Genomic DNA, 71,700 nt, shown 5'->3' with positions numbered 1-71,700 from the left:
TGACTATACTACTAATAATAATAATAATAATGATGGGAGACCTGGTAACTGAATGGTTAGGGCACATACCAAATGGGTGCAAATGCTCTTAACAGGCGAGTCCACGATTCAACTCCTAGCCGACACCTTTGCTTCATGTCCTTCCCCTTCCCTCTGTCCCATTTCCTCTCCCTCTCCACTGTTCCATCTAATAAAGGCAAAAATGAACCAAAACAAAAAAATTATCATCATTATTACTATCATAATTTTTTTAAATAAGTTCAGCAGCAGGTGTTGAGCAGGATCATGGTGGAAGTAGGTGGTTTGCAGCTGCAGAGGCAGGAAGACGTGCAGAGAGCAGGAGGAGAGAGGGGCACACAGCCCCGGTACTCGTGCTACAGAGAATAAACAGACAGAATGATGCAGTGATTTTCAGATGGTTTACAATAATCTCGGCAGCAGGACAATGCTTATATATACTGTACATGCTGTTACGGTTACGGTTTAACTGATTTATTGAGACTGAGGCCGACCCACTGGTGATAGAATGGTAACAGGCACAACAACAAAGATGAGTTTTAAGTTTGGATGTGAAGGCCTCAACAGAGTCGGACAGTCTGATGTCAGCAGGGAGGTTTTTCCAGAGCAGAGATCCGATATGAAAAGGCTCTGCAGACATCTTTTTTAACACTGGAGACAGACAGGTTTAAGAAGATCAGACGGGTATGAAGGAGCAAGTCCATGTACTCTGTATGTCATTGAAGGCACCTTAAAGTCTGATCCAATCTGGACAGGGAGCCAGTGAAGGGAAGATAACATTGGTGTGATCCGGTCAAAGTTAGTTAGAATTCTAGCTGCAGCATCTCAACCGCTTTTAGAAAAGCAAATATTCAATTCAATGTTCCCTCACACAAACACATCTTCTTGATCATAATTCTCACATCTCTCTTTGTCCTCCCTCTCAGGGCCCTCGCACACGCCAAATTCACAAAGTAAGTAACTTCCACATCCTAATCGGTTCCTCACAGACTTTGTTAGAGTCCAGTTTGAAAACAACCTGACGTTTGTGCCTCAATGTTTCTCTGTCTAAATAGGGAACTGAAATATGTTATTCAGAGGTTTGCGGAGGACCCGAGGCAGGAGGTGAGTGTGTGTTTGTGCATGTTTACCACTGTTTCAGCAGCTCGAGAGCTTAGGAGGAGTGTTTTAGAGGAGATTTTTCCTGAGCTTGATCAACAGAAATATCATCTGTATGTGTATGTGTGTGTTTGTGTGTTTTCCAGGTTCATTCCTGCCTTCTCAGTGTGCGTTCAGGTAAAGACGGCTGGTTCCAGCTCTACAGTCCTGGAGGTGTGGCCTGTGATGATGATGGAGAGCTGTTTGCCAGTATGGTGAGTATACACACAGACACACACACACACACACACACACACATCAGCCTGAACCATTAATGCGTGGTTGTGGTTGCTAAAACCTGGCCCTGCCCTCCTCTTCCTCTCCTGCAGGTTCATATCCTGATGGGCTCCTGCTACAAGACCAAGAAGTTCCTCCTCTCTCTGGCTGAGAACAAGCTGGGGCCCTGCATGCTACTGGCCCTGCGTGGAAACCAGACCATGGTGGAGGTTCGTCCATGTTTCTAAATCAAGCTTTTCTATTCTTAATCATTTCTCTTGGTGCATTAAATGTGATAGTTTAGGTTATAATTTTGTATCATCGTGTGAAGCCATTTGTTTTCTCACATGTGAAGATATTTATTGTTAATACTGCTTATAGAATAAAGTCTTGTTTACTTGCATATTTTTGAGGCAGTGATAGAAGAAGCAACAATAGAAACAGTACTGCTGTTTAGGGCTGTGCTAACAATTATTTTCATGATCAATGAATCTATTTTTTCAATCAATAAACAACTTGTGTGGTTTATAAAATGTCAGAAAATAGGCATCCAACTGAAAATCTTTTCTTCAGACTTATACAAGTGAATTTTTGGCAGTTTTGTTCAGAAAATAACTTAAATGACAAAATAGTTTTTGATTAATTTTCTGTTGATCAGTTGAATAACTGTAGCAGCTCTGCCTGCAGTATTTACAGCTGATTAAATTGAGGTTAAATGGGCTTAATTAAAAGTATTCTAACTACTCAGTTTCACAAGGGGAGACATGTTTTAAAGAACTGGTCAAAATCAAAGCAGCAGAGGCCAGACTACGTGTCCCTAATGGAGTCAAGCCACAAAAATGCTGGACCTTACATTTCCCATAATGCAAGCTTTCCCAATCTTCAAGCTCAATGATGACATCACTATGACTTCACCAGGGTTATTTTATCACACAGAACTCCTCCACAGCCACAGAAGAGGTGATGCAGCAGGATGAGAAGTGTGTGTAACATATAAAGTCAGTGCAGTGCCCCCCTTACACTGTGTGTGTGTGTGTGTGTGCGCGCGCAGATCCTTTGTCTGATGCTGGAGTACAACATCATTGACAACAAAGACACCCAGCTTCAGATCATCTCCACCCTGGAGAGCACCCAGGTCGGCCTCCGCATGTACGAGCAGCTCTGCGACCGACAGAGAGAACTCAAAGAGCTGGTGAGTTACTGCTGCAACACACACACACACACACACACAGAGTACTAGAAATCTGGACGTCTTGTTCCAGCTCCTGCCACACTTCAGTTGGGCTCAGCCTGGCGGAGTGAAGGCCGCTGCAGAAATATCAGCCACTGGTTTCTCATCACACACACAGTCTCGTTTCCTTAGTGATGCTTGTGACGTAGTTGGACCTCGGTCAATCCACAGTCTCAACATGCCGCTGACAGACACTGTTAAAGGCCCCAGAGTCATCAGCTCTGGATAAAAGAAGATACAAGGGTCATTAGTGTTTGATACCCACAATCCTCCTGTCCACATGCTGTAGCGTCCATGAAAAAGTCACCGAACCCTGAACTGCTCCCATCTGACATGTAAACTGAACCATCTCCACAAGTACAGAGTTTGTTGCAGTTTCAAGCTTTGGTTTTATTTTAAGACCATCATCATCATCACAGCTAACAAACAACAGATGTACCAGCTGGTTTCTTTCACAGAGCTGAACTGTATGTGAGATCGAAGCGATAATAAATACAATAATAAACACCTGTAGAAGCTTTTAGCATTTTAGCTTTTTTCATTCAACAAAGGTTCATATCTGTGCACAGTTGCACAGAGTGTCCCAGTATTCAGTTATATTTCACAGTACGCACAAGAACCGCCTGTCTGCTTGTAGACTACCTTTAGGTTTCCCACACACACACACACACACACACACACACACACACACACACACACACACACACACACACACACAAATCTCCTGTTGTCACAGTTTTATTTTCAAGATTTTTTTTAAAAAGCAAACAAAATCATAAAGCAGTGTGTGCAGGTTTAGTGCTGCCAGTATCTTCTCTGATCAGTCATTTCAGTGACAGATGAAGAGTGTTGTGACCACATCAACACGAGTTCGTGTCCTCTCAGCTTCACCCGCTGCTGCAGTGAGATACTGTACAAATGTTCTTGCACTCAGGCCTCGTTGGCACACTCACAGCCCGTCTGTATCCCCCTCCTTCGCGCCTCTTACATCCAGAGGGACCACAGCTAACTGGATAATTCTTCTTTGTCACACGCTCCTCAGTAAACTCCGGCGCTGGAGTGTGAAAATTCCCGGCATTCGTCTGGTCCTGAAACGCTGGAACAGTAAAGATCAGACCAGTGACAGTAACTGGCCTCTCAGCTCAGTCTGGATGCTTCACACACTGAGTCACAGCCACTCCACTCCAGCCTGCAGAGCTCACTATTCCATTTACACATGGAGGTAGTCGAAGGAAGCGACCGCTGAACGTGGCTTCTGCTCACACTCAAGCATAAACAAACACAACTCATACATTTCACACAAAGCACATGCAGACATCTAAATGTTAAGCAGCCGTCTGCAGGATGTCTTGTATTTACTCCACCAGTCTGTCCAGCACAGTCTTTATTCTCTACACTCAGTGAGAGCAGGGAGGAGACGCTGGTGTTGAAGATGCACCATCACAGTGTTTCTGTGTCCATGTGTATGTGACAGAAACTACACTTAAATCAAAATGCAATAGTTGTCATAGTTGTGTTTTTTGGCATTTACAGTAAATACAACAATAATGATAATAAATACGTTTTGAAAAGACTTAGATTTATGAGCTAATTTCTTGAAAATAGTGGTTAAATAAATGATTAATTTATATCTGTGCTGTTAAAATATCCTCTCCCAAAAAAAAAAACCCTTTTCAAAAACATTTATGTGAAGTAAGAAAATAAAGAATCAACCGTTTCGACGTGTCCATCAATTCAAACAAAACTGTTTCTGTTCTTCTTTGGCCTGATTGAATTTGTCTCTCCAGACACAGATGTGTGCTCACACAGTCAGGGATAATACCTGTGGCACCATGTTTAAAACATGCTGTTATTCTATTTGAAAAAGGTTAGAATGCTCATGTCCGTTTCCTTAGTATGACATGAAGGCAGCTGCTCACTCACACCATCTACTGTCTGAAAAGCTTCCTGCAAGGCCTTCAGCTCAGACGCCATCTTTTTTTTGTCTTTTTGTCTTCTCCTCAGCAAAGAAAAGGAGGCCCCACCCGACTGACTCTGCCCTCGAAGTCCACGGTGAGATTACGCTGACGCCTTAGCTGACACACACACAAAAACAGTTTTTACTGTGTCTGTCCTGACATGCATCAGAGATACTCTCACTGTTTCAGTATTGAATGTTTTTCTTCACTGTGCCTTAGGATGCGGACCTGGCCCGCCTGTTGAGTTCAGGTTCTTTTGGGAATTTGGAGAACCTGAGTCTGGCCTTCACCAACGTCACCAGTGCCTGTGCTGAGCAGCTCATCAAGCTGCCGTCGCTCAAACAGCTCAACCTCTGGTCCACACAGGTAGAAACACACACCACAAAGCAACACCAATACTGGACCACAGCCAGCCACACTAAGACACAAATAATGACCAGTGATCCAGTAGATGAATAATGTCTGTAATTCTGAACGTACAGCCTTTGTCTGACTCTGTCTTTCTTCACCCTTCAGTTTGGGGACGCAGGGTTGAGGTTGCTGTCTGAGCATCTGGCCTGTCTTCAGGTTCTGAACCTGTGTGAGACTCCAGTCACCGATGCTGGTCTGCTGGCTCTCAGCTGTAAGGAAAAAAACACACACAACATCAATCATATTACTCTAGAAAAAGCTGTTTTATTCTGCAGAAACTGAGCTTAATGAGAGTGAGTGATGACTGGAAGTGTTATTGTGACAAAAAAAAAAGAAGCCAGATAAGCTCAGACTTATCGTGTCACATGTGTCGAGGTTTCAGTTAACTGCAGCTGATTGTAACCGTCTGCCTGTTTCAGCCATGAAGAGTCTGTGCAGTCTGAACATGAACAGCACCAAGCTCACAGCTGACACATATGAGGACCTCAAGGTAATAACTGCAAGACCAACTGCAAATAGGATTACAGGATTTATTTGAAAATGGATGTTGAGTTTGAAACGCATATTTCCTTCCACCGACACCCCAGAAATGATGCAACCTGCATTCACATTTTTAAACCCGCCTTTATGTTTTGCTGTCAGGTGAATTTACACACATTAACTAGTGAAGGGGACTCAATGTTCACACTGTGATCTCGAGTTTGTAGAAAACTTTTGGACCTTCAGGACTTTGACCTCAGCTTTTTATGGGTCTGTAACTTCTGAATGATTTCCCAATAATTGCCAATTTCCTGAAAAGAACTGTTCACACAGTTGTGGTTCTCATTACAGAAAACTAGAGACAGTTGGTACAATTCCAGTTAATTAATCCCAATTAATTGTAAGTGAAAACCAGAGTGTTTTTGTCAGCTGAACATGCAGAGATGTGAGGTTTATACACCATTCACTTTCCAATCATGAAACATGATCAATATTGACTGAAAGGGGAACCAATCAATATTTTTATTATATATTTATATTTCATTATTTGTATTTTTAACATCAGATTCAGTGACTGTGTGTAAGTTGTCACTTACAGTGGCGCACACACAGAGAAGGATCCCTGTGCAGTTCCTGTTTTAGTGTCTCTCAGCTCATTGTTTTGGTTTTGCAGTTTCACGGTGTCACTGCTCTCATCGACCCTGTTTCCAGCAGGAAGCCGTTCTCAGTGAAAAGCTCTGATGAACTCACTGCATGTTACCTGCCCAACCAGCAGACGGCAGACAGACACTTTTAAAACAGGCTGGTGAACAGAGCTTAGAATGTAGCAGCTAAAAACAGGATGTTTTTCTCAGAAATTGAGAAAACACACAGAGAAAACAAAGGTTTGTTAGGCAGTCAGAAACACCCCAGCAGAGAAGCTGGATGTTTAAATGAGCCATTGCTTGTTCACATGTCAGCGCTTTATTATGTGATAATCAATCAGTGTTTACAGCTTGTTTTGCTACCCCACAGTGGGACAGGGACATCCCTATAATCCCTATAAAATGAGCAGATTACACAGTTCTCTCAACTTTGAAATTATGAGGAAACTATTTTGAAATCACAGACCTGTAAAAAGAAAACAGAGCTGTTCAGTGCTTTGTGAAATTCCCTTATTAGCAGACGTACCCAGAGTCGGATGAGAAGGATGTTATACCGGTGTTGGAACTATTTCTTGACAAACCAGAGCTGTGTGCATGACTGCATGCAGCATGTCAGATGCCTCTTGGATACATTAGCCTGCTAACTACAGTGGCCCTGAGAGCTCAATACACTGCAGCTTAAGAAAACACATGCAAAGAGACAAAACACAAACTAATGCAGAAAACGTCTTCATCAATTTGACAGCACATGTACTGAAACACAACCAAATACACAAACAGACTTCAAATACTCACAGCACAAAGGAAATGTTTCCAGGGGACACAAAAAAGTGATGAACCTGGCTGGGACGCACTTGCATGGATGTACATGTGTTACAATACATCCATGTGCATTTGTTTTTCAATGCTTCAAACTTCAAAAGTTTTAAACAACGACTGTGTCCCAACCAGGTTCATCACTTTTTGTGTCCCCAGGAAACATTTCCGTTGTCTTGTGTGTATTTTCAGCACATTTGTCGTCAAACTGATGAAGATGTTTTCTGTCTATTTATTTGTGTTTTCAGAAGTTGCACACTGGTGATCTCTCAGGCCCACTGTAGCTAACTGACACAATCATATAAATCATCCCAACATCTTGGGTGGTCACCTTGTCCCCCTGCTGCCAGTCTTTGTGTTAAGATAGGTAATTCATATGAATCTGACTCAAGTTGAGAGGAAAACCTATTTTTAAGCATGTTTTTGTCAGCTGGTAGTGAGTCCATGTTTCAAGGTGTTGATGAAGTTTCCACTTGTCTGTGTCTGTTTTTTTCTGTAGGCCAAACTGCCCAACTTGAAAGACGTTGATGTTCGGTACACAGAGGCCTGGTGATCAACCACACTCACACACCCCTCATCCATAACCAGACACACACATTAACATATGCACACATTGCACACAGGCTCAGATACATAACTTAAATTGCTTGGTGATGTCATCTCCATCATCATCATCATCATTCGACGAGGAACTCTGACATCACCTGATGTAGCCAGAACAACTCTGACAAATTTTACATCAGAGGAGGAGGAGCCTGCGTCGGCTTCAGACATCATCACCAACCCCTGTAGTGATGTCATCACCAAGAAGGAACTGTCTAGTCAGTGTCAGCATTGCTTTTTTTCTAAGTGAAAAATCTTTATGGACGTCATCGCTCCCCTTACTTCTGTCACCAATGTTCCAAGGACCTTGTTTTTACCGATGTGATCAGAGGACATGCAAGGACCCACTATATTGTGGCTATATTGGGACCCTTTACTCTCTCTGCCTTTATCCCTCACCCTGTCTTTCATCCATGGTCTCTCAGTTTCCATATACAGTGTCTGTGTCATGAGGAAACCCTGAACCCCCCCCCCAAATTCCCCTACGACCCTCAGAGCCTTCCTCTTCTCCTCTCCTGCCCCTCATGCAACGAAGGCTGGATACAGCAGGTCACGTTCCAGTTCTTCTCCGATCTTATCCCAGATGTAGCTCTCCAAACAGACGTGTTGAACATGCTGAACACTTCAGTCCTCGCTCTTGTGCTCTTTGGCTTCAGTTTTTAGGGTCAGAGTCCAGCTTTTCAAAGTCTGTCATTGGGAAAATGAGGTGCTACCTCCGAGAAACGAAGAGTTGCAAGACTGTGCCTATTCCTCATATACAACACATTCACACACATGAAAAAGAAAAAAAAAGTTTTTATCAACTTGAATGAACATATTTTTCCAGACATCTGTGCTTTCATATATTGTGTGTTTCTATATAAAACATGAAGATAACCCCCCAGTGCTGACATTTCAGAAACGTTTCAGAAGTCTGTAGGAAAGTTAAACAGCGACAGCAACATTTGTTCCTTTTTCATTTGTTTTCAGTGTACATACTGATGATCTCCCATTACTATTTAATCGGACAGTTGTGTAGCAGTAGCTGGGTGGTCTGGGACTGCCTCATATTTATAAGTTGTGTCTTTAAAGCCTCCTTTACTCTGTCTCTCCTGGATTTTGTCCTGACTAATGAAGTACACAGGCCCTGTTGTTTTTGCAACATAAAACACGAGAAGCCAACCAGAGGGTGCCCACACATGGATCCCTGTGCACCATGCCATGAGTGGGAACGCAGACCTGTAGAATGGACTGCAGTAAATCTAAAGTGGACCTTTAAACAAGACCCATCACCAGCTGAGAGTTGTATATTTTCATATCCTCTGCTCTTTTTTGGCTCTTTTGTACAGACGGTTGAAGACGGTTTTGCAAAGAAGAAAGGACACTTGCCAAACATCTTCAGATTCAGATTTCGTCCTTGTTTTGTGCACTTGTTTCATCAAGCCAACATGTGCATGGTTTTAGTACTGACTGGTGTAAGTGGAGCCTGTTGTAACCTGCCTGTGGAGAGACACCGACACCGTCTGTGTCCACGTCTCTGCCCCCGTGCTGAGGTCTGAATGAAGGATCACAGTGCCTCTAGTGGAGCTGTGGGTTGCCTAGTGTTGTCTTTTTTATCAGACCTCCTGTTTTAAATTGTTCTGCTGTAATAATATTATGCCATACATGGGTGGCATTTCTAGGCTGTATGGATGAATAATTCTCTTCAGAGGATGAGACAAAATTATTGTACATATTTTGTCACAATGGGCTATAAGGGACAAAAGTTTGGAAGGAGGCACCTTTCAGCCATATCTGCCCATCTACATTCCCTCACAGTGTTGCCTGTTTATTGAGGCAACATTTCACATGATGTGGTAACTGCCCTGACACTGCAACTATGTCAGACTCTCTCTCCTCTCTGTATGTGGTTTGGGTGGATTTGTCCTGTGTCGGTGGCAGGACAAGTCAGATCTCCACCATTATTTCAGTCAGCCTCGCTCTGACTGCATCCATCCATTTTATTTATTAGTGTCGACCTCCCGAATCCTCCAGATGTTTGTTGAATCAAGGCAGAGGCCGCAGCAGAAGACAGGATGCCGTCCACTATAAGATGCTTTGTTTCCTATTTATTGAGTGCCATGACAGTTTCTGTTTGGCCTGCAGACTCGGTTTGTGTACGGCCATCTTTGGGTCTGGCTTTAGGACCTTGTGCTATCTTTCATATCCTGTATGATGTATATACAAGTGTATATAGTCGTCTCCTCCTTTCCTCTCTTTGAACCATTTTTTGAATCGTTCCCGTTTTTCTTATTCTTCATCCCTTTTCTCAGTTTTTCTCAGCCTCCCGTCATCGGCAGGCTGCTGTTGCCTTCATCTTAATGTGTGTGGTTGTTTTTTTTTCACACAAAGTGCACTGTAATCTAAAAAATGATGTTTTCAATGCATAATATCTTTTAAGTTTCCAACGTCTTTGATTTGATTACTTTAATCAATCATTTGTTTCCTGTGTTGTTGTTGTTGTTGTTTCTTTTTCTTTTTTCTTTTTTTTGCATGTACATGTTGCTGCGTCATCTGATATTTTTATTTTGTAATTTTGTTTTATAAAAGGTTTGAAATATAATAAAGGGTCTGATCACTATCTCACTGAGGTTAAGGACTGAAATGGAGAGAGGCCATCTAACTGTTCTCTGATTGGTTGTTGCCAGATCTACCCAGGAGCCTATTGGTTGAGGCATTTAGGGTTTGATTGATATTGATTTTTTTTTTAAAAGCCAATACCAATACTAGTACTTTTAGACTGAAGCTGCCTCAAGCTGAGATTTTATTATTTAAGTTTGACCATTTTCATATCAAAAAATGCTAATATTTGTTGTTTATCCAAGAATTTTGTTCTAATCCTGCCACATCATCATATCAGAGGTGTACTGTGCTGACCGGCCATTATCATTTTAAAATGAAGTTGTTGTTTCAACACATCAGGAAACTGATGGTTCAGTTTGATTTAAAACTGTTTTGTTTTACACCTGATGTTAAAGTCTTGAAGGAATAGTTCAACATTTTGGGAAACATGCATATGGACTTTCTTTTAACAAGTTAGCTGAGAAGACTGATAACAATGTCATGTCTGTGTATTTACTTTGAAGCTGCAGCCGGCGTGGGCTCAGCTTAATTTAACACAAAGACTGGAAACAAGTGGAAACAGCTAGCCTGGCGTATTATGTCTCACTTGTTGAAGAACAAAAACTGAAGTGGAAAAAGTCTCTGCTGGTTGCCTGGCAACCTCACAGTGACGACAAGACTCCAGGAAGTCGCTGCACCCAGCCAAGCAGAGTGCAGCACATAAACACCCTGAACCCTCAAGATGCCGTTTTTCCACCAGTTTTTCAGTGAGCTAAAAAGAGACGCTGGCAGATTCAGTTACCTTTGGACAGAGCCAGGCTAGCTAATTGCTTTATGTTGAGCTAAGCTAACTGGCTGCTAACGTACAGACATGAGAGTAGTATCAGTCTTTTCATTTAACTGTCAGCGTGAAAGCAAACAAAATGTCAAACTTTTCCTTTAAACAAGGCGGCCGTCTTGGGGAAATCTTGTCACTGAGGTCGTCCCACAGGTTTTCGGCCTTGATGAGCTGCCACTCGTCCAAACTGTGAGCGTGGGGACCAGCATGTTGAGGTTGTAATGGAGGGGGGGGGTTTGTATTACTGTAGAACATCTGATGGTTGAATAGAAACACCTCCTCTGTTCTGTCATGTCTCCGTATCCTGTGGAGCTCACTGTGCTTTGCTTTCCATTCCCATCCTGATTCCTCCCTCTTGTCTTTTATCTCTGATGTTTTTTTTTGTTTTGTTTTGTTTTGTTTTGTTTTTTGGATTTTTTAAAAAAAATTCTAAACAAGCTGTAAAGAGTTTCTACCATGTTCAAGTTGTGTATGACTGTGCTCGTGTCTTATGGAAGGAACAGGGTCAGATGTGGCACAGCCGGACAAATCTGACAGACTGGAAAAAATAACTCTATTTCCCATGATTCCTTGTAGTAAAATCTTTTTTGGCAGCTGGAAAAGGAGCGCCCATCATGTTTCTCTCTCTTTTTCAGTCTTTCTTTGCATTGATCTGCTTTTCCTGCTGGGTTATTATTATTGCTGCTGCTGCTGTTCTGTGGCTGTTGTAATAAAACTACAAAAGATCTTCAACAGGAAAAATAACAACTATGATGTTAAATAATTTCAATCAAAAATAAACTGTCTGTGAATATGTTTCACCTGTGTGTGGCATGTGTTCTTTTTATATATATATATATATATATATATATATATATATATATATATATATATATATATATATATATATATATATATATATTTTTTTTTTTTTTTTTTTTTTTTGTTAAGAGACATGTAACATCCAGAGGTATCACAGTAAGTCAACATCCAGCCAGCAAACCTCAGTTTGGTTTGTTACAAAGGTGGAAGAAATTGCAAATGCATCACATTTTTATGCGATGCAGCATGTTGGTTCAATGCACATGTACAGTGGTATGAAAAAGTTTAGACACCCCTTTGAGGCTGCATAATAATTTACTCTGTCTTCACAGAAAATGATCACATAGGCATGCCATTCATGTTCTAATAAAAGCTGAGTACTGGGGTATTTTCCAGACAAAGATTTTTAGTGTCGCAATAATAAGTTGTATGAAATTAAATCAGATGTGAAAAATAGGCTGTGCAAAAAATTGGGCACCCTTGTCATTGTGTTGATTTGAACACCTGTAACTACTTAGTTTTTTTAGTTTTTAGTTTCTTAGATTGGTTTGGTGAGATCATTAAGCCTTGAACTTCATAGCCAGGTGCATCAAATCATGAGAAAAGGTATTTAAGGTGGCCAATTGCAAGTTGTTCTTCTCTTTGACTCTCCTCTGAAGAGTGGCAACATGGGGGCCTCAAAACAACTCTCAAATGACCTGAAAACAAAGATTGTTCAACATTATGGTTTAGGGGAAGGCTACAAAAAGCTATCTCAGAGATTTCAGCTGTCAGTTTCCACTGTGAGGAACACAGTGAGGAAATGGAAGACCACAGGCACGGTTCTTGTTAAGGCCAGAAGTGGCAGGCCAAGAAAAATATCGGAGAGGCAAAGGCGAAGGATGGTGAGAATGGTCAAAGACAACCCACAGACCACCTCCAAAGACCTACAACATCATCTTGCTGCAGATGGTGTCACTGTGCATTGTTCAACAATTCAGCGCACTTTGCACAGGGAGAAGCTGTATGGGAGAGTGATGCGGAAGAAGCCTTTTCTGCACACACGCCACATACAGAGTCGCTTGAGGTATGCAAAGGCACATTTGGACAAGCCAGCTTCATTTTGGAATAAGGTCCTGTGGACTGATGAAACAAAGATTGAGTTATTTGGTCATAACAAGGGGCGTTATGCATGACGGCGAAAGAACACAGCATTCCAAGAAAAACACTTGCTACCCACAGTAAAATTTGGTGGAGGTTGCATCATGCTGTGTGGCCAGTGCCGGTACGGGGAATCTCGTTAAAGTTGAGGGTCGCATGGATTCCACTCAATATCAGCAGATTCTTGAGAATAATGTTCAAGAGTCAGTCACAAAGTTGAAGTTACGCAGGGGCTGGATATTTCAACAAGACAACGACCCAAAACATGGCTCAAAATCGACTCAGGCATTCATGCAGAGGAACAAGTACAATGTTCTGGAAAGGCCATCCCAGTCCCCAGACCTGAATATCATTGAAAATCTGTGGGACGATCTGAAGCGCGCTGTCCATGCTCGGCAACCATCAAAACCTAAGTGAACTGGAGATGTTTTGTAAGGAGGAATGGTCCAAAATACCTTCATCCAGAATCCAGACACTCATTAGAGACTATAGGAAGCGTCTAGAGGCTGTTATTTTTGCAAAAGGAGGCTCGACTAAATATTGATGTGATCTTTTCTGTTGGAGTGCCCAAATTTATGCACCTGTCTAATTTTGTTTTGATGCATATTGGACATTTTCTGTTAATCCAATAAACCACATTTCACTACTGAAATAATGCTGTGTCCATCAGTTATTTGACTGATCAAAATGAAATTGCTGATCCAAGCACCCAATGATTCATAAATGAAAATAATGGAAATTGTCAGGGGTGCCTAAACTTTTTCATACCACTGTACTAACTATCAGCACCAGTCCGTGCTGAAACCAACCAAAACACAACCACACAAATTTAATCTCTTGTATTCCCTCTTATTGTGCAAATTAAATTGGAAGTGATAGTATGTAAGTATGTCATTGATATTAATCCAAACGCTAAATAGCACCCAGGGTTGGCCTTTTAATACCTCATTTCTGGCTGGACTGTAACAGTGGGGTCAGCCCTGGAATCCTAATATGAGTGATCATATTTCCACCATCGACCAGCCAAATGCCATGCGAGGATTTGGAGCTTCCCTATTGATCTTTCTAAATGATTTGGCACAAATCGGTTCTATTGGGGAGCGCTTACAGCCTGCGGTGTTGCCAAGTTGTGCAGTTATTACTGGACTTGGAGACATTTTTTTCAAACTAGGTATAAACTTAGGACATGACTGGACAGTGTATGGATGTGGGCTGTTAAGGCAGTTTACTGAGCTGCCCTGGTTTCCCAGCTGCTGGGGAACTGCAGGGCAGGGGAGGAGCGCTAAGTCCAATACACTGAGGCTCACCTCCGTTACAGCAAATAAACTACTGTCATACATGTGTCATTATTACTAAAGGAGGCAGAGGAATAACTAAACACAAGACACACACTGAGAGAGAGAGGGAGAGAGAGAGAGGTCCTCACTAAATGCTGAAGAAACGTGTGGCTCTGAATAGCAAACAAACATCACCAACCGGAAATGAGATAATACACTTACTGCAGCACAGCAATAAAAGGCCTGCTGAGAAAAGGGCGGGTTTGTGTCCAGTGAAAGATAGAGGGCTTTTAATTTGAAACGGTAACAGGAAGTGTTGAGTTCGTATTAACACGTAATGCAGTAAGTTTAACAGGGAAAACGGGAGCGGATGAAAGTACTGAGCTGTGTCAGAGGCGAAACACGGCACATATTCGCTCACGGAAATGTGGCCGGAAGTCTTTGTCTCTGTCCTGAGTGTTTGGTGAGTTTGTCGGCGACGTCGCGCTTATAAAATCAGGATGTTAGCAGCAGCTGGGATGTGGTTTCAGTCACTAGTTCATACTCGCTCCGTTGCCTGACAAGAGAAACACAGACATGTAAACGGCCGTGCTGTGGACCCAGCTGTATTAAGATACTGTGCATGTGAGCGCAGACGGGAGAAGCAAACAGATGACAGGCTGAAACCAGCTGATATTAGAGGAGTGACAATGACCAACTATGACGTCAGTTTATGGTGGTTCCACCAGATTTCATCTTTCTTCACTTTCACACGTTGTGGTTCAGCCATATACTGAGCTTTGACTTAGTCTTGTTATTCAAGTAAACAGAAGCACAATCATTAGCTTATTTCCCTATCAATAAAATATTGCATATGTCAGGGTCTATTAAAGGACTTTGCACGTTGAAATGACTGCTCCATGCTGAGTGAGGAGGAGGATGAAGATGGACCTTCATGAGGCTAAACCATTACAGGAAAGTCTGTGTGAAAAGTTGAGTAAAAAACAGTTACTGAAGTGTTGAAAGAAAGATGAAACAGAGACATAGGTTATACTCACACCAAACATACTTTATTGACTTGATTCATTAGAAGGTCACAGAGGAATCAGGAAAGCGACTGACATCATTTCACTTCCTTGAAATGCCTTCAAATTAAATACATGAAATGTTCTCATTACATTGGATTAAGTTCCCTGTTTTCATTAATCTGACTTCACTTTCAAAGACACAATGTAAACCACACAGATAAAATAAAGTCACTGTCACTACACAGCAAAAACAGCTTCTCCTTGTCATCAGACTTCATCAGTTTTTTCTTCTTTTTTCACATTTATTAACACGAGACTCAAAAAAAGATGAATTCAACCCAAGCTTCCTGACAGATGAACAAACTACTGTCCCGCAGTGACGCAGTGAAACTGTTCCAACTGCTTTTAGCGAACACTCATCCTTAAGTAAAAATAAATACCATCTAAGCATCAGTGTTGCAGTTTGATTACAGACTGAATGCACAATTATGAAGCACTACACTGGCTCTCTGTGGGGACCACTCCGAGGAAATACACAATTCACCTTCCCTCTACCTGCCTGAACCAGTTGTAGTTAAGTTTCCTACATTTCCCAGAAGGTTTTTAGAGAAAGAACCCTGAGAATAAAATTAACATGCTCCAGTATTTCCATATTTCAGAAAATGTTGATGTCACATTTTTTCATCTTAAATAAATATTAAACTATTTGGGGGAACATTGGATGCTTTTGTAATTTTTGGTATAAAATCACAATATAAAATGTTACAATTGGAAAACTCTGAACTGCACAGATCACAAATTTCCCAATCCTCCCGCCTCTCAGACAGGAAGGACATAGACAGGTGAGGTTCTGCTGAGTCCTCAGGAGTAGAACTTACTGTTGTTTATCTTCTTTTCTTTTGTCCTGCGGCAAAGAAAAAACAGTAGAAATAATCAGGGACTTCACACATTTCATTACATTTTATTTAACCACCCACCTCCCCTCCACGCCCTGTGTGCCCGAGACGTACTTGTGTTTCTCGCTGGTGCTGGACTCTCTCGTGAGGCTGTTGTGTTGGCGAGGGGCGGCAGAGCGCTGAATGTTGGCGTGAGTGTCGTACAGGAACGGTTCACTGCTGAGCTCCGCCTGCTTTTTCCTCAGCTGGCTTGAGGACGAGTACAGCTCCTCCTCTGCTTTCTGGAGGACAAGAGTCATGTGATCAAAACAGCAGAAATACAGCACCTCCATATTGATATCATATATACAGTGTGCAAATCCACACTGTTGTTCTGTGTGTGTGTGTGTGTGTGTGTGTGTGTGTGTGTGTGTGTGTGTGTGTGTGTGTGTGTGTGTTTGTGTGTGTTCTCACCCCTGCTTGCTGTACATTGATGTAGACCAGTAGAGAGGCTAACTCTAAGTTTTCACTGTATCCGTTCTTTAGAGGTACAGAGCGAAAACCTGTTGAAACAATACAAAAGCATTGAATCCACTGTGTGTTCAGCCTGTAAATGATCACGTTCAACTACTGAATTAAAGGTCCACACTGGTGGTTTTGATTGTTGCAGCCCATTTATTGTAAATTCCATGTCACTGACATTACTGCAGCAGGGCCAGATAAATGAAGGAGCTGTGAGCCCCCACTTTTGACCCATTCATCCCACTGTCTGTGCACTGCATTATGGGTGCATTAAAATATCCATCAGGTGAATGTCTTCAGTATATTTTGCCAGTGCCTACATGCTGGGATACTCTCAGGTTTACAGTTTGTCAGTAACTTTGTTGTAATATCATTTAACACAGATTAAATTAGGAACATGTCATCTTCTATTGCAAATTTAGAGGAAGCTCTGCACATACCGCAATAATGACATTTGAAAATACATTAATAAAACCATTTATCATATGTTTTGCAGATTTTACAGATGACAACGTGTAATTTTAATATTCTAAAAAAGAAACTACAACTGAACAGTCAAAACTAAGGACAGTGTTCCTGAGAAAAGAAGTGAATAACCAGTGGAAGATATTCAAGTCAAACCAAAAACACTATGTGTACATGATCTGTAGTAGTTCATGTTTGCTGGGTGAAACTCCATGTTTCAAACAATGGGAGGAATATTTGACCTCAATGGTTTCTCTTTACTGATACTGTCTGTTGTATACGGGATCTGAACTGTCTCAAAAGAGGAACAAGAGAGGGTCGAACTGAAAAGTAAGACGATCGGTAGAGCGTACAGAAACCTTGTCTGAAGATAATGGGTAAAGACAGTGACTGCTGCAGCAGCTTTGTGTGAGCCGCTGCTCACTAACTGTGCGCTGTCTGTGTGTGTTCCCACCTGAGCGGACGCCTTTGACAGGAAATGTGGCCTGAGCCAGGAAGTTGGGGTCTGAGAACATATCCTCCTCGTTGACCACAAAGCGCAGGAAGGTTAGCTCAGGCTCGTATACAGTGAAGACCACAGGCTCTGCTGGGGCTTTCCACACCGGGTTCAGACCGTTATCACCTGCAGTCGGCAGAACAACAGCACTGTTTGAACTGACGACCTACGAAGCCTTTGATTGTACGATTGTGTCGCTCGCTGCCCACTCGCTCCATAAATGAAGTGTGTTTTATGCTGTTTCTGTGAATCCAATTTTAGTATTTAGTGATGGATTAATAGTTCATTTATAAATTCTTAAAAAAGGAATCCCGCTATTTATTCCCAATTTTTCAAATTCTATTACTTATTCGTGAATTACTAAATGTATCTCTAAATGAGTGTTTTATACTGTTTTTGTAAATCTATTTTTAAATATGAAGTATTTATTGATGAATTAATCGTTCATTTATAAATTCTTTTTATACTTTATACTTTTCTATTATACTTGATATTACTTTTCCTGTAACATCACAGGTCCTCCATACACTATGCTGTAGGTCTAACCCTCACCATCTCCCCCTCCCCCCTTTTCTTACGATAGACGATGGTCTTGAACTTCTCCTCTGTGTGTCCACATAACTCGATCTCCACAAATGGACTGGCAATGCTGCGGCCCGGCTTCGGAAGGTGTCTGGCAGCGATCACCTGCAGAAGTCAAACACAGCTGCTGTTGTAAAGATCAGTGCGCTGATGGTCGTCCACTGATTACTTATTTCATTACAAAATAAAGATCGGCCAGTCGAGCATCTCTAACATGATGATGCAGTCTGACTGTCTCAGCACCAGACGTGGCCCTGCAGCCACCTCATGATGATGACTTGCAGTAAGCTTCAAAACATATTCAGACCACTTGATTTGATCAGTCTAGACTCAACAATGACAAAGTGAAAACATGTTTTTTTCTAAAAACTGCAGTTATTAAAAATCAAATACTGAAATCTTTCATTTACAGAAGAATTCGGACCCTTTAATGTTTCACTGCAAACTGTGCTCAGGTGATAGATTATTGTTGAAATGTGTCTAGAACCTGACAGAGTCCACCTGAAGCAAACTGGATTGATTAGATGTAGTTCGGAAAGGTACACACCTGTGTACATAAGGTCCCACAATTCAAAGGCCAGGACAAACATCAAGTCATGGAATCCACACATCTCTGTAGACCTCCATGATAAAATCATGGTCAGGAATAGATCAGAGCAAGGGTATGAAACCACTTCTAAAGCTCTGATTGTTCCCAGGAGGACAGTGGCCTCAATAACTGTGACATGGAAGAAGTTTTGGAACCAACAGGACTCTTCTAGAGTTGGCTGTCTGCTCAAACTGAGTAACCAAACAAGTTGGGCTTTGGTCAGGGAGGGGATGAACAACCCAGCTGTCACTCTACCAGAGCTTCAGAAGTCCTCTGCTGAGATGAGAGAACCTGTCGGAAGGACGACCGTCTCAGCAGCTCTCCATCAGTCAGGACTTTTTGTTACAGTGGTTACACAGAGGCCAGTTCGAGTAAAAGTCATATGATAGAGTCCTTTAAATGCTGTTTGGCCTCAAGTAGCCTGACAGCAGGAGCAAAGAGATTCTCTGGTCTGGTGAGACAAAAATTAACCCTCTGGGCAGAACACCAGGCTCCAAACACTATGTCTGGTGAACAGCAGGAACTGCTCATCAGCTGACTAATACCTTCTCTACAGTGAAGCATGGTGGTGGCAGCTCCAGGTGCTCCTACACAGCGGGGACAGAGCATAGACTTTATATAAAAATGGACATAGACTCCGGGTCTGAAAAGTGCCATCAGGGGGCGACTCCACTGGTTGTAAACAGAAGTCTGATTGTATTGAAGTTTATGGGAAAATGTCTCTACTTCTCACTTGATTTATTACCTCAGTAAACGTTTTCCTGATGAGTTTATGGTCTCAGTCTCTAGTTTCAAATCTTCTTCAATACAACATGATGTTCATTTTTAAATTATGCTCCATTTAGAGGAAAATAGACAATAAAACAGGGGCTGCATTAGGGCGGGGCTACCATGTGATTGACAATGACCTGAAGCACACAGCCAAGACAACACTGGAATGGCTTTGGGACACGTCTCTGACTGTCCTTGAGCACAGACTTAAACCCCATAGAACATGTGGAGAGACCTGAAGATGGCCGTTCACAGACACCTCTGCCAGGTAGAATGGGATTAACTGCCCAAATCCAGGTGTGCAAATCATGTGGGAACTTAACCAACAAGACTCAACTGTACTTGCAGCCAGAGGGCCTTCAACAAAATACTGAATTAAGGCTCTGAATACTTTTGTAAATGAGGGATTTCAGTTTTTGAGTTTTAATAAATTTCGAAAATGTAACTTTATTGTTGATTATTGAGTTGCAGATTGATGGCAAAAATAGAAGTTTTATCCACTTAAAATTAAATCCACAACACAATTAAGTGTCCTCTGAAGCTGCTGTATGTGTTAGCCAGTTATTATGAGCTGTGTGTGTGTTTGTGTGCAGACATACCCTAACCACGATGTTGTACTTGATCTTCTTCTCCCGGTGAGGGTCGTAGGTATCATAACGCATGAGCTCGGGTTGCAGCACGTAGCCCGTCCGTCCATTCAGACTGAAGAGGGCGCTGTTCAGCTGGGTGTATTTATCTGGGTGGACACATACACATTATATGAACCTCTGCTCTACGTATGTGTCTGAAAACAGTTTTACTTGCCTTTAGGCTGCCAGTATTGTCATCACTGTAAAAATGAAGTCAAACACCCCTCAAAAGAAGGATGAAGGGAGTAAACCGGTAAGTGTCTGCTCTTCCTCTCTCTCTCTCTTCCATCTCAGAAACCTTACTCTTCCTCTGGGCCATGCATTATCATAAAGTTTCCAGACCCTGCCATTCCTCATCTGCCCATTAGTTTCCCTCTTGAGTTTGCCTCCTTTGTGAGTCACCTGTCCCCCCACACCTGTCCCTCATTGTCCGACACCTCTACCTTGTTCCTTCATCAGTCTTCAGTGTATTGGCCACAGTATATATTTACTGCTTATTCGTCAGAGTCGTACATTGTTGATGCATATCTCACTAAAGACATTTTGATATGTCACAGTAAAAAAAAGTTATTGTACATGCTTCTCACAGTCACACTGTCATGGCTAACTGGAACACTTGAACAGACCAAGGCCATCATTAATGCTATTAGTCATAATTATGCTATTAGTAAAATCTCAAACAGGTTTTCTGTACCAGTCCGCATTCCAGACAGGTTTTACCAGCCAACATAGCTATCTCATATCTCAGTGCAGCATACATATTGGTGTCAGTGATATGGATAGAAGATAAACCATTTTGAACAAGTGTCACCACCCTCAGGCCATTGACTGTCACTAAAAAAGTCGTTGACCAGTGGGGAAGTAATCCCACGAGACCCACCCACACGGGAGCTTTGTGTGAGACCTGAAAGTGATATATTCAGTAGCTGGCTCTGACTGAGCTGAAGCAAAGTGAAAGAGAAATCAGCCGTGGAGAATGTTGTTACTGTGGCACTATTTTATACCTTTGGTTAAAGTTTTGCCTTTGAGGTCATGTTTTGTGTATTCAAATTATTTTTGTTTATTTTCCTTTTTTTCAAGAATCTTGGAAGATTTTTTTCAATTATTTAAAAACAAATCCCATAGATATTGCCTCATTACTGGATATGAGACTACTGTTACTACAAACACCAAAAAAAACATTTTTACTTAACTCACTGTGATGGAGAGCTGCTGTCGCAGTGACTAAAATGTTTGCTCTGATGGAGGTCATTTGTGTAGATGCCACAGCTATGACATAACTCCTTAAACTAACTCCTTAAATGAATAGTTGGATATGTTGCCTTGAGGTTGCCAGACAACCAGCAGAGACTCCAGGAAGGTACTGCACCTAACCAAGAGTCTAGCACATAACTACCTCTAACATCATAAGGCTAGCTTTTTCCTCCTTTCCAGTCTTAATGCTAAGCTAAGCTAACTGGCTGCTGGCAGCAGCTTCGTACAGACATGTTCTGATCTTCTCATCTAACTGAATAACAGCAATTCATTGTTTTTCCTAAAAATGTGTAAGTACTCTTTTAACGCGGAACTACTAACCCTTGGTTGTAGATACTCAAAGACGTTTCACCTCACAGGTTTCCTCAGTTCTGACTGACAACCAGGAGCACCAACGAACCAAGTGATATCAATGACCTTGATAATGACCCCATGGATGGGTCTCTGCACTAGTCAATCAGAACCTCTGCAAATAGTTCAGAATAAAGCACTGACACAGACTCCCATTCCACACCTGCGATCATTACATACGTAACATGACACGTATCCAAACTGTGAGGCAAAGACGTCAAGCAACAGAACTGAAAAACCAGAGGATACCATCAAACAATCCAGAAAACTGACTGTCCAGCTGACTCATTCATTCTACAGCTGGCCAAAGCCCCCCCAGCAACCCCACCCCCAAAACAGAGAAACTGAACATATACACAAAACACTACTCCTCCACAGCTACCTAACATCTTCAACATGCACACACGTACTTCATTGCAAGTGACACACATCACACACAAACAAGCTTTTTTGCTTTATTTAATTTTATTTTTTTTGGTTTGTTGTGTGCCTTTGTGCCAAGTGCTCTGCTCTGTGAAATAAACAGACACCCCTGGAGGCTTTTTGACACATTGTTTGTGTAGGGGTATTGGTTGTGTTAGCGTGTTGGTTAGGGCAAGTTTTGTTTGAGGCCAAATGAATACAAAAAGGACGGTTTTATACCTGCCTCACTGCTGTTATTTTAGACTTTTGATAGCAGGAAAGCACTGGTGTAGTGGCTAGGTGCATCAGTTCCAGACCACTGGCATTCTGCAGTCAGTGAGCTGACATGACAAACTGGGACACTTCCTGCTTCAACAAGTGTGTCACACTTCACCATAGAAAACCATAATCTGTAAGCCTCTGCAGGTGAATCCAGTTTCTTTCAATAAATTTGCTGTTATAAATGATGAACAAGAGTATAAGAGAGGAAGTACTGTATGGAGCTCAGCCCAGATTAACTACTGCACCTGCAGTCTGGAAGTTGAGAGCAACCATGTGACAGCCAACAGCCCACAGTGGATAAGGGTCATAGTTGGAGGACTCCACACGCTGGCCTTTTGGGTAGATACGACTCAGAGCCTTGCGGTTGTACTGCAAGAAGTCCTTAGTGCGGCTCTTTCCTGGCGTCTTGTTCTCCACAAAGGAGCGGATCTCTTTGTAGCTATAACTGTCTGTAGACAGAGAAAAGAATAGTCAGGGTCAGATAATAACAGTTTGGTTTGAAGCTGTATCAGTCGAAACCAGCAGGCCAAAAAACAGACTGACACTGTGGATACTTGGTGGTTTCACTGACTATCTTTAGCTTAACATGCTTTACGCTGGCTGTTGGTAGCTGGCTGTTGGTAGCTGGCTGCTGGTAGCTGGCTGCCTTTAACATGTTGTTAAAGTGAGGTAGCTGAGACAGATTGTTTGGTTTCTTTGGTAGGTCAAGAACAACCAGTCCTCCAACCTAAACAACCACACAGGTCGCTTTTTTTAGCCCTCTGATAGGACCCATAGTAGTGTCTTCTGAAACATCGGCCCTATGGTGAAAGGTGTACCAGACCTTGGTTGTCATGGTTAAAATAATAAACACGTGGAATGTACCAAGAGCGATATACCTACCTTTGCTGCTATGGTTACTATAATAACAGTCAAGGCTTGGTTAGGTTTAGGAAAAGATGGTGATTTGGGTTAAAATAAGTACTTCCTCAATATTAGACAATCTTTGTCATCATGGTTACAGTAATAATGTGGTTAACTTTGTGGAACGGTCATGGATAATAAAAACAACATAAACTGCTACTTTCACATGGGAATCGAACACCGCTCTCCTGTGTCACATTCATCCATCCACCCCAACCTCCTCCTGACGTGGACTTTGTCGCTCTATAAACTACGTCACCGCACTTTTCCCTTTGCTCCTGTCATCATTACTATGGCCACTAGATGTTGCCCAGCAACAAAACCTAACTATGGGTCATGATAACCTGCTGCACAGGCGACCTGTGGGCTGGTTTTTTACAGGACAGTCTCATCAAGAATGCTGCCAGTGATCACAACGTGCCAGAAAACTGAACATGTTGTTAGCTGGTTATCATTAGTTTTCATGCTGACTACTGATGATAGTCAGTGTACAAGTGAAGGGGGGTTCTGGGATGCTGGAACACACTGTTGTGCCATCTCAGTATCATGTGCCCAACTCAACAAAAGTTATTTGGAGGGTACCAATCTGTTTATTATTTCATTTTTTTATTTTATTTTGAGTTCTTGAGATTAAAAGGTGACATTATTATTTGAAGAAAGGCTCATTGTTTCATGTATGTTTACTGCAGGGTTTGTCCTTCCTTCTTTTCACTGAACGTCACATGAGCATAATAATCTGAATTTGTCCAATACAACACACCTGGCTCACAAACCTTTGATCAAACTTTTAAACTTCAAGTTAGAAGTTTTGGAGATGAAATATCAACCAAAATGCTGCTAATGTATTTCCAGTTTTCACAGCTAAGTTTTTTTTTAATATTATGAAAGGACTGTTTTGGTAAAAAGATGCCTGTCATTGTGTCTTGTCTTCACTGTCTTGTCTTCACTGTGCCAAAATGCACTGTTTTCTCACTGGAAGAAGTGTAACATTCACTTGTTTAAACCAAGTTACACCAGGTAATTGCATTTTCTTCATTATATTCAATTGTTTAAAGGAATTGCTCAACACCTTCTTGCCATGAGTTACATTACGAGACTGATAGCACTCTCATGTCAATGAGGCGCTACTGCTAGAGGACGATTAGCTTAGCTTAGCATGAAGACTGGAAGCAGAGGAAACAGCTAGTCTGGCTGGCTAGCTTGCCTATGTCAATAAGGAAACTACAAACCTTTTTACAGCAAATTTTCAATGAAAGAAATCCCACTGAAAGATTTGAACAGATGCCTGTTGTACGCACACAGGTGCACAGATTTTGTCCCTCCAACTCATCAATGTCGGCACAATGATGAGCACAATAAATGCACTCTGCATAATGTTTTCCCCCGAGGTTTTGGCCTAATCATAAGGTATTTTACCATCTCAACTATCCAGTGTGGAAGCAAATCAAGAATGTCAAGATATTTACTTCAATTTTAAGTGTTACAATACAGATTTACACTTGTTAAGGTGCTATTTTGTTCGATATCCAGACAGTATTTGCGCTCACTTAATTCTAATGAATCTACATACATATCAAGTATATACCTATATATGTATATACCTATATCTATATGTGTTTTTACTACTTTCTTTCTGAGGGTTTAAAGATCTGTGGCTCACTACAAAGCTTACATTTAGCTTATGAACTGACTGACAGATAAGACCTATTTCAGGATTAATTTTAGCGTTAATCTATCATTAATTGTACTGAAGGAACACTACGCTGAGTGAAGCATATCTGTTTTAAATTAACACTAAAACTAACCTGCTCTAAGACTTCCCTTCAGAGTATAGACTGTTTGCACTTAGCCTCTTTCCACTATGTAGATGTGGTAAAGGTCTTTGTGCTTAGTATGTGTGTATGCATGTGTTTACCAAAGCGGTCCTTCTCCTTGCTGCGTGGCTGACAGTAGACCACCAGGTCCGACATCTCCATGGCAACTTCTGCCTTCTTCTCCACTTCCACCTGCTGTCTCATCTGACATTGGACAAAAAAGCCACTTCCTGTTTGCACAGTGATGCTGACAGAACACCAGTGTAACAACCCTTTGTGGTTATAAAGTATGTTGTCTGTTTCAGTCATATGCTGTGCTGAGAGTTAGTTTGAACTAATGTTACATGCACTGCCCGTAAATAAAACCACTATGTGAGTTGACTGAGGTGACCATATTTACCAAACTTATATGGTTTAGATGTTCCCTATAGATTTTAACTAATTGACCTACATATATTATCAATTACAATGAGACACCCACCTCTTGTTCCCGGTTGTACTGCTTGCTCATTGCTCTCTGAGTAATGTCCCACGCCACCTGGTACCATTCAAACAGCTCCTCCACAGAGCCAGCTGCCAGGTCAAACTGCAGACTGTCATGCTCCACATCCTGCAGGGTCAACACATGGGGCTTCCCATTTTTACCATTCTTCACTAGAAACAAAGAGAGAGGGAAAGAGACACTTATTGTGGGGTGAAGGTGGGTGTGCAGTTCACATTTTTATATGCAATACCAATGTGAATCACTTTCTAAATTTGGAATTCAGTTCCTTGATGTTTAGAGATTAAACAATGGAAAGGCTTTGTGTTTACTGAAGGAATGGTCTAATGACATGCAAAGTGGTAGATCTCAGTCACTGGATAGCTCCATCTCTCAAATGTGTTGGTGTCAAAGAACTACAATTATGGGATTAACTCTCCACCACTAGTTGACATATAACAAGTATGCTCTATGCAAAGCATACACTGATGATTCTAAACATGATTCATGTTTATTTGGAAAGCTTTAGGAGTGTTGTGCAGCCTGTCCAGATATACATTGTTTTGTATTCAGTACTCATTTCCCCACATCTTTTACACAGAGGTCGTGGCACTGACCTAGCTAAATGAGAAGTCAGTTGCCTGCTTAATGCCGACTTTTGCAAACATTTTTTGAGATTTCAAAATGCAGATACAAACTTTCATGTGCTTAAAACTCAAAAATATCGAGAGTAACAAAAAAAAGCAGTGTACAACTGCTGTACAATTAGTATTAGAGAGGAAACCAGATGACATGCAGCATATAAGCCTGCGCTCTACCAGTACTATGAAATATAATCCTACTGGCGCCACTGGTGGGGCTTAGTGGTTAATACATATATCCTATACTGTGATCATAGTATCCTGGGTCCCGTCTACACTTCTGCTGTGGCTCAAGTCTAATTAAGGCAAAGTGCCAAAAAACCCACCAGTGGAGCAATGCTTTGACCAGGTTGCAGGTGCAGCTCACAAAATACAAATATAAGGGAAAGTCACAAGTGCAAGCAAAACAGCAACCCCCAGGATGAAAGATGAACCCAACACAGAAATGCCAAAAACTGCAGTTGAGGCTGGCTTCAAAAGCCAACCTATGATCAAATGTCCAACTTTACAGCCTGGTATAAAAGAACAGTTTTGGTCTCTATAGCTAATTTCCACCTTAATGACAACGGTACGGGGAACACATTTTTTTATAACTCACCTGTTAAACCTTTATTAAGGGTTAAAGTTATGCATAATTGTGGGCGAGGCCACTTTGAGTGAGAGATGAGTGCCATCACAGTTGACTAGTAGCTTGGTGTCTAGCCGCTAGCTGTCTGCTCGGCTTCACCTCAGCTAATTTGAGTCACTGAACGTGACCTCTCAGCATGTTTGTGATGTTGCTGTCTTTTGGAGATTCTTCATGCAAATATTGAACATATATAATATGACTTGCTGTCTGGTTATTAACTAAAAGAAGTCTGTCTAGCCATGGGTTAGCCTTCGAGCAAGACGTCCATAACTGCGCTAATGATGCTAACAGGAGCATGTGCGTACTAAAGTTATTAAACCGGCATGCAAAGAAGCCTCAGCTTCACACATGACACCAACCTCTTTACACATTTTTGGATTAACCCAGAGTTAGGTGGAGACTATCAAGATGGTGACAGCAGAGCAGCTCACTCTGAGTTTTAAAACCACTCTTCAGAAACCTGTGGGTTACATCACAGAGGCTATGTTCATCTTTATCTACAGTCTATGGTGCAAGCACAAGTACAGAGATAACACGACGATATTCACTCCTGCTAGTGGTTTCATCTTATTTAACTGGCTGACAGACTGTGGTAGTGGTGTCAGGAAATGACGCAATGTGCCAGCAAAAGGCAGGGAAGAAGAAGCAAAAAGTATACTGGAGCCTCTAGATGAGAGCTTGTCTGTAAAACGGTGTGGATTTTATCCATGACAGTGGTTTAGATGACTTCCAGTTGCAGTATCATCATCTTAAATTCATGCATATTATTAACTACTAGGAAAAGCAACAGTGAGGTTAGTGAAAACTTGTGTGTGCACTCCACCGCAAACATGCCTCACACACCAAAATAACTTATACTCACAGTTTTGGATGTTGCACTTGGAGATGTCCACGACACCCTTACATAGTTCACCGAGTGGGTTATCTTCCATGTCCTGTTTTAATGCACATGATAAACACACGCAGAATATTTTCAGTCAGTTTCTATGCTGATTGACGTGCAGTTTAATTGTGACCTAAACTATAATCTTTACCTGTCCTTTGGTGTCAGGTTGGATGTTGTTGGACACTTCCTCTACATAGTTTGATGGGAAGAACAGTTGCACCTTTCCACCATAGTCACCTTTCCACCTGTGGTGAGCAGAACAGTCTGTTATTTGTGTGTTACTGTAGATAAACATGATGAAGGGCCATAAAGTGACAGATCCCCATGATATCACAAAGACTCAATACCAGTTCTCGTTATAGCGTGTTGCTGCCTGTGTATGTGTGTGTGTGTTTTTTTACTCTATTTGTGAGATCCAAAATCTAGGAGCCCACTATACTTGCGTGAGCTTAGTGTGGACCAAAATGCTGGACCCCACAAGTTTAAAGGGCTGTTTGGGGGTTAAAACTTGCTTTTAGGGTTGGGATAGTTAGCTGTGATGGTTAAGGTGTGTGTATGTGTGTGTGTGTGTGTGTGTGTGTGTGTGTGTGTGTGTGTGTGTGTGTGTGTGTGTGTGTGTGTGTGTGTGTGTGTGTAGGCTCACCATCCATTGTTCCCCTTTGTTACATTGTGTATCAAAGCCCCTTTACTGAAGCTGTGCTCATCTGGCCTTGTAGCCTGGTAGCTATATAAAGCTCTGACTGTACTTTGAGGCTAAAGGAGACAAACACACACACTCATGAATGTCTTTATCAAAGGAAACAGCACAAGATAACAGACAGCCAAAGTTATATAGTGGTTTATACACACCAGTGAGGGCTCAATCTCGTTGGGTTCCACGTATGTCTTCACCTCGTACAGAGAGGCACAGTCTTTCTCCTGCGAAGCACAGTCCACAGTTAGGCACCAGTCAGTGCAGAGGAAATGTGATTGGCTGTTGAACCAGATATTGAACTGATATTGGCCTTAAATGCAAGATGTGGGGCTAAAAAACGAACAAAATAAAAAGCCCCTCTAGGAAGCATTCATGACCAAATGATACAACGTGTAAATACTACAGCTTTGAAGACGATGGAAAGTATATGGTTATTTAATTTTTTAATATTGATTTTTATTCGAAACTAGTGGAATAGCTGCAGCTTCAGTCACTCAAGCATTTTGGTCCTGAAATATCTCAATAGCTATTGGATGGATCACCATGAAATTTTGTACAGAATTTCACGGTCCACAGAGGATAAATCCTATTGACTTTGGTGATCCCCTGATTTTCCTCTAATGGCACCACAGCAGGTCAGAGTTTTGATTATTCTATGAAATATCTCAACATCGACTACACCGACTGGCATGATGTGTACAGACATTCATGATTCCCAGATGATGAACAGGGAGAGCTGTAACAACTGAAGAGAGAGGGATGTAGGAGCGGAGGTGCAGTCAATGTGCTGCTGTGGGAGAGCCGGCTAACTTGAAATATTTGCAGCAGAGCACCAGCAGTATAGTATTATTTATTTATTATTTATACAGTATTATTTAATAATTAATTAAGGAAGCCCCCACCACTGCCTGTTATGCAGAAAACAGCACCAGCGGGGGCATTGTGGCCTGTTTGTATTGTCGACAATTCCACCCCCTTAGTTCCTCCTTAATAGGACCCCCACTGCACTGAGTGTTTCTGGTTGCCTATGTGGTGCCAGCCTGTCTGCTGGATATCTGCTTCCCTCGCTGTTCTTCGTAACAATACATAATAGGCTATATAAGGGCTCACTGCAGGTGCTCACCCCCTCTGCAAAGCATCTGAGTATTTTTATAACGCAAAGATGGACCAGTTCTTCTCTCCAACATTTGTGTCAAATGCAGCCTGGGGCTCTTCTCTCTGTCTCATGAGCTGATATGAGTCTGTGGAGTTAACCTCTATATAGATGACCCACATACACAACAGGGCCCATTTCCCAAAAGCAAAGATAATATGATTTTATACTCGACTAAGATAAACACAAGATGACATTACTGCTTTGGCAGTTTGTTATCTTAGTGACATCACATTATAGGTCTTCTTTTTATTCACCTCAGCGTCTCATGTTTCTCATCTCTACTAAAAAAACAGCTCAGTATTTCTTAGATAAAGTGGCGAAATATCTTCAGCTTTACAATACGTTTGGAGTATTGTATCAATTTGTTCTGACTTGTTTGTATAATGAATACATTTCTAACTATTTTTTTTTTTATCATGTCTCAATTTTCTTTTCTATAGCTATTTGCTGCTATATTGAGAAAGTTTTCCCTATAGAGATTCTTAAAGGTCCCATATTTTACACTTTTGTGTTGTTTATTTAAAGTTTTGATATTCATAAGAAGATATATTTGTGGTTTTTAGAAAACCAAACCAAACCAAATCACTAGAAACCATCTCAGTATATTCTACATCTCTTTCAAGCTTCTCTCTGGAGCTCTAGCAACAACAGGTCAATCAGCCAATCGGAAGAAAGGCCTGAGCCTCTCAGCCTCTCCTTGGCTGGACCAATGGCCGTGCTTGGAGCATAGCTGAGGATGGTGACTGTCTTGTTATGACATCAAAAAGTTAAAGAAGTCCTGATGGCTCGTTTTAAGACACATTTTCTATATACAAGCTGTGTGCATTTTGTCCTGTGTGCACTTTGATACTTCCATAGTATAAATAGAGCACCTACTGCTTTATAAAAAGAAGACATGGAAGTCTCACTTTCTACAATATGCGACCTTTAACATTTCCTTTGGTCTTTGTAAGTCTGCTATAGTTACTCACTGTGCTGAAGCGGTCAACCAGCTCAGGGGTGACTGGGTAACGTAGCTTGATCTTGCGATACAGCGGCTTCTTCCTGAAGTAGTTGACCAGCTCCACCAGGCTCTCAAACTCTGTAGTGGTGCCCAGCAGGTACATGTTGCCCTCCTTCTGGATCCGGCAGTGTTTCACCTTACCATCACCTCTGAAAGAGAGAGGACTTGATTACCACAAAAACAAACAGAATCAGACAAAGAGAAATGAAGTCATCAAAGCGTCACTGCACCTGAACGTGATGGCGAAGGAGTCTGGTTCTCCTTCTCTCTGACGGATGAGGAAAGCTCCATCTCTGGGAATCCTCAGCAGGTAATCCTCTGCCTGACCTCTGCTCAGGTTACTGTAGAACCACCTGCACAATACACACACACACACACACACACACACAACAGTTACATCATATATGACTGTGTCTGTCTGAAGACCCATACAGAAATGTCATATATGACACATATGTCCCTATCGTGTGATGTTGCCATATATGTCACCTATAAGGGGACATATTATTATCACATAAATACTTATGGCATATGAAGTTTATAAAATATATGAAATAACTAAAATAAATAACTAAAATAAATAAAAATATGATTAATTTTTATATGGTATAACAGCATCTATGTTAACAATATATATTTTATTTATATATGAAAGTTGTATTTCATATGTGGAAATTCAATATACTGTATGTACATAAATGACATTTGCATGTGGGGATAGTTATCAAGAATATACACCGTATTCAGTCATATGTCAGTGAAACTACAGGATTCTGCTTTGGCAAAAGAGGTGTTTTGGTCTTCAACATGAGCTGAAGACAGGCAGGAGGGACAGAGTCACTGCGTGTCTGTGGGCGTATGAGTGAAAGTGAAAACTGAAAAATAGAAGCCATGCATGTGTGGTTAAAAGTGAGTGCGGGAAAGAGTGTGAGACGTGGATATTCACCAGACTAACTGTCAAAGACCAAGCTTTTGTGAACTGGAGTAGATTCGAATTAATATCACTATGAAAATAACGTTAGCTTTTTTTGTTTCTATCTCAACAGGATTAAGGATTAGTGAGGATGTTCCTCAGTGTGTCGGGAAAATGGCCCTCGTGCTTATGAAACCTGATCAAACTCTGCTGTATGAAGAATGAAGTGTGATGTACTGACACCAGCACAGTTACACTTAAACACACACATTTTAAGAGTTGTGCTCGTGTCTTAATGAGAGATGAGGCAGATGCTCCCCCAGGCCTCTGTCTCCAGCCTCTACTCTTCCCAGCCCAATGTTTTTTCCTTTCATTTCCACAGACCTGACATTTTCCATCCCCTATCTCCAGCTTCCTATCCACCTGCACACCTGTCACTTTCAGTCACCTGAGCTCCCCTGCCCACTCACCACACACCTGTTCCCAGTTTCCTCATTATTACCTGTCATGTTCCCTGATGTTTAGCTCTGTGCCTGAGGCCTGCATTTAGTTACCTGGTGCCTGTCCACCTACCTGCCTGCTTGTCCACCTGCCTGCTTGTAAGCCTCTTTTCATCCATTAAAGCAACTTCTTCCTCTCTTCCTGTGCTGCTACCAGCAGTGAGACCACAGCTGAGATGAGGAGATCGATATCTAATCTCTGTATGAATGTCATGCACCAGTCTCTGCACAGGACACACAAACACTTGAAACAGGAGAAAACTGCCTCAAACACAGACTTGTCTTAACAGTTTGGCATTTAGTTACTCAATATGTTTACATAAGACTGGCAATTTTTTTAAATGATGTCGCTTGAGAAAGCGTTGATTGGCACAGAAGACTATCTGGGCGTGTGGTGTTAGAAAGAAGTGATCTTACCAAATCTCTGTAGCCCCCTCCTCATCTCTGCTCATGGCTAGTGTTTTTGAGGCAGCTACTAGAAAACACACCTGAATCGTCAAACAAAGTCGACAGCAGTTGACTTGCATCAAAAAAGTTTTTCATGAGGTCACACTGACCTTGACCTTTGACCACCAAAATCTAATCAGTTCTTCCTAGAGTCAAAGTGTACATTTGTGCCAAATTTGGAGGGATTCCCTTGAGGAGCTCTCAAGATATTGTGTTCACAAGGCCCAAACCATGTTTTGTGAGGTCACCGAGACCTTGACCATTGACTGCCAAAATCGAATCAGATCATCCTTGAGTCTAAGTTAATGTTTGAAGAAGTTCCATCACGGCGGTAATGACAGGTCATGTCCATGAGAATGGGGTGGATGGACGTATGTATGTGATGGACAGACAACCTGAAAACAATATGTTTCCGGCCCTGGCTGTCGACAGCACAGGGACATAAGAACGTGCGGAATAGTGTGTTGCAGGAAGTTGATGTTTTTGAATAGGTTTTTGGTTGGATTACAAAAATTCCACCTCGTTGTGTTTACCCTCTCCCTCTTCTGAATTAGTACTAAGTTTGTAAGAGGGAAGGCTTTTGTAGAAGAGGTAAGAGCTAAATCAAACAACAAGTTTGAAGCTTAGTGGTGATGCTGAGGTTATGCGACAGTGCTGTAGTTCTGAAGATATCGAAGATTTCTGGACTAACCTTTCTCGTAGATGCGGGTTGGGCTGTGGCACAGCGTCAGTGAGGCGCAGCTCGAAGTCTTGGCAGCGCAGTGGGTTTTCTCTGTAGTGCTGGATGAGGGCGTACACGCTGGGAAAGTGCAGGTTTGGCGTCAGATAGAAGTAAGTGTGTCCCCCCTCTTGAACAGAGCGAATGCGACAGTGCTGGACCCTCCCACTGCGCCTGAAACACATGTAGAAGACGTGTTTACACATACAGTACATACAATTGGTCAAAATATATTACACAATTTTTACAACCTCAAAACAGCAAAAAAATCATTTCTACCTTACAGCTCCTGGACCTGAGGTGTGTTTCTTATCAATAGCTACATTTCATATGTGGTTGATATTAGTGATTATTTTCGATGATAACTCATGACAGGAGGTGTAGTGTTTACAAAGCTGTCCCCACAACACGTTGGATCCCCAATGATGCTACACCAAAGCAAGGCAGTCAGTGTTAATAAGAAGATATATTTGTGGTTTTAAGAACCAAAAACCATCTCAGTGTAGTTTTACATCTCCTCTCTCAGGCTTCTCTCTGGAGCTCTAGCAACAGCAGGTCAGTCAGCCAATCAGAAGAGAGGATCTCAGCCTCTCTTCCGATTGGCTTACTTGTTTTCTGAGTGATCCAATAAAAATATGTCAGATTTCAAATAAACACTCAGAGAAAGCAAATCCTGCAAGGTTGGATGGCGGGTCAAGGTGGATCCTGGGACTGTGTATCTCACAACATCTACAATCCTTAGGTTTTTGGTTTTTGGCCATGAGATCAAGAAATGTGATGCTGTACCAGAAGGAGAGGGTGAAGTCTGTCAAGTAGGTATCGCTTTCCCGGACCAAGAACGTGCCGTCTCTTCCCCCGGTCTCTGCGCAGTAATCATAGATTAATCGCTCCCCCATCAGCCTGCCCTCCTTCATCCGACCGTGAGACCATGGCTCTGAGCAGTGCAGGTCCTGGTACTGAAGAGGCCAGGATAACACGTGCATGTTTGTTTCAGGACATTACATATTTATTTATCATTCGTGTTTATGCTTCAGATTACACTTAATGTAGTTGATCACTGTCCAGAACTGTTCCTCCCAGTTCTGGGTATCGTTCAAAAATCTTTGATATCGGTACTAATACTGATGACTTGACTTTGATCCATTCTTTAATTATACTTTTTCAATACCATTTTCATCAAATCCATTTTTTAGAAATTTTAGCTTTACTTAGGCTTTATTTTTTTATCTCTGTCTTATTACTCAATCAAACGTGTTTGTGTAAATTAACAGCCAATCACTAGCATTATTAGATCTTGGTCAAAGCATGCTGCATGCTGATAGGCTCAATGGTGCTGATGAGATTTACTTATTTACTCCTTAGGTCTTGAAATTTGGTATTGAATGACAAGAACTTTTTCAATCCTCAACAGGATTAAACCACTTCAGTCGGTCCATAAAAGTGTTGACGTTCAATACCCAGCTCTACCCCCATATATTTCTATATCAGAAGTGGTCCTAAAATCTTTGTAACCTTTCTTAATAACAATAATAATAATAATAATAATCATCATCATCATCATCATATCAGAAAATGACTTCAGTTAAATATTGCAGGTTATGTTAACATTCAGGGTCTCTCATCACAAAGCACTGTGTCCTTCAGACCCAACAGACACTGAATGAGTTTCCCTCCTAATAAAACACTGAAAAACTCTTCTTCTTCTTCTTCTTCTTCTTCTTCTTCATGAAGCTCCGTTACCAGCAACATTATGTACAAACACGTAAATGTCCCTCTTCACACCCCACTCATCAAAACACACTTCATAGCACTACCAGTGGTCAAAATGGTCACTTCTTCGACCTTAAAAATCGTAATCTCTTTACTTTATAAAGCGCTCACTATGTTCACTGATCTTTATAATTTGATTAAAACTGTGGATGTGTGATATTTTATATTGAACCACTTCAAGCTGATTGATTCTAAGGTGAAAACAAAACAGGACAAATTTACCATTTAAGTTTCTATAAATCTCTTTTACCTTCCTGGACTCGTCCTCCTGCTCCTCCTCCTCCTCTGCATAGTACAGCTTGTCATCACGGATCACACAGTAGTGCTTGTTCCACCGCTGAGAGAGAGAGAGTGAATGAGAGAGAGAGAGAAATGTTGTAAAGTATAAAAACAAGCTTTTAAGAGACGCATGCAGCAGATTTAATTCTGACATCTGACACAAACCAGATGCAGACAAGGGACCGTCCCTGCAGTAAGTGTGACTGACACATTTTTCCATCACTAGACTTCACTGCTCACAGTTTATTCTCTGGTGCATTTAAACAGTAATGAAACAACACAGAGGACTCACACTCCCAGACACTCCCAAACATGAACAATAGTATTGACTTTACAATGAAGAGATAGGATTAAGAGCAATAGATAATCAATCAGATTAATAATCAGATTAGTAGAATCATTTTCTCGTCCATGATGTCAGTCTGATATTGGTGATTACATCTACATACATTTACTCATTTAGCAGACGCTTTTATCCAAAGCCACTTAGAAAAGAGGGACATCACTGAAGCTTCAGTGCAGTAGGAGACCTTGGTGTCAGTACTAAGTGCTACATCTATTTAGTAAGTGCAAGAAGATCAAATACAGTCACTGTAAGTGCAAAGTAAGTGCTCGCTAGGCATGTGAAGGTGTTAAACATGTTAGGAGAGGAAGTGCTTTCACAAGAGATGAGTCTTTGAGAGATACTTGAAGACAGAGAGGGACGGCCCTCCTCATGTTCCACCATCGGAGAACCACAGACCAGAAGAGTCTGGACTGAGATTGTCTTGTGTGCAGGGATGGCGATGCCAGACGACGTTCTGAGGAGGAACGCGGTGGCCGAGAAAGGAGCATGAGCCCGTATGATTGAGTTCAAGTAGATGGTACAGGGCGGCCACGGGTAGCCAGTGTAGGTCGATGAGTGGCAGAATGACATGTGTCCTTTAACTCTGATCGAAGACCAGACGGGCTGCTGCATTCTGGGTCATCTGTGAGGGTTTCACTGTGCACAAAGCATTCATTTCTTTTCTTCAGTCTTTCCCTCTGCTTCAGCAGCAGGAAGATCCCTTCTTTACTTACTTCACAAAAAAAGCACCAAAGTGTCACGATGTTAGTATCACCAGATGTTCACTTAGTGCAAACTCACTAGTGAACATGTTAATTCCAGCCTGTTTGAAAGGACCTAAATAATTCCTACACTGTTGTATAGGTTTAGCTTCACTTAAACATTTAGATATTGTCACGATCAGCCCCTCTGTTCCCCTCGGCCTCTGGTTCCTGCCACTTCTCACAGCACCCAGACCATGTTCCTCTATGTTCCCTGTTCCACCTACAGTCCTGATCCCAGTTTTCTCATGATCCTGTCATCATGTCAACCCAATGTCAATCACCATGGGGGATCACCAGCTTGTGTTCGTGTGTGTTTTACCTTTGTCCTGCATTTGTTGCCTGTTCCTGTTTGCCTGCCTGTTTGTCAACCCACCTGCCTTGTTTGTTCATCTGTCTGTTTTTCACTATTACAGTGTCATTGCTGAATCTCCCTATATACTGGCAAAGCCTGACAGATTTTATTCCTGCTGCTTTAAATTCAGGTTGTGTGATTGTACTGTATGTATTTCACCTTGTTGTAGTAGTAGTTTCATCTCATGTTACATTGAAGCTGGTTGATAAGCAGCAGTTAAACTTGTGTGATGTACAACAGATGAAAACTGGTCAGTCTTATGTTAGGAAATACAGGTCAACACGTGTTCTTTGTGTTTAAGGAGTCTAAGGTACCTTGCGTCACCCATCTGACCCCCCTGACAGTACCTTGTCCACAGGGTCCCAGATCTCCAGGTCCCCCTGTTTCTGGCCCTTCCTCAAGTCTTTGCTGATCCCTCCTCCCTCCACATTGAGCTTCTTGTGCTGCATGAGGACAAGAAGAGCACAGTCACAGTCATTATTAATGATAATACACATCAAAACATTTAGTTATTGATATACTGGCGCACACACACACACACACATACACACACACATACACACATGCACACACACACACACACAGTACCTTAAGTATGATCTTGCCCTTCAGCTGTGTAGGTGATGGTAGCTGCTCAGCCATCTGCTCCACAAGTTCAGTCAGCAGTTTATTTCCGAAAACTTCTTTGAAGATGCGAGCCATCTGACGCTGCTGCTCTAAAGGGCAGTGCTCCTCTATGGACAGAATCACTGGGAAGCTGAGGCGGCAAAATACGTTGGAGAAAAAAGTCATGAGTTGACAATGGTGAACAATGTGGCAGATTTTACATGGCTCAATGCAAAAATCATCTCATCTGAATTAGGACTTGGTGCAGTGATTCAATGGAATCTGACTTTTTCTGTATGTCTTTGTATGAGAAAAAAAAATTAAGAAATGGCCAAAAGAGAGGGGTACAGTGTTGTAATGACCCTTTCTTTCATTAAGAAATGCTGGCAACGTGGAGATAAAACTGTTGAGAAGTTTGTTTTTAATTCTAAAAATAAATTTTAGACAAAATCAAGACCTTAATGTAGTTAAATGACATTGACAGTGATATAAACATTTTCATCATGCAAACAAGTTATACATACAATATTGAGTGGGGCTGGCAAAGCTTTACATAAAATCAAATAATCAAATAAAAATGAATGGGATTAAATTAACTTCATAATAAGTTAAATAAAATGAAAACCAAATGGACTCGATTGTAAAGATGTGCTATTGTTTGAATCTCAAGAAAAAATTTAAAACCTAAACTCACAAAACCAATCAATCACATGGTAGCCCCGCCCTAATGCAGCCCCTGTTTTATTGTCTATTTTCCTCTAAATGGAGCATAATTTAAAAATGAACATCATGTTGTATTGAAGAAGATTTGAAACTAGAGACTGAGACCATAAACTCATCAGGAAAACGTTAACTGAGGTAATAAATCAGTGAGAAGTAGAGACATTTTCCCATAGACTTCAATACAATCAGACTTCTGTTTACAACCAGTGGAGTCGCCCCCTGATGGTCATTAGACAGATGCAGCTTTAAGGTACCTCTGCTTTGGTGCACATATTCATACCAAGATGCTGTCCAGTACAACCACAGTAGTGAAGTAGTTGAAGGTTATATAAGCTGCTCATTTATCTAATATCAGCTCCGAAGTCAACTGTTACAACTGACACTGACAATAATTAGTGCGACACACACAAAAAAGTGACAGTAGTTTGTATGATTCTTACTCTGAGGTGACGAACGCGTGATCGTTGATGGCTTTGACCACTTCCTCAAACTTGATCTTGGTGGTTCTGGTCCAGCCGTGGTAGATGATTGGCTCCCCGGGCCCTTCCCAGCAGTCCACTAGATAGGAGTCAGCACCACACACACGATACACAATACACATGACACAAGTACAAAGCAACTAAGGAATACAACTCACAAGCTCTGTTTTCATGAGGATCAGAAAACTAAGCACCCACAGATCTGTGGACCAGTCACTGAACTTCAAGCAGTGTTTGTTAATAATTATTTAAAGCAGGTGTTAGAGATTTAAAATATCCCCCTCACTAATCTTTGTGCTGGGTCAAATGGCCCAATATAAAACCACAAGATAAAATAAATGAAAATAAAAACATCCACAATCCAAGTGTAGCGTTTTCTACTGACGTTCCACACAGCGGCATCCCAGACGCAGGCAGCGCACGTAAGCCTCAGTGGACGACTCGCTGCGGAGCTGATCACCTGTCAGGTAACTGTGGAACAACACACAAAACAGAGGGCATGATAGATCATATGTTTCTCAAAATCCTGGGTATGTGTTGTAGCTCTGCTTTGGAAGTTGTGTTTTTGTTCTGGTTTGTTTGTTGGTTAATTAGCAGGAAATTACAATAAGGTGTTAATAATATGTATGAAAGCAATAAAAACAACCTTTGAGTTGCTGTGAAAAAAACCCCTCCTGCCTGATGAAACTTTTTAATCTGGGTTTTGTGTTGCACCTCCAAAAAGTTGGATTCAAAAGTGACAGATTTACAAAAAGAAAATGTTAAAATCAAAGCAGCAGAAGACTTTAGCACCTAGACTCAGCTGAGCTCCAAAAAATCTAAATCCTGCATTTCCCATAATGCAAATCATAGCATCTTATCATTAGAGCTTCCGTGTTTGTTAAATGCCACAGCTTCAAAAGTTAGTGAGTCATCTGCAAGGTTAATGGGCCATTAAAAATGTTTTATATAATAATACATTAATTATGTATTTATGAATGTTTTTAGGGTATTTTTTAATTAATGTAGCTGCATGTGGCATCTCCATTCATAATCCCACATACGAAGCTCTAATTGGCCAATTGTTTTTCTAACAAAACATATCAATGTGCACAACACCAAAGCCAAATCTTAATCACCAAACAACAAGCAAGCTGAAGAAGAAGCAACATCAGCGAAAGGAATTTTATTACAACATAACCCATCACCCAGACACTGTTAATACTAGTAAATTACAGCCCTGCTATAGTCACATTAGTTCCTTATTTTAAGCCGTGTTGATTGTACAGGCTTGGTATGCAGCGTCGGCTTGCATTAGAAAATAATGGCAACAATTAAAATTATAAGTCACTATACAGATCTCAAATCAAACAGTGAGCAGTCACTGTTGTTCACCTGATGACGAGTGTGATCCGCTCTGATTTACTACAATTATAAAAGATGTGTAGTTGCGTTATGACATGTAGTTTGTGAGCATGCGTGAGGTCATACTGACGTGTTGTGTGAGGAGCTGATCCAGTAATGGGACAGAGGATTGTTCATGTCCAGGTTGTTGATCTCTGAGAACTTCTCATCCCACACAGAGTTCTCCTTGGAGAACAGGAAACTGAGGAACTAGAGGAGAAGACAGGCTTCAGAATTAACAATGAGTTAACACAGGTTCATTCATTACTGGTGTGATACACTGAGCTGAACTGCACTGAACTGTGTTCCTACAAATAATTATTTAACCTGCCAGATTCAGCTCAGTGTTACTGGCACAACGCCGCGTCAAGGGTAAGAGACGCTGCCCATTTTCTCAACAATTCATTCATATTACTCCAATACAAATCTCAAACTGACAAGAACGCCAATGAAAACACTTTCCACACACAGTGGCCTCGATCCCAGCCTGTCATATCTTTGCATACTCTGTCTCTGTCACACACAAATCATGCAGACATAGAGCAGAGTACCTCGCTGACGGTGAACTCTGGGTCATTGGTTTTTCTCATGGTGTCGTCGATGAAGGTGGTCATCAACTCTCTGACCTGGTTCAGATCACTGGCCCAGGATTCCTGAGGGATGAAGGGACACAGGGAAAGAAATGAAGATAGGAAAGCAAATGTTAGCCTGAGTGAACAGTCTGTGGCACTATTAAATAATCAATAACTGAGTAGTCTAGCGCTCCTTTGTCACTCTGTCTTGAAAAGATGATACTTGACAGTTCATTCAAACCAGCAAAGAGAAATGTGGGCTGTAAATGAAATCATGTCTGCCATTAAAAATCACAATAGATCAGTTTCCGTCACTGTCAATGATGTTTCTTCATCTTTTTATTCAGTGTTTCTACTAGGGCTGAACAAGAGTAATAATAATATTAAAAATTCAAATTGTGATTATTTTGACAGATATTAAAAAAAGCACCAAAAAAGCATGTTCCCTTACATGTGGAGAATATGATATGTATGTATGGGTATTTCTGTAGCACAACGCTTCATTTATCAGAATCAGAATCAGAATCAGTTTTATTGCCAAGTATGTTTTCACATACAAGGATTTTTTTCTGGTGATTGGTGCAATTGATCAGCAACAGTGTGTGTTCACACTGTATGATGTGTTGGGACACATTATGCCTTAATCAAAACACTGCTCTTGCGATTTGGATATTGCACTTGGCCATGTTGCAATTATGATAATATTTCAATCAATTGTTCAGCCCTAGTTTCTACCGACATGCAGCTAAACTCACATCTAAAGGGCACCAATGCAACCAAAACATTCCATACACATCTCAGGATCAAATCTAGTCCTAGAGAACATTCCCCTCCCAATTACACAATCACCTCAAAAAAACACCAACAACATGTCGGTACTGGTATTTAATTGTATGGATTGTGCTACTTTATCATGTGTGTCAAAGAAATTAATCCAAAATCCTGGTCTTTTATAATAATTCACAAAATGCGCAAAATGAAACTACAGTAATTCCAGTAATGCAATACAAAACTATACATATTCACAACACATAATTGTATAGGATAGCGACAGATGTTAGCAAAAGTGAGATTGTCTCATACAAGGTTCTGGCCTCAGTGTTACATGTCCCAGTTGGTAGCTCAAACATTTTTTTTAATTTCTTGTCAGTTGCTGAAGTTGCAGAGTGTAGTGTGGGGTGAGTTTTGTATGTAAAGTAAATTCAACAGTTTTTACAACAGTTTTTATAACATGTACAAAATGGACTGTAAACACACAGAGTGGGTGGTGGGTGAGTTTGAGCAAGAAAACAGTTTGACAGATGTGTTCACTGAATACATTTTGTGTCAAAGCATCAAATCAATGACAAGTGATCCACAGTTTAGTCCATACTGACGGTTGCTGTGCTGACTGTGTGAAGAGGTTTGGAAAAGTTAACTAAAAACTGTGGCTTCAGAACAACTAGTTTTAAAGCCGCGTTTGGGTTTTAGGGGATTAGAAATTTGTAAATTTGTCTTATTTATGATGTGATATGTGTGATAAATCAAAAGATAGATAACATATTTATTAATTATGAAAAATAATAAATAACTGCAGCTCTCACTCGTTAAAATGCAAATGACTGTGAAAGGGACTGAATAAATAGCTGTTTGACAGGCACACAGGAGCAGATCAGATAAAAAAAAATGAGTCAGACATGCAAAGTTAAACAACACCTCTGTTGTCTGGAGCATTAATCATTCACCTTTTGCTGGTAGATGAGGAATCGTTGGAAGTCATGGAGCAGAACTGCTGAGGCGTCTGGTTTATCTGTGTTACTGTATGATGGACAAGAGCAAACACACAGTCAAACCACATACTGTCTTTACAGGCCGCCTTTCATTCATATCACGTGATTAAAGTGTTCAGTTAAAATGAAAAAAAAAAAAAAAAACAGAAGCTCACCCCAGAATAAAAGCACATGATTCCTTTTTGAACTCATCAAGGATCTGAGTTTAAAAAATAGCATGAATAAAAATGCTGGAAGAACATATGCACAGTAATATAGACAGTATATACTGACTGTGATCGACCCAGACTCACCTCATTCTGTTCAAACATTATAAGATTGTACAATTTATGAAACTGCTCAAAGTCCAGGCGATCTTTTTTTGCTCCCACTTCCTGTGAAAAACACAAAATAAAAGCACTGACTAAGACTACAACTTATTTCCAAATGAGGTCTTCTCTAATCAGCTCATTTCTGATATGACAGAAACGATGCAGTTTACATTGTAGAATAGATCAAGCGTTCACTGGTTGCCTTTGTCTAACTAAATGTAATCCTGGAGTCCTGTGTCTAAAGCATTTAATTCAAAATTTGAATTTAATTAATTAAAATCAATTACACACAACAATGATGAGGACATGAGGAGAAGAAGAGTACCAGGAATTTGTCCTTGAGAACACGAGAGCTGGGAGCCTTGTAGTTGAGCAAAGGAAGCAGAGCCTTCAGCTCCTTCATGGAGATGCTGGGGAGGAAAACAAAACGATTACGCATCACCATCTCCATCTGAGAGAAGACTAGATTCCTACTGTGCTGTTAGTTATCATAACATGTATCTAAGATGCATTATTGTGTGTAAAATATTTTTTTCAAGAAACAGATTTTCCTATATAAGTAACAGAGTTCTTAAAAGGTTTCTCACATACTGAAGTTAGTTTAGAAAATACCATTTTTATCTACGGGGATTTACATGGATAAAAAAAACACAAGACACAGCGGATTTCATCTTCTGTCTGTAACCAGATGATTCATATGTACAGTACCTGTTTGTTTTGGTCTGATTGACTGAATACATCTGCTTCCTCAGCCAACTGTAGAGAAAATAATACAGAGGGGTTCATGATCGGATGAGTCTTAATCACTGATAACTACATGAATGTGTGTGTGTGTCGGTGCGTGTGTGTGTCTACCTCTCTATAAGAACCGGAGTCGGAGCCGCCACTGTTTCTTGCCTCAGCAGTTCCAGTCCTATCAGCCATTTCTGAGCCTCCTCCACAGAATCGGCTGGGAAATTAGCAAAATAGACAAAAGCAGACATTTATTATGTGGAATAATAAACAGTGGAACAGATGTTTGTAAAACATACCACCATACCAGATCGCATCTGCTATTTGGGAAACATTTGGCCTCTGAGCTCTGTGTTTACACAGAGAGACACTTCCTGGAGCAAAAGCATTAAATGACAAATGTGAGCCTGATCTATAAAACACTGGATGAGATGCTTGATAATAAGTTTGTATAATTAAGAATGAAGGCTCTGTCAACTCTGATGTAATAACCATAGTTTGGAGAGGGTCTGAATATTTTTGTACTTCTGTTTTCACTTTGTCATTATGGATTATTGTTTGTAGATTGATGGACAAAAATGGGAAATTTATCCATTTATAATTAAATCTACAGCACAGCAAAGTGTGCCAGAAGTAAAGGGGTCTGAATACATTCTGAAGGTAAGTGTGACTGCATCTGATTCAAACACAAGACAATAAAAACGCACATACAGAGACCTCACCTCCCAGACTGAGGGTGTTGAGAACAAACTGTGAGCCGTAGAAGATGGTGAAGCAGGTGTTCTCATCATGTTTGTCCTTGCCATCTTTGAAGCGCTCAAAATCCTTGGAGTTCCTCCCAGGACGAATCTCTCTGATCTCAAACAGGTCCACTGAAACACAGCACACATGTTCCTGTTAGTCCGGTCTTGAGGAAGTGGAACGCAGATTCATCGGACTGAGATCAGGTGACTGACTCGGCCAGTTCAGGGTTTTCCAGCTCTTTACCCTGAAAAGCTCTTTGGTTGCTTTGGCCGATGTTTAGGATCGTTGTCGTGATGAATGATGAAATGTTGTCCAGTTTGGCCGAATCTGGGCCACAGAACGCTGGCCAGACCTCTTCTGGTTTCTTTTCATGTTTCTTGTAAATGACATCTGACCTTTCTGTTTTTGGGTCTTACTGGGGTTTGCATCTTGTGGTTTGCATCTGACATTATGGTCATGAAGTCTACATCCTGAAGAGCATTCTCGAGTTGCTGTGCAGCCATAAGAGGTTTTCTTCGGTCGACCACCTCGTCTGACTTTCTCTAGTTTTCCTGTGTGCACCTGCTTTTTGACAAACCACCAGCCTTTGATATCTATCTGACAGATCTTTGCTTTTTTGAGCATCATTATATCTTCTTCACTCCTCATATTGAGAGACAACTCTGTCTCACTCTAATGGCTCTAACTCTCAACTCTCAGTCAGCTCTGAGCCACGTGTCAGCTGTTCTGTGCATAAATCAATGCTTCCAAAGAAACCCTCAGTAGCCAAGTGTCCAGTTACTTTTGAACGCTTGCAATTTTGGCATGTTAAAAGGATATTTACTGTATTTATATATTAACACATAGTTGTTTCAATACTGATGTAAACCCACTCAGATTAATGCTAAGACTTGTCAGTGTATCTTAGTTTCCATTATTTCATTTTAAATTGAATGTCCTGACGCTCAGAGCCTGAGGAACAAAACATGTGCAACTGTCCAAAAAGTCGTTGAGTGTCTTAAAAGCTGCCTATAAATACAATGTATTATTATTATTATTATTATTATTATTATTATCATCTCAACAGTGGTATACACACTTTAAATCTCCGGGCATCTCTGACTGCTGTCAAAGAACTTGCAGAAAAAAGATTTCCTCTGAATTTAATGACACCACATGCTTTCTGCTGTCAGCCTGAGGACTGCAGTATGGCAGGTAGCCACTGCGTTACATAACCTGAAAACCGTCTACAGCATGACGACAATAATCACTGTGGTTCATGTATTTTTGAGACAAAAAGGCAAAAGAACAATAACTCAGGGTTTCACAGGTAGCACAGTTCAAACTGCCATTTCAGATCAGAAACTGAGGTGTGATTTAAATGTGGACATAGTTACAGTATGGCAGATATGGCTCAGCTACAAATTAGAATCAGTCTCCACCAACCAGCCAAGCTGTGGGAAATATGGTCACAATCCCTTCTTCCGGCCTTACAGCGTTGAATAATGGCCAGTGGTGTTTCTGTAGATCGTTATGATGTCACAGTGAAGTTAACCTTTGATCTTTTGGATATAAAATGTCATCACTTTTTGTGTCATCATATTAGATATTTGTGTTAAATTGTGTCATAATTACTGTATAAATTTGTGAGTTATGGGCAAAAATGTGTTTTGTTAGATCACATTGACCTTTGACCTTTGGCCACCAAATTGTAATGAGATCATCCTGGAGTCCAGGTGAATGTTTGTGCCAAATATTAAGAAATTCCCTCACAGCGTTGCTGAGACATCACGTTCACGAGAATGGGATGTTCAGATGGACGACCTGAAAGCACGCTGGCTCCGTCTCTGGCTGTTGCCGGCGCAGAGGCATAAAAAGCTGAGCTAAGGCTCAGGTTTGTTAGTGACTGAGAAAATGTGGGGAAGGAAATGACAAGAGCAGCTTTCTCTCCTAACTCTGCGACTGAAAACATACCTCAGCAGCAACTCAGCAGCAGCCTACAGGATTAATGGTCAGATAAAGAGGACTGTAATGGAAGCTGAATGAAAATTTGCTGAGGTGAAGCCTGCAAGTGGAAACCATCACCACCATGTGCGACAGCTTAAAAGACATGCCTCTCTCTCAGCCTCCATATCTTCTTCATGAACCAATATTTTCTTAAAATACGAGTAAGGAACACTTCAAAAAAACAAGTTAAATGTAACTATCAAAACCCAAGAATTAAGAGGAGAAGAATTAAGTGGAGGCCCTATATCTTAGTGTTATGGTTCATCACTCACTTTCATAACCAACATAATATGGCAAAAACAATGTGTCCATACTACTGAATGTATGATACAGCTTGAACTGAGCTGAAAGATGAATTGTGTTGTTAATAGATCTGTGTTCTTCATGCATACAATGTAAAAAGCTATCCTATAGCTAACAAAAGCAATGCTTAGTAAGTGGTTTTAATGGTGAAGAGATATTGTCACTGTGTTTTGAACGAAGATGATGATGCTGATGATTTGTCATTATTGATACACTTACAGACACCGTCAGTCTTGTCTGCAGTGCGTGTCCATGCCACCTGGCGGGTCTCCATGATGACCTGTACCGTGAGCCGCTCCGCTTTCTGCCGAAACACCGTCATGACCACACCCATCTCCAAATCCCGTTTGATCAGAATCTTCTTGTACTCCGTCATCTCGCCTTGCTGGCCCGATCGAGCCATCTCTGCAGCTGACACAGGACGGGAAACAGACAGAAACGTTCACCCGCTGGCCGCTGTAAAATACCCACACTGTGAAGTGTTTGTGACTGACTACAACATTTTGTGACATCAAATCAACTCCATCTAACTCATTATGTCAGTGTTTTGGAGATGTTTCATTTGAGACATTGGAAGTTTTGAATTGGGGGCACTCCACGGCAATCCACTCATTACACACATAGATGTCAGTGAAGTAGTCACTAGTCCGACTCATCCTGTGGAAACATATGTTTAATGTCTTCTGCGGTCCTGAGAGAATGACCTCAGGGCCACATGACCTTGATGATGTCACCATCAGGCCTGTGTTACAAACTGGTGATGTAAATATGTTTGTTTACCACACAGGAAAGCTCTAATCATACTATTGGTTGCATTTTGGGAAATTTATGATCATGGGATTTTAGAGATTGACTCATACTAGAGGGTGAAAGGCTGGATATCTCAGCCTCTGCTGCTTCAATTTTGATCATTGTCTTTTAGCTGCAGTTCTTATCTTCAGAAAGTCTTCAGACCTCTTCAGTTTTTCACATGTTGTTATGTTGCAGCCTCATGCAAACATCGTTTACATTTTTCCCCTCATCAATCTACACTCAATGCCCCATAATGGCAAAGCAAAAACAGAATCTGTGACACTTTTGGAAATTTATTAAAATGGAAAAATCCAGGTTCCTCCATTTCCTCTGATCATCTGTGAGATGTTTCTACACCTTGACTGGAGTCCACCTGTGGTGAATTCAGCTGATTGGACATGATTTGGAAAGACACACACCTAGGGTACACCATAAGGTCTCACAGTTGAAAAGACCATGAGGAGGAAGGAGCTGCCTGCAGAGCTCAGAGACAGGATTGTGTCGAGGCTCAGATCTGGGGAAGACTACAAAAAAAAATTCTGCTGCTTTGAAGGTTCCCAAGAGAACAGTGGCCTCCATCGTTCTTAAAAGGAACAAATCTCAGGTGAAGGGCTCTGAGACTCTGAGAAACAAGATTCTCTGGTCTGATGAAACTAAGATTGAACTGTCAGCCATAGAACCTCAGAACTGTTTTTCTGGCTTTTCTGATCCTTGACAAATAAGTAATTTTTTTGGGTACGTAATGTTACATCTCTGTTTTATTTAATGCCCGGCTACAGCAGGCGTAATAACGTTAACTAACTTGCGACTTGTTTCCAATGTCATGAATTTGCTTGGCAAATGTCAGCATTTCTGTGGAGCATATCACAGTGATGTTAGGGCGGGCTGATGGTTGTGGCCGGATTTTTGGTTTTTTTGGCACTCGTGTAAACAAGATAACTTTATTCAGTTGCGTGGCGTGGCATGGTGTGAAACGGCATTGAATATCATATATGGAACCTTAAAAGGTTTTTTAAACGATTGTCACTGCCATTAGATGTTACACTAGATCACCGGCATCCCAGACCAAAACAAGTCTTCTTTAGCCACAACTCTGGCCTCCGTTCCATTATTGGATCAATGTTCAGACTGGGAAAGAAATTCCGCCTTGGACTTTACCCGCTGGAACCGGTAAAAACACTGAAGAGCCGGGAAAGACACTAACGAAGCTGGCAAAAACTTAAAAAACTTTCTGGATGTTTTGACGGTCCAAAGGCCAAATGGGATCCAACTGCAGTCTGACTGGGAAAGCCTTGGATTTAGCCACAGGCACACAAATGACACTGATGGAGGAGGCAAAAACTTTCCCAGCCCATTTACCAAAAAAGAAATACAACACACACAGTGGGTTGTGGCTTGCTCACGACACCATTACTCCACTATATCTTAACATAAAAAGTAATTGTTTACTACTATATCATTGTTTAAAATCTTGTTTAATCTTGTTTCTCAAATTAATCTCAAATTCTATTTTCACTTTGTCATTATGGGGTATTGAGTATAGATTACTAAGGGAAATTATTATTTTTTAATTATTTTAGAATATGGCTGCTGCATTTAACTGAAGGGGAGAGAATACTTAGCGAATGCACTGTACATAAGAAAAAATGCTTTATTATTATCATTATTAAAAGGTAATCCAAAAATGACTCCAGATGAATACTAAATGTGAAACTACATATTTTTATTGAATAAATATCCACTGTCTGCTTTTATTAACACTGAGGTAAATGTAAAAACAATGAAGTGTTCTTCAGTGTTCTGAACTTAAGTTAATGATTAACTCAAGTATTATGTAACTATTCCCCTGTTTTTCCTGCTGAAACATTTTGCCCTGTGAGGGGAATGTCCCTATAGGGATTACTGCAGCTTTATTTAGACTAACAAATTTCCTCTTACTGATGTAGCAGCAATACATAACACAGACACTGTGCCAATACAGCCATGTATGTTCATGTCACGCATGCACAAATGCACCCATTACAGGGAAATTGGTGTTTACTGTATAATCTGCACTGTGATATGCAGACCATGTAACTACCATGCAGAATTTTAACCTCTGCTCTTCTGGTGTGACAGCCCTTTGATACACACTGTAACACACATCAGTGGAATGCATATGTATTCACATAAATACTCACACCTGCAGAGTTCCTGGTTAGGCTAAATAAGATCGAAATTCGTGGGTGTTTCTGTTTTTTTTTTCCAAGTTGGATGATAAATGGCACTATCCCCAGGTCAAAACTGCACTGGTTGCATTAGATAAAACAACAAATGTGACAGAGACAAAAAAATTATCGTGGGTTAAATTAAACCAGCGTGAAAAGGCCAGAAGATTACAGTCGCAACAGAGCAACTCTGAGTTTTGTGCATTGAGATTAAAGTTGAAGGCAAGCTTTGCGTTTAAGATAATCATGTGTGTTATCAATATTTGATAAATCAATACAGCTGTAAGCAGTTCATTACAAAGATAATGAGGAAGAATAAAACAGCTACATTAATCATTTAAAATATAATCAACAGTGAATATAAACATTGAATATGAAAGTAAGGAAAACAGACACTGCCCTCAGCCAGAGACAGAAAGAGAACTGGAGCATGTGGCTGTAGTTGAGGTTCAGCAGGTACCGAGTTTGCACACCCACATGCATCAGAACACTTTTCTTGCCTTCAGCACAGGGGGGTTGCTGGATAATGACTAGAATGATCATCTGTAATGCGAAATAGGTCACTTAAAAAAAAAAAAAAAAAAAAAACACTACCTGCCCAGCACCAAAGGGCAAAGTTAAACACTAGCTGGTGAAGAAAATGCTGAAGAGCCAGGTACTTTTTCTCAGACGTAGGTAAAGACCAAAACGTAGCTAAAATAAGAGTGAATATTGGACTTAAACTCATTAGATGGACAGAAACATTACTCTGAACTAACCACTAATATTGCTTAATTAACAGTGTGTGTAAGGGGCTAGCAGTAGCCATAACGTTACAGTTATAAAGTTATAAGGCCTGTCAGGGCTGTGTTTGAGCTTTCTACCTCCTAACGGCCAAAAACTGATCAATGCACCTTTAACCTAATTCTAAATCTAAGATCACTTATTAAAGATCAAGCAGAGGTCATGTTCCTCCAGACCCACCGCACTGCAGGCTGATGATGGACAAGCTCATTTCAATTCGTTACAATGACACAAGTAGAAATGATCTGCAAATGTGTATGTCTATAATTAAAAGACCAACATAAGGAGCTACGAGGTAAATACTGAGGTTCCTGCCCACCATGGACAGAGACAGCTTGGTTAGCACTCCACAGCTGTGTTGGCTCTTTATTAGCAAGTAAACCTGTCATTCTTGACTTGTCCCACCGATTGCTGTTGTCGAACTCAGCCAATGGGATGAGCAGCTCTGCCGCCATATACTGATCCAATCTGGGCCTTGAGTATATCATCATGTATTAATGTCATGGAAACATTTAGAAATGCTAATGATGTAGACATTCAGAGTTCCTGGTTTGGTGAGCAATACCACATGACAGCTAAATCAACATCTCTATCAACAGTTTCTGAACATAATAATGTCATGACGGTCATTGCAGGCCTGCAATACATGTAATAAGGAAAAATAAATGCAGGCCACATGCTTGTTTCCTCCTGACCCAGTCTAAGGCCGGTTCCACGGCTCAAGGTTGTCCCATGCAGCGTGACTGTCAGGTGCACCTTCCACCAGTGGGCCAGCTCTGGCGCGCACACACAAAAGCTTCCTGTCAGCGAGTGCCGGAGGATGGCGGCCGGAATCTGCCCAGATGTGGAGGTGTATGGGCCAGACTCGGGCCGAGGACCCAGGCATATGCTGGGCCAGAAGCTTCATTTTGCTGTGAGCGCACGGTATAACTGTGACGTTTTATTCTCAGTTCAGCAAAGCGGCGCAGCGAAGACCCTTCATGGTCCGACGGGTTCCTTCTTATGTTGCATACACTGACACAAGATCGCAGCAAGACTACGCGTGTCACCACATTACACTTGATTACGCTGCTTATTCTGATGAACCTATTTCCTTATTAAACTAAGCTTCCACATGGGTACTCCAGAGAACAGCCATCATAAGAGTCCGCTCCCGCGGTTCAATCATAGGCGAGCAGGTGTGATGGCGATGGTGAGGGCAGGCTGCAGTGTGTGCGCCTGCAGCCGGAGGACGCGGTGCGACAGGCGGGGCACTGGCTGCACCGAGCCCGGTCAGACGCACATCTGCAGCCCAGAAGGTCCGCAGCTGAAGGGCGGACCTTCCTACCTCACCCTGACACAGCACAGACACTTCAACTCGTACTAAAAATTAAAAAAAAAAAAAAGAGTTTTATAAAGTTAAGGACTTTACCTTACAAGTGAATTCAATTCTCTTCAGCTCCACACAGTTACCGCCTGGTTTTTTATCTAATCATGGTTTGAAAGTTATGAAATGAAGCCGGAGAGGATGTAGAGTGTTGACAAAAAGGCCAGCCGCAAAACGGTCAGTTCCTCTATCTGTGTGTACAAGGAAGTAAAAGTTAACTTGCATTATAGGCATAGCCCTCAAGTTTAAAAAAAAAAAAAAAAAAAAAAAAAGGCCGGAAGCAAGGACGGTATCTATGCAAACTACACTGTGCAAGTGGCATCGGACGGAAGGGCTGCAACTTTGACCTGTCAGCCCGAAAACTAATGTGGTGTCTTTTTCAAAATAAAGCGTGGGGCCCAGCTTTACAGTCATTTGTTGTATAAGGAAACATGTCCACAGTCCACCGTGTGTGATGCTGAGAGCAGCTGAGGAGGCCAGTTCAGACTACCATCAGCTGCTGTTTGACTGCTGGCTCTCAAAGTGTCCGTTGAGCTGGTCCAGGGCTCCTAAGGATTATGTCATTCACCTGAAACCATCCCAGTTATAAATGAAAGAGTGAAAAAGAAAGAAAATATGGAAGAATGTGTTTTTACTCTTATCTATTCAGTTATCAGACCCTACACCCCAGGGAAGGTGGATCTACCACAGTTTAAAACTGCATCAAAAGTAAAGGTATTTATTCTGCTGCAGAATGCTCCCTTTAGGATTTACATTATTACACACTACATTGAAATATTGTTACTGCTCATTATAACATGTACCAAGAATTTTAATGACAAATCTGCTTATTTTACTCATTGTATACAATGCAGCAACAAGAGAGCTGTCAGATAAATGTAGTGAAGGGAGGAGTATCTCCCTCTGGAGTATAGTGAACATGTGAATACCTACATGACCGATGGAAATACTTAGGTAAAGTTAAGCATTACAAAAATGCACTTAATTACAGTATTTGAGTAATTGTGAATTTGCTGTTCAATATGAAACAAACATCAAATCTTTTAGGGGCTACTGGGTAAGAAAGGATGTTGTTTAAAGAAAGAATTATGAATGAGTGCAGCAGTAGCAGGGAAAGCAGTTTATTTCCTGTTTCCTCTAAAGCCTTCTTTTGTATTTGTAATTGTTTACTGGATAACTTTACATCTTCGGCCCTCTTGAAAATTATTCAAATAAAACACCAAATGTGATATTCCTGAATTTTACAGAGTGACAACACTTTGGGAATTTAGTCTCTAATGTGAAAAGGTTGAGAAAGGTTTTGAAAAATATTCAGTTTGACTTAAATCAAGTCTGCAGAACATCAGATACCACAGAATAAAGGAAGGGTTGAGGAAATTATATCATTATACATAATGAAAAATAAAGCTCTGTCACTAGAACTATTTACATATATCAATACAATAAATAAATAAGTTGCAAATATATGAATACACACACTGTGTAATGCATGATGTCTTTGCACTGGTCTTCCATTGTCTTACTGCTTCCAGTATGTCTGCTCTTTTTGCTTGTCAGTGGCCTGTGAAGAACTCTGAACAGCCCTAACCTGAAGGTGCTGAACAGGTAAAGTTTAATTGACTTATTGATATATTGAGGGACAGAGGGGGACCATCCACACAATGTGTGTGTGCACAGATGCTGTAAACAGCATTTTATCTAGCTGGGTGGCGGGGAAATAAAGAAATGAAGAGCATATAATGAGGTGATCCTGAGCCTCAGAGTATCGTCACATCTCTGGGAATATAATAATAAAATCATTTCCATACACAAATAAAAAGAGGAGTATAAACATTCTTTATGGAACCGTGTCCATCATGCCTCTGTGTGGATTGCTGTAAGATTATATAACAGATTTGCATGTGTAACTTGCCTCAGTAATTTGCATGATAGCAGAACAGGAGAGGAGGAGGGGGTGAGTACAGAGTTACCTTTCAGCCTCTAAGCAGGTGTTTGTATTAGTACAATTAGCGATGCTGAGGTCAAGATCCTTTATGTTTATGGCAACAATTTAGAGGCCGTCTGAAAAAAAGTCAGGCATTATCCAGTGAAGACAAACTAACTGAGCAAACTGCCACAGATCACTTCAGTGAAAGTAGGTGCACCCTCCAGGCAACCTCTTACTTTAATACAAGCAACTTTACAGGGTAACACTGCAGTAATGTATTGCCTACACACACACACACACACACACACACAGAATATCATCCTTTAACTTTAACACAATATTATTTTCTATTCATTTTGATTGCAGTTCCTCAATCTCAACTGTGTTTGACAAAAATATATAGAAGACTATATGATGTAACACAATGTAAAAACAAAATACATAGACAATACACACCTATTATAATGACACATTTTACAGGTGTTCTTCTATTTCCTTTAATCTGTTGTACATTTTGATCCATGTCATAGATTCTCTCATGAAAAAGCTGTGATGTGCTGGTCAGCTGATCCTCAAATTTAATGTCTGAGTCATGATGTGGGTGGACAGGCCATAGACTCAGAGCAGGAAAAACTAAAAATAAATAAAAACAATAAGAGTAATAAAACATTTTTAAAAATCCAGAGTTACATCCAGTCTGTAAAAATAAGTAGTTAGAAGAAGTTTTTGTCTCTTGTATCTATGAAGCTCATCCACAATTTGAGGAGGGACAAAGTATTTATTATCCTTGATATTTGAAAGAACAGTCGCTTTATCCTCTTGTATTCAAGAAATTCCCCATATATGTCTTTTCTCTAAATATAAATCTGCTCACCACCAAGGATCTTGTCACTAATCACATGTAATGGCTCACTAACAGCTCACATCATATTATTCTCCAAGACATGAAGGTTTTTCAATAGTGTAGCAATTAAATAATCTGTCACACAACAATTCACGTTTATACTTTTTGGTATAACTTAATGTTTTGTTGTGCTCAAGCAGCCTAACACTTCAGTTAGTGATTCCAGCAGAGATGATGTGGGTGCAATGCATTCTGCTCAACTGAGGCTGCTTCTACTGTTCAAGAAAGTTTTCTTCTGTCAAACACCAGTGCAGCTTGGTAGAACTAAGTGTGAACGCACCCATGACGCATCAGTCGTCTTCACACTGGTGGATGTTAGCTGTGTGTGACAGGGTTAGATCAGATCACTTTACAGACCTATTAGCAGCCTTTTAGACTCATGCTGTGTTGTTGTCTTCCAGAGCCAGCACCATCACCACCAAGCTGATTGGTGTAGGACTACAAATGGGGATGACTTTAGTGTCATCTTTAGTGTCTTTAAAAGAAGTGTTAAAGGATCCAAGGAGAATGGAAGAGAAATCTGATATCACTGTGTATACTGCAGTATGTCTTCAAGTCAGTTGTAAATGTTGTCCAGCTGTGTCAGATGATAAAATCCCATTGTAAGTCAATACCAGGTGAACCAGGAGCCTCAACCTTCGGCCTATCTTCCTGTTGCCCCTCACTGGTCCTGGTCTTCCTCTGGCTCCCTGAGACCCTGACTGTGCAGAGTCTTCCCTGCCATCTCAATCATGGCCTGGACCTCTGGATCTACATCCAGGATACTCTTCTTGCCCTCCCCCTCCTCACCCTGAAACCACAAAGCAAAGAGACATACAGAAATAGCAGGGGTTTTAATTCTTCATATTCTCAAGGAAACAGCTGTATAATGTAAAAAAGCTGGGATGTAAATTAGGTTATCTATTTGTGGTACATGGTTGGGGAGTTGCTGTAATTCTGCTGAATATGCATTCTGTGGGTGATAAGTTGTATTTGCAACTCCCCAACTCTTCAGCAGTAGATTTCACCTGTGCTTAAATACTGAATTATTTAAGATCTTGTAAAACAGATGGATCTTCCTCGACATTTGCAGGATAAGTAATTCAATTCAATTCAATTCAATTCAATTTTATTTGTATAGTGCCAAATCATAATATATATTATCTCAAGGCACTTTACAGGGTAAGGTCAAGACCTTACTTTGTTACAGAATAAACCCAACAGTTCCCACAAAGAGCAAGCGCTTGGCGACAGGGGGGAGGAAAAACTCCCTTTTAACAGGAAGAAACCTCCAACAGAACCGGGCTCAGGGTGGGCGGCCGTCTGCCTCGACCGGTTGGGTTTAGGAGAAGATAGAAAGAGGGGGAGGGGGAAGAGAGAGGAGAGAAGAGAGAGAGAGAGAGACCAGGAACAGCTGTGTCGGTAATGGTGTTATCAATAATAATGACAGGTAACAGTGGTTAATAGTAAAGATGAGTAGTGGTGGATCTGGATCCTGCTGCTCCCGGGGCAGAGATACCTGCAGAATGAGGACAGCATCCTCATTGCTACATGATTACATGGAGCTCTTGCTTGACATGACCAAAACATGTCTGGCTCCATGCAGCCAGGGACTTTGGTTGTATTTTCTCTCTGCATCTACAGTGTCTCCTATCAAATGAATAAAAAAATAAATTAAAAAAAAGAGGAACTGAACAAGTACTCTGACCTCCTCTGGTTCTGGGGGTTTTCCAACCGCCCACACTTCCACTGAGTCCAGGGTGAAGTCCTCCTCTCCAGAGAGCTGAGGGCTGCCGTAGGTGGTGCACTTGGGCCGTGCACGGCTATGACCATGGCCAAAATCACTGTCCAACCACAGGCCGAAGTAGCCATGCTGACCGCCCATGCCCTGACGCAGACCAGGAAAAATTAATACCAAGTCACACAGAAAGGATGAAGACAAGGGATGTATTCAAATAATATTATTAAAATCAAAAACAAGGAGCCTCATTCTCTTCTCTTTCTCATTTAAATGTTTTTATTTTTGAGCTGATGTCAATATTTCTCAAATTCAACTACATTTTGTAAAATCATAAATCATAAAATCTTAAATTAAAAAGCGTTCCATGTTTGGTGCAGGGCACGTAGTGTACAGCTGATTACAGCTTCCTGCTGCTGGAAACATTAGGCACAGTTATTTGATCCATTGTTAACATGAAATACTGATTTTTGCAGCTTTAAACAAATCACAACACCACATGGTCAAACAGTACCCAGTTTGTTCAACGGCTATTAGGTCACCTCCATAACAGCAAAGGTCAGAGGCACTGGGTTACCGTTCTGCTGTTTTTAATAAATCAGAAACCTCATATACTGATGCAACTCCTTAAAGTTCTCCTCTGTTAGACTAATATGGTCTCACCAGTCCGTTGGGCATGGTCTGCTGATTCTGGTTGAGATACATGAAGTGCTGGTTGTATCCTGTTGCTGTATAAACTCTCAGTCTGGGGAACACAGTGAACAGGAAGCATCTGGAGTCACCTGCACACACATACACAAATATACAAATTATGAAGATCTGAGAGAAAAGTCAAGTGACAGCCCACGGTATTCAAACAAGTAGTATTACTTCCTCAATGAGTCATTTTATCAGTGCTAGTCTTGATCTGGGTTCTGGTCCACACAAACATGATACAGTACAGTTTCTACAACTGCATCATGGACTCCGAAGCCTAAGTTCAGTGTTATCTGTCAGAGACAACACACGTCACTCCTGTGTGGCTGAGCTTTATCAAGCTGTGTTATCATGTGGTATAATCATCTCTGCTCTTTATTCAGTAGAACTGAATCAAGAGTTTCATTAAGTGTTGTTCAATTTTAATTCATCTGGAAGTCTTGACACCTGAGGTACAATTTCTGATGCTATTTGTGTGAAGATCAGTTTCAGTGAGGTCCCACGATGGGGGAATTACAGAGATGTTGCATATCTGGAAATTCTGTCATCTTAATAGAACTTAGCACATAGGAAACACAGTAAGTGCTATTAGCATTTGATTTTATATGATCCTTAAAATACATTTAAGTTTAATCTTTAACTTTGTATGATCTTCAATTCCCCATAAGACTGAGTAATAATTAGTTAGACTAGTCGTAGTGCAGTGTCAGTTCAGAATGTGCCTGTCAGGAGCCTGATGGGAGAAATGGTCTATTATTTATGGAGGGTTACAGTCTCGACAACCGCTCATCCAAAAAACTTCAGTCGGCTCTGCTCTTCCACACACAGCACAGCAATACACCTGCCAAGTTTGAAGTCGACTGAATGAATGGTTGAGCTGGTCCCTTCTCTCACCCTGGAACTGAGGTCTGATCTCCCAGGCGTGAGAGGCGAAGCCCCCAAAAACATTTCCCTTTGTGTCTTTGATCAGTAGCACAGTGGGCCCACACTTTATCAGGCCAGCCATCATCCTGGTGAAGCTCTCCCCGTGCAGCTGTGTGGAAAACACAAGTCTCCAGGGAGCGCTGTAGCTGTCTGGCAACTGGAAAGATTAACAGAGAGCTGTAAGTAAGCAGAGGTGGAGGCAGGCAGTGCAATTATAGTGTGTGTAAATATGAACTGTGATACAAAAAATACATTCAAAGACCTGTATCTGTTTACAAGTATTCTGGCTGATTAGGACTCTACATGGGGTGACGTCTGGCAGTGAATTCCACAGAGTAATAAAGCAGTACTTTTTTTCAGTCAAAGGGGGAAGGAAAATAACAGAAGAATGAGGAAGGTGGTCTGTACACAAACACGGTCCTGAAGTGAGGCCAGCCAAATAAAAACAGTGTGTGTGAATGAGTTGTGATTGTTTAACAGCTGTTAGTATCACTAATTCTATAGAACAGCCATATGAATGAATGAATGATTATATTTTCATGTGATCATTTACATGACCCATCATTTGTGATCATTTAAACAGATTAATAAACAACGAACTAAAATTATGGAGGATGGATACACACCAACATTTTACAGCACAATATATGGAATACAATGGCAAATTTCATAAAAAAATAATTTAAAAAAAGAATAAATATACAATATATAAATATACAATCAATACATTTTCTTTTATCAAGAAGCATTCTGAAGCTCACAGAAAGGTATAGATAAAAATAAATACATAATAATATACATATAAATAAATATAACATCATATACATAAACTTTAAACATGTAGAGATAGTCCCAAAACATGTTCTTTTTGAAAGAGAAAGAAAAATTGTGAAAACTGAAAATATAATAAAAATAGATGATAATAAGGAAAGTGGAACTGATCAGATTGCTGCTAAACATCTAAAATATGATGGAAAAACAAGTTCCTCTTCATGCCACTTGATTTCCTGGGTTTCTAGCTAGTGCCATGCCACCCGACACAATGCTCTCAATGCTGTGAGTTCCTGTTACAGAAATTACTACACCGGCCACAGTGAAGTTGACCTTTGACCATTTTGATATAAAATGTCATTCACTGTACCTCATCAGACCTTTGTGTTAAATTGTGTAACATTATTAGCGTATGAAGTTAATATTAGCATATGAATTTGTGGCCAAAAACATGTTTTGTGAGGTCACAGTGACCTTTGACTTTTGACCTTTGACCACCAAATTCTAATCAGCTCATCCTTGAACATTCCTACCAAATTTCCTCAAGGCATTACTAAGATATTGTGTTTAAGAGAACGGGACGGACAAACAGACATTTGAAGGAATTCCACTTTTGTTTCTGTCATTCACTCTCAACATGGATAGAAGTATAATAAGCAGCTTCATGTGGGGGTAGCGTCTCTATTTGGACTTCACAAGTAAATGTGGGACTGTCAGTCAAATATTGTAAGATTAAAAAAAAAACAAAAACAGATTATCAAAATAATCTAGAGGGCCGGATATTATTGCTAACTGCCAGCTATGAATGTGTGAATGTGTGAATGGTGAGAAAAACAAAACAAGAGTCACAAAGCCTTTTGGTAAAGCCGGTATTTTTTTCTTCCTTCTCTCCTTTTGTCTTTCTTTTTTCTGTCTCTTTTTCTTACTGAAACTGCCTGTCACACCAAAATAATCTATACTGAAACATGGGAGCAATTCTCCTGATAGTGGTGCAATTTCCAAATTTCTTAACTAAGTTACAAATCTGTTGCACTATGGTTTTAGAGCTGCCACCAAGAATTTGGTCAAACCAAAGAATGAGTAAATGAATTTTGGTCAGAATCCACACACATGACACTGTATATATTTTTATTCTGACCTGTGGTGCCAGAAACATGAGGGTGGGAAGGTCCAGCATACACCTTAGCTCTTTCCAAGCTGTCTCCCTGCAGGGGGGCACCAGGGTGGGGGCTGGCCGGCCACTCAGGGACACATTTAGGCCTTCAGCTACCAGCATCTCCAGGTACAAAGATACCTGGGAGACCCTGAAGATCCAGTCCTCCAGACAGGAAACATTGCAACCTCCCTGATCTGTAGAGTGAAGCATTGTCAGCAGTCACATTTTCTTACTGTCTTAATATGTTGAAAAACCTTCAAGTCACCTGCTTACCCAAGGGTTTGAGTTCAGAACACATCTGCTCTGCCAGGAGTTTGACACCCAGAGAGCCATCACCCATTCTCTCTGGCTTCCAGCCCTGCAGGCGCCCTCTGTGGACCAGAATCTGAACTACAGCAGAGATTAGGTCCTGTAAGAACTACGCAGAAAAGCAAAAGGGGCCAAGTAGTGTGTCAGTAGGGAAGGATGGAGGCAACAGAGAGGGAAGTGCACATTGTTTCCTATTTAAATTTACATTTAACTTTACTCACCTCTGCTACCTGCTCACATGAGACAACTGTTGCTGCCCCTGCTCCACGCTGAGACATAGCCATGACAAGAGGAGCCCGCTCTTCTGCAGTGCCTCGCAGGATGTCTGCTAGGAAGATAACCAACTGCTCCCGACCTACTCCAGAGACAGCAGAGATGCTAGTCTTTCCAGAGGCTGCAGGTGCTGCCAGACCAGGGTCAATACTACACATGCACTGGTAGACTCTCTTTATCATGGAGTCTGGCGCCAGGCTGGCCATTGAAGACTGGCAGAGACAAAAGGATTGATTATACACAGGTAACACCCTGACAGAAGTACTGGTAGAATACTTTTAACAGTAATGACAACAATAAAATATAGTCAGATTGAAAGAAACAAAGCCTTTTTTCTGAGAATGTATACCTAGCTATAGGAATCTGAAACAATAATAAATTACATTGATAACAACTGGAAATTACGTGTAAAGGGATATAAGGTCCAAATATGTATATCTATATATATTACACTAAATGAGACCTACAAGAACTGCCTTTATGACATTTTGGACATTACTGGACTTAAAATGTGGCTTTTTTTTAATTTTAAGACATTATGAAGACTGAAAAGTCTGTCTAATAAATCACCATATCTTGTTTTTTTCAGACAATAGTTCTACTTGTTAATGCATTGATTATTAATCTTAAACTGACATTTTTGTTCATACTTGCATACACTGGAATGACACCAGTATGCACTGATTTTACAGACCGCTTTTATAGTCATACCTGCAGCATTTCAAGTGTTAGAGTCTTCCCTGGTGCTGTTTTCTCTTGGGCTCCTGAAGTGCCCCCAGTGCCACTCTGGAGCCTGTTGAAGACACCCTCAACCACAGGCCGCTCCTCAGGGCGGAAGCGGGCCAGCCGCTTCTGCACCACCACGCTCTCAGTGTTACCCATGATGCTCTACAGTTCAACACAAAGTACAGCAGAACAAACACCAGTGTTGTTATATTTACATACAGTGACTTAAGACAGAACACATATTTATATCAGACAGTGTACTCATATATCATATTTGTCTATGTACAAATAATACCTTGCTCCTTATGATAGAAACTGTATTGCCAGTACTTAAAATGATGATATCATGAATCTGTTTGACACTCAGTTTATGACTGACTTTGTAGGCTGATAAAAGTTTGACATGTTACAATCATATTATTTCCAACTGAATTTAGTGATTACTTTCGTCTAAATGTCGCCCCATGGCTGCTATTGTACTTATTGAACTGATTCATTATTCTGTATCCAAGGCATGTGACCCCTTCTCCAATAGTTTGATTCCTATAGGCTTAAGTCAGTAATTTTTCAGGAAGGTCAGAAATTTTGTGCATCAAATGTCTTTCTCTTTTCTTAATCATCCTGTGATACCCTCAGGTTTATCTTGTGACCCCCTGGAGGGTCCTAAAACCCAGATTTGGACCCAATGATCTAGGAGTAGCTTCACCATCCGTTTCATATGTGTCAGCTTAACTGGTGCCTGAACTATGTAATATACAGCAATGATTTATCTCACTTCTGTTCTAGGGTTGGCCCGTAAGAATAATTTGCAAATAAAACATTTTTTTAATCATAGAACATCTGAATTCCTCTGCAGTGAAGTAACACCATCCATGTCTTTCACGACCAAAATATGCGGCGGTAATTTCACACAGAACAACGTCAAATGTTAAATTTAATGTGTCGTATTATGCAAAGTGTTGCCACTCCCTGTTTGTAAAAGGTCTTAAGTCATGTTGTGCGCTATGTAGACGTTTGCTAATAACCAGTGAAACATTAAAAAGCAGTATTCAATAATACAGCTAGCTGTCTCCAAGGTTCAATAACATAGCTCTTCATCTTGCACCGATTAGCTAACGCTAGCTTACATAGCACATCCTTACTTTTGGATCCCTGTACATGTAACAGTTTGGGTCTAATAAATAGGACATGCATGATGTTCTCAAAGCCAGACAACTTCAAAATTAACACAAAATACGTCTGTGTGCCGCTAACCTGTTAAAGCACAGCACTTAAGCTATCCATCCTGCTTCTAGTGACAGCGCAATGTAAACTTCCGGGTGACAGTAGCGTGACGCTGACAGCAGCCAGAGGCTTCTTCCGCGTCTTCCGCTTCTTCTTTGGGTTTCACGGCAGGTGTCGTCTGTTAAGTTGAACTACTGCCTCCCTTTGATTTTAATTGTCCACTACAATCTTGTAATTAGTTTGCTTTATAAAACTAAAATATCGACCTAAATATCCACCGTGTCCCCACCTCCTCTTGTCCTGCTCTCTATAGTCCTGTAACCATTGCCCTTCTTTCCTCTGCTTAATTTTTCTTGCATGAAATCAGGACGCGTCTCTTTCTCCTGGCACTGATTACAATGACCAGTCAGATGTTTTCCTATGATAAAAAATTCTACTGTTCAGGTTGTTTATACCCACATGAACATTGTGTAGTTCCTCTGACTGGCTAACTTTGAATTAGTGAACAGTAGTACATAAAATAATAATAATAATAATAATAATAATAATAATAATAATACAGGTAATTTATATAGAAACACAAATTAGCTATGTAAATAAATGTTAAATATTTAAAATAGAATATTCAAAAGCTTTGTGGAAGAAATGTATTTTTAGAAGTGATCTAAAAAATTATACTGATTTTGTGAGTCTAACTTCATTGTTCAGGTTGTTCCAGAGCTGTGGTTCCCTGAAAGCTCTGTCCCCTTTAGTTTTACATCTTGACATAGGAACTACAAACAGGTTTCTGTCTGAGGACCTCAGACTATGTGCAGGTTCATAATTCAGAAATATAGTCTGGGCCATGAAGTGCTTCAAATGTCACAACTAGAATCTTAAAATCATTTCTGTAGTGGACTGGTAACCAATGTAGAGACCTTAAGAGGGGAGTAATATGATCTCCCAGTTTGGACAGTAATCTTGCTGCTACATTTTGCACTATTTGAAGTCTATGTTTTCTGATTTATGCCAGTTAGGAGGCCGTTGCAGTAATCTAATTATGAGGAAATGAAAGCATGCATGATGGTTTCTGTGTCTCTCAAGGTCAGACATGAACAAATTTTGGCAACGTTCCTTAAATGATAGATGCATGATCGTACCAACAAGAGTCATTTCAAAGTTAAGGTTGGAATCAAATAGGACACCTAAGTTTCTGACAGAAGACATAGAATTGTTAAAAAAGGGACCATGTGAGGATTTTAAATCTATATGCACACACATTATAAAAGTTAAGTCTTGATGAAATGAAGGCATGAATTAGGATTTCAGCATCAGTCATAGACAGAAAAGACCGAATCCTAGCTATGTTACGTAGGTGACAAAAGGCGATCTTAGAGATATCTTTAATGTGCTGATCAAAGGACAGGGTAGAATCGAATGTGACCCCCGGTTTTGGCTGTGAGACTCTGAGAAACCACACAGTTGTCGAGAGTTAATAGTAGTTGATCAAACAGGTGTCTATATTGGTTCAGGCCAATTACCAGCATCTCAGTTTTGTCTGGGTTTAGGAGCAGAAAATTAGGGGACATCCAGCTTTTTACAGTAGACACACAGAGCTTTAAGTTTGTAATCTGAGAGGAATCATCAGCCTTTATGGGCGTACACAGCAGAGTATCATCATCGTAACAGGAAATTAATTCCGCAAGTACGAATAATTTGGCCAAAAAATATAGAGAGAGAAAAGCAGAGGGCCAAGATCAGAGCCCTGGGGTACTCCATATTTCACAGCAGAGTATGTTGATATAGTGTTATTATAGGAGGCACACTATGTCCTGTCAGATAAGTAAGACTTTAGCCAGGTGAGGGCCAGGCCAGAGACACAAAATATGCTTTTGAGTCAGTGAAGGAGAATACAGTGATCTATTGTATCAAAAGCTGCACTGGGGTCCAGTAAGAGAAGCACAGAGGTGTAGTCAGAGTCCACAGAAATCAGAAGATGGTTGACTAAGTTAGTAAGCACCATCTCGGTGGAGTGACAGACCCTGAAGGCTGACTGGAATGGTTCAAAAAGTTTATTATTAGACAGGTGAGGTGAAAGCTCCTGAGACACAGCTCTTTCCAATACTTTAGAAAAGAAAGGAAGGGTTGAGACTGGCTGATAATTATTAAGGGACCCTGGATAAAGGTGTGTTTTTTTTAAGTAATAGTTTAACCACAACAGTTTTAAAGCTACTGGGGACAGTGCCAGTGGTTAATGATAAATTAATAATGGTTCAGCACTGAAGGTCCCAATATTGGCCAGAGGTCTTTGGAGACTTTAGCTGGTAGAGGGTCCAGTAGGCAGGTTGTGGGTTTAGGAGCCAACACCAGCTTAGACAATGATTCAAGAGACAGAGTCTCAAATTTTTCTAAAGGAAAAAGTATCTGGGACTCAGCATGATGCTCGGCTGGTTCTGTAGAAGGTGGAGAAGAAGAACTGATTCCATATCTAATCTCCTCTATTTTATTACAGGAAAATTCTTGAAAATCATGGGCTGTAAAGGGGAAAGGCAGCTGAGGAACGGCTGCGTCTGAGGGAAATTAGTAATTAAGGATAAGAGAAGTTGTGTTACCAATATCTAACTAAAGTACAAATACTATTACTAAGATCTTAAAATAATAGAAGTTCAGTAAAGTTGTACATTATTTTTCATGAGGGACAATACAAAAGAAGAAAAACATGAATCATACTGTGGTGTTGGTGGTTACTGCTGTACTCTCCACCTTTTGTTCATCAACATACTTATACACTTTTCCAGAAAATAAATAGTAAATCCTAACAGACTGATGCTGATGTTCTGTTCTGACGTTCACTAATTTGATCTTTTGGTGATTTCACATGCAAGGACACATATTATATACACAAAACCTATGTGTAAGCCTATTCAAAAGCTTGTTACAGTGACTTAGTCCTGTCCCACATTTCACCAATAGAGTGTGCACAGGAGCAACCAAACAGAGTCAGAGCCCCTTGCAGAAACAGCAGGCAGTTGAAAAACTCCTTTTAAGGGCATGAGATTTGCTATGTGGGTGCACTGGGCTGGGTGTGTTGCATTGTAATGAAGCCTTATAAGACAGTGGATGCACCCACATCAGCACAGCTGAATGTGAAGGTGACGTGCAACCATCTGCCCACTGCTGTAAACAGGATACCAGTGATGAATCAGTGTTTGCAGCATAAGATGAACCACAGAGCTAGAAAGTCAGTTTTGAACTGATTGCTTCTGGAGTGCAGTGAGTTAAGAGTAAAGTTCCAAAGTTGATAACTGGGTCATAACTGTGACTGAATAAATGAAGTGGGCCACGTCCCCTTTGAAATTAGCTGTTCTTTTTACCCCCTACCAAAAGAAACTGCTAGTCTAGATCCATTGTACATATTTGTTTTGTATCATACATATTTGTTTTATATATATATATATATATGTTATGTACCAAAACACCATGTGTGAAAACACAACTCAACACAACTCATATGTGAAAACCTATATTTGACAATAAACCCGATCCTGTTTCTATCTGTTTCTATATTATCACCATGTTGATTTCCCTTCTTCCTACTGTATGTATGGTACCCATACATGGAGAACATGCTGTAGCTTAGCCACATGACAGGTAATCAGGTAATCCTGTAACCACACAGAATCTAGGTAAATAATATAAACTTTTGTACTGATGCAACTCACTTTAACCACAGTCTTTAATAGTTTAACATGATGCAGGATGCACTAAATTCAGTGTGTATTGTTTCTGGTGAAACATCTTGTTATATACTGAAAGCATAAACTGAAAAAGCTTAAGCATAAGCATTATTTTGAAAGGACAAACTACTCCTCGCATACTTACTGAACATAATATAACATACAACATATTTGTTCTTGGTTTGATTAAGAAACGCATAATTCACCTGAGCAAAATCTGCTCAATGCAGCAGACATATCTTTTCCTCCATTAAAAAGCTTGAAACTGGGGGCGGCCCGGTAGTCGAGTGGTTAGGGCACGTACCATGTGAGCACAAGACGCTCTTAGCAGGCAGTCACTTGTTCAACTCCCAACCGGTCCCACTCTTTCCTGCACGTCACCCCCCTCTCTCTACGCCCTTTCCTGTCAGTCTCCACTGAACTATGATAAAGGCACAAAAAGCCCCCCCCCCCCCCAAAAAAACCTTGAAAATGAAAGTCATCTGCAAGTCACACAGTGGAGTGAAGAAAAAGAACCGAAAATTAACCGAACGAGTTTGTACTAATGCATAAAGACTTTAAGTCAGGGGTTTATACCAAAATGTGTTACTGCTTTAAGTGACACTGTGTAACTTTTGTAGAATAGTGGACTAGAGGACCATGAGACATGATTTTGTAAAGGTATCACATTGAAAAGTGAAATATTCTTTTGTCAAATTGTTACCCTCACCAATTAAGCAGCTCAGTATGGAGAGAAAATTATTATTGGATGTGTATAAGACTATTTATTGATGTTAGCAAGTGCTGGAGAACATGAGAACTAGAAGAAATAGCAGAAATGGATCCAATGAGGGAGAAAGGAGGAACTTCATTATTGAACTTTCAGTATAACGTTCACACTACAAAGTAATCTTCCAGGAATGTGTCCTACTGGCCAATGCAACATCCTGCCAGATGATGTACGTTGCTTTGTGACAAAAGATAAACCAAGTTAAGTGATCGTGGCCTACTGTAAGTTACAGGATAATGGTAAATGCTGATGTACCGATAGCACAAACAGAGAGGATTCACACTCAGCTAAAGTCAGCTTAGTAAATAATGTCAGTTATCAATGTTTATCCAAAGTTTGCTGACCAACTTCAGCTGTCACAAGCTGACCAAGTAAACTCAACTTTTCATTTTTCTGAGAGAGAGTGTGTGTTTCAGGAGTTACATAGTCTAACTTTTAAACAGGCCTTTACAGTGGAGAGGAGGATGATTTCAATCATTAACAAAGTGACTGTGTTAACAGCTGTAAAACCTATAGGTGAAATCAGAGTGTTTTGCAGTTCAGACCAGTCTCTATATATGTCCTCCTCCTTGCTTTTGCTCATTTGCTTCTTTGGTGTTTCAAGCAGGTACAGACAGAACCAGGCAGTACACATGGTTCACTGATACACAACTGTGTAGATGCACACACTCCAATAAAAACAGAGACCTGGCTTTATCAGTATCTCTGGCAGTCTCTGTGCTCACTCCACTACAATGAATCAGCTATCAACAAGTTGAGACTTGAGAAGTGAGTCTCGTTAGTTCTTCTTTTCTCTTCCCTTTGCCCACTACCCCTCCTGTCAGCTGCATCCCTATATGGTAAAAGTCTCACTGCTGAGTGACTGCACAGGAAATCCACCATTTGAACACCAAAAAAAGAAAAAAAAGCCGCACACCACACATATCCTCTGACAGACTGAAACTGTCACACAACTTCAAAGTGTTGTTGCATATCCATTTCAAGAAAATAAATTCTGCTCTTGCTTGCCGCCTGTAATTGTAGTCACTTGTGCTTTCTGTATTTTTCTTTATTCTCAGTCCAAAGGGCAAAGATCACAAACATGAGATCCCATGAATTTTTTATTTGTTTTTTGAAAGAGAAACAGAAAACACAGTGACTTACAGTAAAAATTATTATCCTACATATCCCTTTTTGTGTTGAGTTTTTAAGACATGAAGCCAGTCACAAACAGAACTGTGTGTTTCCCAAACAACACAACCAGTGAGGTCCTACACACAGTGTTTTGCATGTGTGTACTGACTGATTTGAATGAGACAGACACTCATCTGGGCCTAAGATGATTTTTGGTGTTTTCCAGAAAACATGATGACTTCCTCTGCATGTGTGCCATGATAGGCTGTAGCTGATCTTAAAATCTTAAAAGCACTGTATCAAAAAATTTACTAATTCTCTTGAGGTTTCGTGTAAGATGACAGTCAAATGAAATAAATTTCCCATCTAGGTAGAAGTTTATTCATGTGTCTTGGCCTCTGATGAACATGGTGGGACATGATCATGACATGGACATGAATGGCGTTTGAATGCAACATGACATGCTGCTGAATCACTCTTGTGAAACTGAGACCATTTTAAATTGCACAAGGTGAACAAAAATACTGGCATGAGAGCGACCTAAAACAAGCAAATAAACCTACAATCATATATACTTTAATACGTGCATACACATTTATTAAGAAAAAACTGCTTCCTCATTCTGGTCTCTGTGACGGCAGCTGATTCTGCGAGATGCAGGATGTCATCACATCTTTTATGTGGGTGTTGGGACTTCTGCTTGGCAGTTTGACTGTAAAGTGCAACCTTGTAAAATAAGAGGTGTTACAGAAAGCAGTCCCACGGGACCCATAAGACGGGGGGGCTTAAATGTTTCAAATTTCATGAAAATAATTTGTCTAGCATTTCTTTAGCCAGGTGAGAATAATGGCTTTAAAAAGTATATACACACATGCAATGCTTGAAAATGCAAAAATAGTATCAGATCAGGGATCTATAACAATGCACCCAGACCTTTCTTACAGCAGGCATTTTCACTCACCAGGTCTAATAACATAACGACTGCATTCACCGAGGTGCATCAGATTAGTGTTGTGCACACGGAGGAGTCATCATTAATGACATTAGCAACACCTGCTGTTCCTAAGCTCCAGTCATATTACACTTAGTAATTGCTCTGCCTCCTTTTTACTCCAGTTGAAGCCCATTTAACTAATGATTTCAAGTATGCATTTCCTGTTTTGGTGCAAGCTCCTGGCCAGCTCTGGCAGACAGAGCAGGGCAGGTAGAGTTCACCTTGTTTAACTTTGCCCTTATTACTGGTTGTGGAATGTAAACATTTGCTTTCACTTAGTATTGAAATTAAATACAACAAATACAACTTCACCTATTTCACCACATTTCTTTTCTATGCTATGTTTAATTCCAGAGGTAAATATTGCACTTGCACTTATCTCACCAAATGCATTTAAAGGAATAGTTAAACATTTTTACATCTGTACAATAAATATGAATCTAATTTAACTTAGCTCAGCATAAAGACTAGAAGCATAGAGAAACAGCTTGCCTGCTTTTGTCCAGAGATAAGATTACACAGACAACTCTAAAACTAACTGTTCTCATTAAAGGGGCAATTTGTATGTTCTCTGCCGCTGAACATGGTTTCTTGCCGGGTGCAGGTGGTGGTGATAATCGCTTGACATCGTTTCGTTTAAGATGTTATTATATGCAGCGCTACATCTTCAGAGGAAATTGGAGGCTACAGTGACTTGCTATCAGAAAGTGCAAGCTGATTAGCATGCTAACTTCAGTACAGGGAAAGATGTGCAAGAGACAAGAGTGAACACTGGTGTTGTTTTCCACATCTGGAGATACTGATGCTGAACTTGCAATGTTTCTTCTAGACCAGTAAGTAAACATCTGTTAATGCTAACACCGGCTATGGAGCAAGAGCAAAACTTACACATAACTCCTTTAAACAGAGGAAATATCATCTGTTAATTAGTACGTTTAGAAAGGGAGATCGGTGTTACCCTCAGACAGAGACAGGCTGGCGCTTTCCGCCTGCTTCCTGGCTTTATGCTATGCTAAGCTAAACAGGCTGTAGCCATGTACTGAGCACTCAGATATGAGTTTGGCATCAATCTTCTCATCCGACTCTGCCAGAAAGCCAAATAGTGTACTATTGTTGAATAGATGTTGAACTCTTGTATTAACAGTTAGATTTTTCATGCAAAACAAGGTGAGGATGAGCCTATAAAATATGATACGACTACCCACCAGTAAAAAAACAACTCACCATGAACCCATTAAAATAAACCCCACCTCAACCTGCTATAATATGAAAATGTTGCTTTCACATTAATGCATCAGGTGTAATAATCTGGTAATATAATTTATAATGGTAACACTGACAGGGGGCATTCAGCTGCATCTGCAACTACTTTAACTAAGCATATTTTGTTAATAAAACTTCTGTACTTCTACTTAAGTAAAATGATGAATGCAGGATTTTCATTTGTAATAGAATATGTTTATATTTAGGTAAAAAGATCTCAGTACATCTTCTCTTCTGGTTTATTAGCCATGTCAAATGTGACTTCACATCTATTGGGACTGAATGTGTCTTGCTATCCGTTTGCCTTGACGTGTTTCTGTTTACCTCTCATGTTTCAGGAGTACATGCTGAGATATTGTTGTAGGATAAAGTTGCTGAAAGTAAGTAAGTAAGAATCTGCTGAAAAAAAATCCAAATGAAACTGAAGTGCTGTTGTATTGCATTTTTGCACATTTAGATATAAGGTATTCGTGTGCATCTGGTTTGAGTTCCTCTCACGATACAACAGGCTAAATATCACAGATTAAACAGGTCCATAGCTTACAGATCAGTGCCTGATCCCAGATAGCTCTCCACTTGATCTACAGTGATATTATAAAAACAGGAGTCATTCAGAATGTCATTAACATACACAGCCACTCTCATTCTTATAATAAAAGTCTGTGCGTAGAGGCAGTTGACCTTTCACTGTAACCTCCCAGGCCGCAGAGACATTGCAATGTGCCAAAAGGGCAGGTTCAATAAATGAATAGCTATCTCGTTGGGTGTCACTGATTTGTGCAGAGTAGAGAGTTATAGTTTAATTAAAATGGGAGCAGATTCTCCAACAGGAAATAGATGTGCACAGTGTATTAGCAACTAGAGTAAATGGAGGGAGACTAGGTTGATTACAAAAGTACAGTAAAAAACAAAACAACATTTTCTGTGGTCTGACAGAGACAGACTAAAGAGAAAATGTGGAGGTGGGGAGGAAAGGAGATATGTCTTGCCTTAAGGTACAATACTGAGATGAGGGGGAGTGGCGCTTTTGTGTGGACCATGATAGTGTGACACAGACATGTGACACTCACAAGAAGACACTTGGTACAGACATAATTCTCCTGACCGAATAAGCGGGCGTGAAAATTCTCCTGAGGGGTTACTGACATGGTGCCATATTCAGTAATGTGACATATGGTGGGGTATATAATAGATACACTGTATACTACTATATGTCAGATTATAAGTATGACAGTGTGATGTGATGCAAAGCCATACAGTGCAATACAATGGAAAGGGATAAATAAAAAGGAAACAAAAATGTAATGATTAGCACAATACAATAAATGACCTGATATGAGATGACATAAAACCTACAATATGATGCAAAATTATGATACATGAAGTATGAAATGTCTACGCGATGTAATGTGATGTGATACAATACATGTAATACAATAAATATATGATGTCATACAATATGATGCAGTATAATATTTATGAATGAATATGCATACATACATACATATATAATGTGATACAATGGGATAGGATGCAGGATAATATAAAGAGACACAAACAGCGATATAATTCAAACATTATTACATCTACATCAAACATCGATTTACATTTCTAATACGAGTATATGAGTACACTGCACATGACATATTTTAATGTTATGAGACATTACAACATAGCACAATACAATACACCCACTGCAAAACAATATACAATTATACAATTACATTGTGATACATTAAGATTCAATATGATGATACACTGACACAATGTTATTATTAATGTTATGTGATATGATCCACTACGACTGTATACT

General features: G+C 40.6%; 3 protein-coding genes across 7 annotated transcripts in view; 1 reads left to right on the top strand and 2 right to left on the bottom strand.

The window, feature by feature from the left end:
* cmip (c-Maf inducing protein) overlaps window positions 1-8,306 on the top strand; it is a 52,742-nt gene extending 44,436 nt beyond the window's left edge. Inside the window, exons 12-21 of the mRNA XM_071490198.1 lie at window positions 945-971; window positions 1,074-1,122; window positions 1,263-1,370; window positions 1,485-1,601; window positions 2,423-2,563; window positions 4,607-4,654; window positions 4,780-4,926; window positions 5,077-5,182; window positions 5,391-5,461; window positions 7,411-8,306. Of these exons, the coding sequence (XP_071346299.1) occupies window positions 945-971; window positions 1,074-1,122; window positions 1,263-1,370; window positions 1,485-1,601; window positions 2,423-2,563; window positions 4,607-4,654; window positions 4,780-4,926; window positions 5,077-5,182; window positions 5,391-5,461; window positions 7,411-7,464 (868 nt within the window). The 3' untranslated portion in view covers window positions 7,465-8,306. The remainder of the gene's footprint in view (window positions 1-944; window positions 972-1,073; window positions 1,123-1,262; window positions 1,371-1,484; window positions 1,602-2,422; window positions 2,564-4,606; window positions 4,655-4,779; window positions 4,927-5,076; window positions 5,183-5,390; window positions 5,462-7,410) is intronic.
* A 6,871-nt stretch (window positions 8,307-15,177) lies between these two features.
* Window positions 15,178-51,638, bottom strand: plcg2 (phospholipase C, gamma 2). 2 transcript variants are annotated; one of them, XM_071490187.1, is made up of 33 exons: window positions 51,451-51,638; window positions 46,477-46,668; window positions 43,947-44,096; window positions 43,348-43,441; window positions 43,201-43,248; window positions 42,818-42,902; window positions 42,475-42,555; window positions 42,337-42,380; window positions 42,137-42,209; window positions 40,392-40,493; window positions 39,932-40,050; window positions 38,843-38,928; window positions 38,419-38,536; window positions 37,238-37,406; window positions 36,997-37,092; window positions 35,180-35,266; window positions 33,946-34,115; window positions 33,133-33,333; window positions 30,812-30,934; window positions 30,550-30,730; window positions 28,578-28,646; window positions 28,372-28,481; window positions 27,877-27,973; window positions 27,705-27,777; window positions 25,574-25,746; window positions 25,194-25,296; window positions 22,621-22,824; window positions 20,057-20,193; window positions 18,094-18,202; window positions 17,474-17,641; window positions 16,507-16,595; window positions 16,168-16,334; window positions 15,178-16,061 (listed from the first exon to the last, which is right to left on the bottom strand). In XM_071490187.1, the coding sequence occupies exons 2-33, from the start codon at window positions 46,658-46,660 to the stop codon at window positions 16,019-16,021; spliced, it is 3,753 nt and encodes a 1,250-aa protein (XP_071346288.1). In that variant the 5' UTR covers window positions 46,661-46,668; window positions 51,451-51,638; the 3' UTR covers window positions 15,178-16,018. The 2 variants fall into 2 exon arrangements, with proteins under 2 accessions (XP_071346288.1, XP_071346280.1); XM_071490179.1 differs by having other exon boundaries at window positions 33,946-34,125; window positions 35,181-35,266.
* A 1,891-nt stretch (window positions 51,639-53,529) lies between these two features.
* Window positions 53,530-62,199, bottom strand: meak7 (MTOR associated protein, eak-7 homolog). 4 transcript variants are annotated; one of them, XM_071490178.1, is made up of 9 exons: window positions 62,063-62,199; window positions 60,794-60,970; window positions 60,031-60,294; window positions 59,774-59,918; window positions 59,483-59,694; window positions 57,544-57,730; window positions 56,617-56,735; window positions 55,924-56,103; window positions 53,530-55,026 (listed from the first exon to the last, which is right to left on the bottom strand). In XM_071490178.1, the coding sequence occupies exons 2-9, from the start codon at window positions 60,962-60,964 to the stop codon at window positions 54,898-54,900; spliced, it is 1,407 nt and encodes a 468-aa protein (XP_071346279.1). In that variant the 5' UTR covers window positions 60,965-60,970; window positions 62,063-62,199; the 3' UTR covers window positions 53,530-54,897. The 4 variants fall into 4 exon arrangements, with proteins under 4 accessions (XP_071346279.1, XP_071346266.1, XP_071346274.1 ...); XM_071490165.1 differs by having other exon boundaries at window positions 61,951-62,086; XM_071490173.1 differs by lacking the exon at window positions 53,530-55,026 and having other exon boundaries at window positions 55,630-56,103.
* Window positions 62,200-71,700: the final 9,501 nt, after the last annotated feature.

The sequence above is a fragment of the Trachinotus anak genome, unplaced genomic scaffold (assembly GCF_046630095.1).
Source record: "Trachinotus anak isolate AG129_WGS33_773 ecotype Australia unplaced genomic scaffold, CSIRO_AGI_Tana_v1 ptg000002l, whole genome shotgun sequence".
NCBI classification, from domain to species: Eukaryota; Metazoa; Chordata; class Actinopteri; order Carangiformes; family Carangidae; genus Trachinotus; species Trachinotus anak.
Note: the sequence above shows the minus strand (reverse complement) of the source record. Positions and strands in the feature narration are given on the sequence as shown.

What these genes read in the sequence shown, in the direction of transcription:
- meak7 (XM_071490156.1), bottom strand. Translation starts at nt 61,998, where the DNA reads ATGTCCTATTTATTAGACCCAAACTGTTACATGTACAGGGATCCAAAA. An exon ending in CATGTGAGCAGGTAGCAGAG is followed by an intron (nt 59,919 to 60,030) that starts GTGAGTAAAGTT and finishes TTTTCTGCGTAG; the next exon opens with TTCTTACAGGACCTAATCTC. An exon ending in GATCAGACCTCAGTTCCAGG is followed by an intron (nt 56,736 to 57,543) that starts GTGAGAGAAGGG and finishes ATGTGTGTGCAG; the next exon opens with GTGACTCCAGATGCTTCCTG.
- plcg2 (XM_071490179.1), bottom strand. Translation starts at nt 46,660, where the DNA reads ATGGCTCGATCGGGCCAGCAAGGCGAGATGACGGAGTACAAGAAGATT. An exon ending in ATCAGCTCCTCACACAACAC is followed by an intron (nt 38,929 to 39,931) that starts GTCAGTATGACC and finishes GTTGTTCCACAG; the next exon opens with TTACCTGACAGGTGATCAGC. An exon ending in TCAATGTACAGCAAGCAGGG is followed by an intron (nt 16,335 to 16,506) that starts GTGAGAACACAC and finishes CTTGTCCTCCAG; the next exon opens with AAAGCAGAGGAGGAGCTGTA.